The 72,089-nt window shown below is 35.7% G+C and overlaps 4 protein-coding genes across 9 annotated transcripts; 3 read left to right on the forward strand and 1 right to left on the reverse strand.

Moving 5' to 3' along the window:
- Positions 1 to 14,908: 14,908 nt before the first annotated feature.
- On the forward strand, positions 14,909 to 36,547 carry LOC127862364 (sister chromatid cohesion protein DCC1-like). 3 transcript variants are annotated; one of them, XR_008040572.1, is made up of 13 exons: positions 14,909 to 14,968; positions 19,144 to 19,308; positions 21,993 to 22,158; positions 24,001 to 24,135; positions 24,826 to 24,916; positions 25,712 to 25,850; positions 26,871 to 26,959; positions 29,644 to 29,720; positions 29,975 to 30,052; positions 33,487 to 33,604; positions 34,228 to 34,313; positions 35,653 to 35,715; positions 36,355 to 36,440. XR_008040572.1 is itself a non-coding variant. In XM_052401451.1 (12 exons), the coding sequence occupies exons 1-12, from the start codon at positions 14,949 to 14,951 to the stop codon at positions 36,461 to 36,463; spliced, it is 1,218 nt and encodes a 405-aa protein (XP_052257411.1). In that variant the 5' UTR covers positions 14,909 to 14,948; the 3' UTR covers positions 36,464 to 36,547. The 3 variants fall into 3 exon arrangements, 1 of the variants encoding a protein (XP_052257411.1); XR_008040573.1 differs by lacking the exon at positions 36,355 to 36,440 and having other exon boundaries at positions 33,487 to 33,733; XM_052401451.1 differs by lacking the exon at positions 33,487 to 33,604 and having other exon boundaries at positions 36,355 to 36,547.
- A 112-nt stretch (positions 36,548 to 36,659) lies between these two features.
- On the reverse strand, positions 36,660 to 44,110 carry LOC127862365 (peptidase inhibitor 15-A-like). Of its 3 annotated transcripts, none has more exons than XM_052401453.1 (6): positions 43,815 to 44,110; positions 43,040 to 43,221; positions 42,561 to 42,782; positions 38,632 to 38,750; positions 37,952 to 38,043; positions 36,660 to 37,473 (listed from the first exon to the last, which is right to left on the reverse strand). In XM_052401453.1, the coding sequence occupies exons 2-6, from the start codon at positions 43,196 to 43,198 to the stop codon at positions 37,379 to 37,381; spliced, it is 687 nt and encodes a 228-aa protein (XP_052257413.1). In that variant the 5' UTR covers positions 43,199 to 43,221; positions 43,815 to 44,110; the 3' UTR covers positions 36,660 to 37,378. The 3 variants fall into 3 exon arrangements, with proteins under 3 accessions (XP_052257413.1, XP_052257414.1, XP_052257412.1); XM_052401454.1 differs by having other exon boundaries at positions 43,731 to 43,815; XM_052401452.1 differs by lacking the exon at positions 43,815 to 44,110 and adding an exon at positions 43,439 to 43,486.
- Positions 44,111 to 58,067: 13,957 nt separating this feature from the next.
- Positions 58,068 to 63,930, forward strand: LOC127862808 (uncharacterized). Of its 2 annotated transcripts, XM_052402076.1 has the most exons (3): positions 58,068 to 58,207; positions 58,401 to 60,667; positions 61,944 to 63,930. In XM_052402076.1, the coding sequence occupies exons 1-2, from the start codon at positions 58,205 to 58,207 to the stop codon at positions 60,621 to 60,623; spliced, it is 2,226 nt and encodes a 741-aa protein (XP_052258036.1). In that variant the 5' UTR covers positions 58,068 to 58,204; the 3' UTR covers positions 60,624 to 60,667; positions 61,944 to 63,930. The 2 variants fall into 2 exon arrangements, with proteins under 2 accessions (XP_052258036.1, XP_052258035.1); XM_052402075.1 differs by lacking the exon at positions 61,944 to 63,930 and having other exon boundaries at positions 58,401 to 61,639.
- A 6,744-nt stretch (positions 63,931 to 70,674) lies between these two features.
- Positions 70,675 to 72,041, forward strand: LOC127861412 (vesicular inhibitory amino acid transporter-like). The gene has a single exon (XM_052399877.1). It carries the CDS (start codon positions 70,678 to 70,680, stop codon positions 71,902 to 71,904), a length of 1,227 nt encoding a protein of 408 aa, XP_052255837.1. The 5' UTR covers positions 70,675 to 70,677; the 3' UTR covers positions 71,905 to 72,041.
- The last annotated feature ends 48 nt before the right edge of the window (positions 72,042 to 72,089 follow it).

The raw sequence follows: 72,089 nt of genomic DNA on the forward strand, positions 1-72,089 counted from the left end.
AGACGACAGACAGACAGAAGACAGACAGACAGACAGACAGACAGACAGACAGACAGACAGACAGACAGACAGACAGACATACAGACGACAGGACCGCAGACAGACAAGGACAGACAGACAGACAGACAGACAGACGACAGACAGACTAAAGACAGATCAGACGACAGACAGAAGACAGACAGACAGACAGACAATACATACATACATACATACATACATACATACATACATACATACATACATACATACATACATACATACATACATACATACATACATACATACATACATACATACATACATACATACATACATACATACATACATACATACATACATACATACATACATACATACATACATACATACATACATACATACATACATACATACATACATACATACATACATACATACATACATACATACATACATACATACATACATACATACATACATACATACATACATACATACATACATACATACATACATACATACATACATACATACATACATACATACAGACATACATACATACATACATACATACATACATACATACATACATACATACATACATACATACATACATACATACATACATACATACATACATACATACATACACACAGACATACATACATACATACATACATACATACATACATACATACATACATACATACATACACTAACATACATACATACTACATACATACTACATACATACATACATACATACATACATACATACATACATACATACATACTACATACATACATACATACAACATACATACATAAATACATAATACATACATACAGACATACATACATACATACTACATTACATAAATACATACATACATACATACATACATACATACATACATACATACATACTACCATACATCATCATACATACATAACACCAACTACACACACACATACAGTACATAAATACATACATACATGCCAACTGTTGTTGTATTCATATATTTGATGGAGCAATTTATAGTTAGTCGATAAAGATAATGGAAAGATTACTTACCAGCGATGTATTTTTTTTGTTTTGCAATATATCTTAACATTTCCTCATAGTATGCCAATAGTATCATCGTTTTTTTCCAATTAGTATTAAGACAATATTAAGTACATGTTTAATCAGTATGTTGCGTTATACCTGTCAAGATTGGCGTCACGATTGAAATAGCGGTCTAAATTGAAATCTATTGGTGATCATCCTTAGAGACCCTAGCAGGGTTTATCCTAACTAAAAGTCGATAGCGTCAATCGTGTTACAAGTGCAAGATTGTTGTGATTTCACAAATTACTACGATTGAAAACTGTGATACATTTTTGATCGGGATAATCGTATCAGATAATATCATGTCGTAACAAGGCGCGGCAAAACATTTCATATTTCCAAATCGTGTTAATCGTAGTTTATTTGTCAGGGATAAGCGTTCTGTTACGATCTTTTGTGATCCCAAAAATGAATTAAGTTGCTAGTGTTACTGATTGCATGCGATTTACACGCATTAGTGATTGGGCCTGATCGTATATAAGAAAGCCTCTACATGTTTTAACACTGCACGTTATTATAAAATTCAAAACGAAATGAAATTACGCCAAATAAACACAAATATATTTGTTAGTTGTTCGACTTTACCCACTGAGATATTTACCACAGCGTTCATATGCATGTTATACTAGACTATATAAAGTGTCAGTATAATTACCATTCATGCTTATGATTTTCGTTTTAAAGTTAGTAGAGTTTTTAGGGCGGTCAATTTTTCTCGGCAAGATAATAGCTATTTAGCAGTTTCTCTAAACAAACACTCTGCAATATATTAAAGATTGATGCATATGATACGACAAATTAAAAGGACATAATGTAAGTGCACAGTTTTTACAGGCTATTGACAGAAATTCCTATGCGTACACATATAACAGATGATATCAATTAGCTTATATGTTTATTTTACAGCGGTTCAAATTCCAAAACAGAACATAAAATTATACAACAATCCATATCCTATTGAGGGTATACGTGTTAGTAATTGTTTAAACACAATGTCATTACAAAAAAAAAAATTGAACAATAGAAAAATTACGATATTTTAGGAATGTTCGGTCTGAATTATACCTAAATAATTGTAAATACCAAACAATCCCAGGTCGCCGTAATATAAGTAGTAATAGAAAGCATTAATACACACATAGGTAGTCACGTGAGACTCGTGACAGGTATACCACGATTCTTCACAATATACATGATAGCTATTTGTCTACGGAAATCTTGTTTAACATAAATTGCTTAATTTTTACCTTTATTAAATTCATACAATTGAGCAGTGCAATAAAATTCGGGTACATTTGGTCGGACACCGTAATATGTGTTAAGGTATGTTTAAATGCACAGCTATGGACAGTTAACATTCAAACACAATATAAAACTCATCTTACCTGTTACATACTCTCTTCATGCGTGGAGCGGGTATTGGGTGTTTTACTTGCCAGCTTCTATATCAATATTATTATATGACTTTCTTTAACGATATAAGGAAAACCTATAGGGAAACGTTACAATATAGAAAGCGCTGTGCAAATAATATGCTAGATACGTATGTGACGTCAAATATTTATTTATATTTTAACTGCATGAAAAATATGAAATTGATTCAACTGACTTTATGCTGTTTAGCGTTAAATTTTGGTACTAATCAGAATGTCACAATCGTTTGAATTTGATTATTTTTCTTTGCTTATATCATCTATCAAGTAAGGTATTCGAGAATTTCTATTTGTTTAAACGTTACATAAACTGAATAAAGCATAAACATAATTTCATGTCACTATGCCACTGTTACCGAGATTTTTTAACTGCTGACCTCAAAATCAAGAGAAATCTGACTCCCCCCCCCCCAGTAATCAGAATACTAATTTGGATGATGGTAGAATAAAGCGTTTAGATTAAAATACCGCTCTGAAACGAAATGGTCTCCGGACTTACCACCAAACAGACCTAATGATCGAAAGACGAACATTTGCAAAATTATATACCTCTAATTTTACGACGAGGGGAAATAAGAACATGTTAAATGTGATTCATATATGCGAAGGTCATCTTACGCAGAAAAAAAGAATGCATGTTCCATAAAGTGTTCTTGTCAAGAGAACTCCTACGGTTAAGGAAATTGCCATGTTGATCAAACGGCTATGGGGCTTCTAACGTTCCAATAAATGCAGCATTTCTGACGCATCCACAGCTTATCATTGTCAGAACAACAGTACATTCGTTCATTACGATTCGAAGCAAGTCGGATTTTGACAAAAAAAGCTGCAAATGTTTTTAACGTTTCCAAGAATATAACACGTGTTCAGGAAAAAGGAGATTACGTAAGTTTACGCAAATATTTTTAATCAGTGAGTTTATTTTTTCACACTGTGTATCGCAATAATAACAAAATGCGTAGTCTGCGGAACGTCGTTCACTGTCAAAGTATGCTATTTCAAATCTGGCCACAATCCAGTTGCAAAACGTACATTTCTCATATATAGTTGTTAATGTGTTTTTTTAGTTGGATACTTTCGCTTTGATATTTCTTATAAACAAAAGCATTGTTAGTATAATTGAGATTTTGCCAGCAATTTTGTGCACACAATTTATTTTACGAATATGCAATAATGTTCCAGGCGAAAAGTAACAAGCGGAAAATAAAGCCGCAATAAAAAATGTCCTGAAGCTTAAGCTGGAACATTGATGTATTTATCTCGCTTTGGAATGCAATAATTTTTTTGAAAATAAACACGAATCGTTCGTGTGAAAATGTGTACTAAAACACAAATTTCTTTATAAACTTAGATGTGTATAGCCACTTATTGAGAACTTATTTTATAGATAGCTTGTTTGCCGCTGTTTTGAATTATTTGTAATTTTGCAGAAGACGTTTCGCAAGTGTTATGATAATCATTTGTACTCTAAACGTTATTTCCAACCATCTTTCATTATTCTAAGAATCATTTAAATCTTTTCATCACTTTTCAGTTAAACTTCACGCAAAGGTGTGGCAAACGGACAAACGGACGGATGGCTGATCGCTGTATTTCTCAAAATATCACAGACAGAACAATGAATGAAGACACAGGATTATGATTAAAACAATACGTGTTAAATCTCGAAAAAAAACTTAAACGTCTTTGACAAGGTGCTTCGTTTTAGCATGTTTCAACGTCTTTTATTCTGTATCACTTAGCAAGCAAACATTATCTGAGATATAAGAAAAATATTTGACCAGCAAGAAATCCTTTCATGTTTGCTTTTGTCTGCACACAATATAATTATGACAGAGGAAGAACCAGAACCAACCAAGCGGCTAACAAAGACGATATAAAAATGTCACAAAAGTCAGCAGAAAAAAATGATGTATTGTATCTTTTAGTAAAAATCTCCAGGTACCATAAAATGCGGTATAATCAATCAAACTAATCCAATGAATCTCCCCAAGTGATCTAAAGATGTATTGATATGTTTCCTTTTTATTAAAGGATATTTTGATGCAGATAGGACAGTGTATCTTACTTCTCTGCTAGAATCGCACATTTTCTTAATGCCACCATCAAAGTGGAATACAATCCATTCATTCAATTAAGGAGCGGTTCACACTGGCCAGATTGCTAGTGTGCCAGATAAAAGCCTCGTATGAGATCTATTCGGGACTAAAAGTAACAATAATGTAAGCGGAAACGCACGTTTGGTGTATACTTTTCGGTTTTCAAGAAATGTTTGATGGGAATTGCGCTATTGTAAAACTAAGAATGGTTGATTTGCAAGAAAAATCAAATCAGTATCACATAGCACATACATCACAGTTTGATGATATATTCCATTGTCGTTTATTTATACAAAAATGATGCAATTTATATAAAAATTATGGCATGTTTCCATAGTTTTCATGTTTGACGGTACATGGTAGTTACATGTATAATATATCGTCTAATGTCTGCTGAGCTAATTTACATACACACTCACTGAGGAATTCTTAATTCGAATAAGGTCGAAAATTGGTCTGGAAGCCAAAATCTACCTTACGACCATCCCTTTTTTTTCAGCAAAATATTTTTGTGCATTACCACGTGATCATGCACAGCTAAAAAGTCCATTACTTATATAATGGATGGATGTCTTCAAACCATTATATAGGCGTGTATATTTGCAAAAACATACAACAGCAAATAACATTTAAAACCATTCCAGATCTTAATTATAATAGATTTTTTTCCTTTCCAACAAGTAAACCAGGTGAAACCTTAGCTGAATCATATGGAGACAAGAAAACTTACTTTCAGTACAAGTGATAAATCAGACACAACAAAAAAGCACAAGGGTAAGAAAAACACACAATCCAGAACAATAATTACAATATATACAAAACACTGCCCAAGAGCACAAGCACGTAGTCAACAGAAATTAATACAGTCCACTCTCGTTATCTCGAAGTCGGCGGGAACAAGAAAAAATATCGAGATAACGAGAGTTCGAGATATCCGATTAGGCGTTTTCAAAGAAATATGAGACGAAAATTTACCTTGTTTTTAACATCTGAATACCAGCTAAGAGGTCTAACTAATGCCGTCACCGTGTGGAATAATACTCTCTACCTGATATATACGATATATACGCGTTTTTACGAGGCACGATTAATTTTGCTATTTAAATGCTTAAAATGACGTTTTAAGTATAACATAATTGCATGCGGTTATAATATTTTAAAACTGTCGAGAAAACATCCGGTACTGTTGCTATTTAAAGTTATGATGCAATTGACGTCCAATCAAGACGAGGGTTTTCCATCTGATCATACGTAAATCACGTTCCGGAAAACTGAACTGTAACTGTACATTTTGTAGTTTGAAATGCAAAGTTCAATCGATTATAAGTAAAAATATAACTCAATGCATTTTGGAATATTGTTTGTAAAAACAATTAGTATTTCGGCCTTTCGGCAGGCTGTGAATTAATTACAGTTAATTGATGTTAAAGCGACAGTTAAAGTGACAGACCTTACTCAAGTGTTAATGGCTAACGACATTACACACGTGTGATTATTGATGCAATTAACGGATCAATTTCCTACCGTACAGTATCGGGAGCAGCCGGGCGAAGCGGAACGGTGAAGTATCAAAGGAAAAATTTCTCACCTTTTGCTGACACTGGAACAGTTATTCGCACTTCGAGATAGACCACAGTAAATACATGTAAAATCGGGACTCGGGACAAAGTTTTATATCGAGATATCGAATTATTCGACATAACGAAAATCGACATATGCGATGTTTATTTATATAGATAAAGAAGGAAAAAAGTTGGGACATTGAGCTTACTTCGACATATCGAGAATATCGAGATATCCGATGTCGAGATAACGAGAGTGGACTGTAAATACTAGTCGTCCTTTGGACGGTCAATCTAAGCCGGCATGCGTTGGACCCCGAATGCACATGTACGAGATTAATTCATAGCATAGCTCATAAAGGAATATATATAAATTCAATTACAAATTGACAACTCAATGTTTGTATGCAAAGCAAAGGCGAGGAACAATTTCTTTATAAGAGGACATTAATCACACACAAAAATATCACCTAAACAACGTTATTGATTCGAACGATACTAAAGCATGGCATAACATAGCTCATAAAAACCTGAAGTAAAGTAATGTATTTCACTTTCTTGATATAAATTACATTATAAGTATTGATGCAAAGCATCAAAGGGCGTCGGGAATTTCAGTGTAAAAGGCACTCAATGAGGTTACACGGAACGATTTTTTTTCTACTGTAAATATTAATATTATGGCAGATTATTTTAAGCATAATAGAAAAAGATACTGGTATAACCATTACCTATGATTTTGTGTTATAACCCCCAAATAACCATTATCTATGATGTTGTGTTATAACCCCAAATAACCATTATCTATGATTTTGTGTTGTTACCCCCAAATATTTCATAGTTCATTTAATTTACATTGGTTTCCTTTTTTTACTGGCATCCGTGTGCAGTTTTCATTAATGGAACAGAACTGTGTAGGTTTTAAAAAATCTGCTTCATCTTGTAAGCGTAATTTCATATTTTTCTCAACGTCAAGGGGAGATGATTCTGAACTTATTCGTACGTTGCTTATTTACGATAGGGGTTGAGTACTCATTGATATGAAAACACTGTAAAAGTTTTAATGTGTTTACGACCCCCGCCCCACACACCCTCTCACACATATATTTCATGGGCATAATAAAACAAGCAAGAAACGGTTGGAGACGGGTGATGCTCCCCAAAGGTGTTTTTTTTTGTCACAATATTGCACTATATATTCAGATAAAATGAGACGTATTGAGGGCACAGTAGTTGGGGGGACAATAATTTTTTATAGAAAATTTCAAAGGACCATAACTCTGTGAAAAATCATTCGACCAGATCCCACTGATAATATGCACATCTCCTCTTGGTAGTGAAGCGTCATATAAAGTTTCATTGAATTCCGGTCATAAGTCGCTGAGAAATAGCCCGGACAAAAATTGTGCACGGAAGGACGGACGGACACACGGACACACGGACGGACGAAGCGGCGACTATATGCTCCCCCTAAAATAAATTTTAAGGGAGCATACAAATGGTTGCAATAAAACAGCATATTTATAAACTAAAATGTCTACATCAAAACAAAAAGTTAACATAGAACACAAATAAAATAATTTTATTCTACTGGGGCTCGAACCTTGGGCCTCTCACATGTGAAGCGAGCGTGTAACCACTTCACTACGGAACCGCTTGAAAAATCACCTTCTAACTAAGATATTAATAAGTGCATGTAGTGTAACGGTTATCAATAAATCAATAAACCGTGTAATCGCTGTCGTCTTGTTAAATTGAAAAAATACGCGTTAATCAAAACTCGAACAGCAAAAGTCTGCGCTATTGTTAGAAAAACCACAAAATAAATATTTTTTGATTATGTTTTGTTTTTATACAAAACCAGAAAGTTTCACCGGTTCGCGTATTTGCCCAGTCCCAGTGATCTTTTATTATTGCCCAGTCCCTGTGATCAGTTATTAATTAAAAGAATTAGCTTTGCATTATTCGCAATAAATGTTGTAGTAATTGTAATAGGCACAAATGCAGTACTTATTTACACTAATTTACACAAAAAGTCACCACTATGCAAGATATACTGACAACAAAAAATATATACATTGATCCGTAAAGTAACTTCTCCTCCCATGAGCGAAAAAAACCGTATTACATACGAGTCGCCGCACTTCAGTGCGACGCCAATAATCTTTCTGCCACAAACAAAGTACCGTATAAATATATTGCTTTCCTGAAATAACAGTTGATAATTCCACTCAAACTTACTATACCGAAAAGAAAGAGAATTTGAACTGGATTTTGCACACCTTGGACGATAGCAAGATGTTTGTGTTGACATCTAACTGTAAGATATACAATTTACAGTAGAAACCTGTATGAGACACAACATATCGTGCATGTCAACACAAATCATAAATGAACATACCTGTATGGTAAAATATGTGTATGGCCAAGCTTCGAGAAATAGTATGGTATCATATTGTGCCCATGTAAACATAAACAAACAGGAAGGCTTAAAGGAAAATCCACAAGTATTATTAAGAAAATGATCTTCACATGGCCCTCTTTCGTGCATACATGTATATTTGTTGTTAAACTAGTTTTCACTATATTTTCAAAAGAAAGAATAAAAAATATGATGAAAGTAAAATGTGAAAATTTTCAGTTTAATCGGTTTAAAATTACAAATTAAACTTGAATGGTATTAGAAGGACATACTTGCAAAGCTACCAACAAATCAACATGTAATTAATCAGGTTTCCTTTTCAAAATGTGAGGGGAGTTTAATGACGTCATGAAGATATACGAGATTATATTTTACGTTTATCAGTTATCAGTTATCTAACGGTATTTTAATTTTGAAATAATTTTGATATAAATAAATAAATATGAAATCATCAAAAGGTACCAAACCTATACATATAACAGCATACAGTGTGTGCACGGCACATTAATATATATAATTGCGTGTTGTAAAAACTAGATAAAACACATAGATTGGAAGTTTCTAAGGTTAATAAAACAGATCAAATGCGTGAAGTAAAATTCATTATTAACTAGGAATTTATCATCGTTTTGTGCACATCCTTTAATCAAGCAATTTTTTGAAGTTACAATGTATCATTTGCGTACATGTATAATTACTACAATAGCAACATCCGCTTGACGCTCAAATTGTAAATACACTGTACAAAGATGTACATCTCCAGAACCGAACTAACTATCTGTCTCTTTGGGAAAATACACAGAGAAACTCAGAATCTGTCCCTGGTTCTTACTTCATCGAAAATAAAAAGCACAGTGATGCAAGCAAGACAGCCTTGACAATGACCATGCTTGAATAAAGGTATCACTGGGTAGCATGAATAATGGCCTAGACAGATGGGACAGCATCAGAGGCGGTCAAGAGATGGATATAAGCAGCGTATGTTGGACAGGGGGAGATAGGGCAACAATAGAGACGGTCAAGAGAGGGATATCTGCAGTGAATGTTGGACTGGTGGAGACGATGAGGCAGCAACAGAGGCGGTCAAAAGAGGGGTATCTGCAGCGTATGTTGGACAGGTGGGGCGAGATGGGGCAGCAACAGAGGCGGTCAAGAGTGGGATATCTGTAGTGTATGTTGTACTGGGAAGGACATGGGCAGCAAGAGAGGCGGTCAAGCGATGGGTATCTTCAGCGTATGTTTGACAGGGGGAGATGGTGCATCAATAGAGGCGGTTAAGAGAGGCCTATCTGCAGCGTATGTTGAACAGGGGTGAGATCCGGAAGCACCAAAGGCTGTCAAGACAGGGGTATCTGTAGCGCAAGTTGGACAGGAGGAAGGAGATGGGGCAGCAAGGCGGTTAAGGGAGGATTATCTGCAGCGTATGTTGGACAGGGGTAGATGGGCAAGCAATAGAGGCTGTCAAGAGAGGGGTATCTACAGCGCACGTTGGACCGGGGGGGGAGATGGGGCAGCAACAGAGGCGGTAAAGAGAGAGATATATGCAACGTGTTTTGGACTGGGGCAGGAGATTGGGCAGCAACAGATGCGGTCAAGAGAAGGCTATCTGCAGAGTATGCTGGAGATGGGAAGGAGATGGGTCAGTAACAGAGGCGGTCAAGAGAGGGATATCTGCAGCGGATGCTGGGTTGGTGCAACAGAGGCGGTAAAGAGATGGATATCTGTAGTGTATGATGGACAGGGGGAGGAGATGGGGCAGCAAGAGAAGCGGTAAAGAGAGGGGTATCTGCAGCGTATGTTTAACTGGGGGTTATGGGGAAGCAACAGAGGCTGTCAAGAGAGGCATTTCTGCAGCGTATGTTGGACAGGGGGGAAGATTGGGAAGCAAAACAGGCTGTCAAGAGAGGGGTATCTGCAGCGTATGTTGGACAGCGGGAAGAAACTGGGGCAGCAACAGAGGCGGTCAAGAAAGGTATATCTTCAGCGTATGTTGGACAGGGGCAACAGAAGCGGTCAAGAAAGGGGGAAATCAGCAACGTATGTTGGACTGAGGCAGGAGATGGGGCAGCAACAGAAGCGGTCAAGAGAGTGGTATCTGCAGATTATGCTGGAGATGGGGAGTTGATGGGTAAGCAACAGTGGCGGTCAAGAGAGAGATATGCGCAGCGGATGTTGGCCAGGGGGGGGGGGGAGATAGGTCAGCATCAGAGGCGGTCAAGAAAGGAATATCTGCAGCGTATGTTGGACAGGAGGACGAGATGGGGCAGAAACAGAGGCGGTCAAGAGTGGGGTATCTGCAGCGAATGTTGGACAGGAGGAGATGGGGCAGCAACAGGGGCAGTCACGAGAGGGGTATCTGCAGCGTATGTTGGACATGGGGACGAGAGGAGGCAGCAACGGAGTCGTCAAGAGAGGGTTATCTGCAGCGAATGTTGGAAAAGAGGGAGCTGGGGCAGCAACAGATGCGGTCAAGATAGGGATATCTGCAGCGTGTGTTGGACAGGGGAGGAGATTGGGCAACAAGAGAGGCGGTCAAGAGAGGGATATCTGCAACGTATGTTGGACAGGGGGACGAGATGAGGCAACAACGGAGTCGGCCAAGGGAGGGGTATCTGCAGCGAATGTTGGACAGGGGTAGATGGGGCAGTAACAGATGGAACAAAGAAAGGGATATCGTTAGTGTATGTTGGTGAGGGGTAGGAGATTGGGCAGTAAGAGAGGCAGTCAAGAGAGGGATATCTGCAGTGTATGTTGGACAACGGGGATGAGATTGCAACAGAGACTGTCAATATAGGAATATCAGCAGCGTGTGTTAGACTAGGGAACAAAACAGAAAACCAATCATGCCATATGAGTCTTCGGACTCTGAAGTGTTACTGCGATTGAGAGGACGATGAAGAAGAATTTCACAACTGACAATGTATTTTTAAGTCAGTCAAAAGCTCGACACATGTGCAGTTTTAAATGAAAGATTAATACCATTTAAAACATATTCATCATCTTCACGTAACCGTGTTTTGGCAAAAGCATCTAACCAATAAAACCAATATTTTGTATAGCTTTGTGTTCAACTAAATGGCTTTGATTTTATGCAATGACACGTCGGTGTTTGTCCGAAAACCAGTTATTAAATAAAATTATACTAAACAAAAGGAAATTGTCATTGTAAACATCGTATCTTCACAGGTATTTTATTTAATTATTTGAAGGAAGAGGAATGAAATGTTAAAATGAAGTATCATAGTAGTTAGCAGATAAAAATAATACTGAACAGGTATAATTGGATGCTTCGTACATTGGTTTTGGGCCTTAGTTAGTTCCAATAAATGTTAGGTTACAGATAACTCCACAAATGTTTCATCATCAGAACAACAAGACTGAAACAAATTATATTGTTCATCAATTCAGTATTCTGATAAGTTTTGCGTTTCCAAAATTCAATCTTTTGGCGGAGTATACGAGGCGTATCTTTTGTTCGCCTCTCGGGAGCTAACGACAAGACTAACGTATGTGGCAATATTGAGATTTGAAGCATCGAATACAATGTGGAAAAACACACTGTTTTATGTTGACCAGTTATTGCCATTCATTTTATATCCATAGAAAGTTTGGTTCAATTAATCAGACAGTGATGTATGACAATAAACACGTTGTAAATTGTATGTTTCTGTATGTATTCACATTGCCTAAATTTTAACAATAATACAGATGTCGGTTTCTTAGTTAAGCTGCGGCTAATCTTTCAACGTTGTATTTATACTTCAAAACGTTCCTCTATCTGGAATATAATTGTCCGTCCCAAGACTTATTTTATGTGTGTGTAGAATCTGTGATGTTTCCATTCGTTTCAATTAGTATTTAAATTCTATAGCAAAGTTTTTTAATTTACTCTGGTTCAGAATTTAATGAGATGAGCATGCATTTTCGTCGATATGAAAGTTATGTTGTGATTAAAATGTTGTGATCGAAATAAATAATCGAAATGTAGCTAAAATAGAGAGCTTAAATTGCCCCAATCATCAAAATGAATCTTTAATTAGCTGCAATTAAATATTCACGACAAACGTTTATGATATCAAGCGTGTGCACCGGATTATATTCACGATTAGCATTTATTTTCAGCTCTGTCAAATCCGTGCACAAGATCCCGACTTTAAGTGGCTTCATATATCATTTTAATTCCTATCATTGTTCATTAAGCAACAACAACACCATTAATTTCAGCAATAAATGATACAATTAAGCTTATAGCCTACACTACTGAATATAAAAATACTTCTGTTGTTTTTTTTTGATAAAGTAGGAAACAAACTATTAATGGTAATGAAATTGAGTATTAGTCTGAAATATGTAAATGGCAGTGTTTATTTATAAATGATTAATGTAAAAACTTTAATGTGGATATTATTCTAACATGTTAACAATGTAAACAAAGTAAGAGTAAAAATTAGATTTTAGACCGACAAAAGTATGCACATATACAAGATTTATACAAGAACAACAACACGGTCGATATAATAGTTGGTCTATGAATTCTTTTTCGAGAGTTTGTAATGAGTGATTTCATTGATCGATTTATCACGTATATGTTCTCCCCTAAAATTGTTTGCGTGATATATATATATATATATATATATATATATATATATATATATATATATATATATATATATATATATATATATATATATAAATTGTCGTATCGTTGGCCATCTTCAATAGAACGGTTTAAAGTTATTTCTTCTTAGTTGAGAATAGAATGGACGCATTAGAATAAAATGATATTCGTGTCCCACGAGATGTGAAACACAACTTTTCAATGTTTTGTCTTTTCTATTTATATAAGAATAACGCTTTTGTTCAATTTCCAGTTTGTGTGAAAATAATCTAAATCTACGTGTTGCTATTTTATATTTACTTTGTATTTTGTAGGTATGGTTCGATTCAAAACTACGTTTTAATGTTAAGCCTTTACATGTTAAGCCTTTCAGATTGATTAATATTACTTTGACAGTTCTGTTTGAATTGAATTGATCTAGTATCCTGAATGTTATGGTTTCTAGGGATGGTCTAGCAGTGCCATGGTTTATCCTTAACTTTGCAAGGAGCATTTGTTCCAATATTTCTTTGATGTGTGAGGCCCAGTTATTTTTTTATTGAAGTTGACTCAATTTTCTGCGTCCGTTTTTAGCATAAATCTTTTTTATTATGTTATTTCTCTTTAAACGAATACTTTTTCCAGTATTGAAACATTACATTTCTCGGTGTTCATACAGCGGTATTGTTGCAAGTTCGCCATGCATACAGACCCATTAGGTTAGTTGATGATTGTATGCATAGTCATTTTACAAATGTCGAATGGATTTGTTCAATGTCTTTTTCTTTATGCTTTATATAATATTGTCTGCCATCAGTATGCTATGAAAGACGTAACTAAAACGTGAATATCCCAATCTAAATTATCCGACTTGGGTGTTCACAGATTTCAGATAAAAATTATTCAAATAAAGGATAGCATGTGATCAAATAGACCCATAAAGTTAAATCCAGTTTAGTTCAAAGACACGACGTACAAGGCATAATTTGCCAAACATGGTCAATATAAATTGCTTAACACATTACTATTTTAGCATAATAATAAGGCAATCGTATACAGCCATCATATCCACATAAACAACATACCGGCACGTAGATATTTCTGAACTATCTACATAAATATATCAACACCGTCCTCCGTGAAGCGGCCTTTTCTGAATCAGAATTGCGCTGCCAAAATAGTGTTTTATTTATATATATTTGGTTTTAACTACTGTCAAAACGTTAGCCAATCTACCGGCACTAACAATTATATTCCCCTACATTTATCGAAAAAATGACACTCTTCCAACTTCGTCACTAATTCCAAAAATAAAATTACGATTTCATATATATCAGAGAAAATAAACAAAACGTGTGCACGTGTTCCTTTAAGGAAATATGTCAAAGATTTATATTTTAAAAAGATGACATCGTGTGAAAGTAACGTGTTTATTCCCCGTTTTTTACCGAGATTTAGGATAGTACTTGCTTTTTATTGCATGAAAAGGCTTGTGCACATGTTTCAATCCACACCATTTGTTCCTAAATAAATGGGAATAAAACTCCTCAATCATTACAATGAGAGATATTCTTGTTAACACCCATTAAGTAATGTATTTTTTAAAAAGCTAAAATATTCAAAGACATTATTATTATTTGACAGTTTGGGAGATAACCCTCAGATTCAAATTGATATAGCCGCAAATGATACTTACTGTAATCACCTTATCCGCATAATAGACCTGTTTAACAGAAGCGCGGGAAATGGAAATAGTAAACAAACGGTAACGTTTGTTAATTTATTCTGTGATATTAGGTTATTGAAAAACTATGATTTTTTACAGGAGCTTTTAGCCAGTTGTGTTATCTTGCATTTTTACTTACCACTGTCAGTTCCTTTTTCTCATGTTTAAGCATGTGATTTCGTATCAAAATCAACATCAAGCCTGACGTTAATTAAACTGTCAAAATTCATCAATGTGGTGTTATAGATTTCGTCATTATATCCAAAACGTGATTCATATGTGCTGTTGTAGAATATATATAAGCTCGTGTTTAAATAAAATGAAGCTTGTGATTCAAAGTGAATCATGTCTATTTCTTTGGAAAAGAAGTGTATATTAAATCATGTTTGGTGACTTGTTTGTGTGTTTTTGATGAATCATGGCTCCTTTTTCATTTATGGTTTTATTCCTATAAGTAGTTAATTATTGATCTTGTGAATGTGTATTTTGTTAGTTGCAATAATTCAACTCTCAGCTATTGACCCTCCGGGTTGCTGTGAGTTGCAACCGGTTACAGCATATTCCATCTCTAGTTAGTCCATATAAACGGTCTCCCAGAGCCTTTGATAATTTTTGCTATGGCGGCTCTGGCAGTCCATATGCACCCCTTCATAAACATGGGTGCAGTTCAGCGCAGCGAATCCGTGCGCTTCACTAAACAGACGTCGTTCGAGACAAATTGAGGAAAATAATGAATAAACTTCATAAACATGTTAAATTTACATGAATGGCAACCTACGGATGTCATCCTTTGCATGCACCCTATAAAAACACGACGATGTTTCAACACACTTTTCTCGCTGACATGTTTATGTTTAAATTTGAAACAGTGTATTCTGTATCCAATACCACATCGTTATCGACTTTATAGGCTGGAGCACATAACCCGACGTGCAAAATATTGGTGTACTGGGGCCTAACCAATATTGGGTAAATTTTCCAATATGGCGGATACAGCGTACAAAACAAAACTAAGTCAATAAAATCAATTATTTCTTGTCTTAATGGTACCATTTGGATGAGTTTGTGGTTCAGATAGGTAAACTTGTATAAGTTCTTGCAGTTTCAGTGTTCCTTAACCCTTGCATTGTTGATAAAATTTTGCACCCATGGCCAAGAGAGAGCGCATTGCAACTAACAGCAACCCATTGGGTTATAAATCTGATAGTTGAATTATTGCAACTAATCTCTAGTCTACTGTCCAGGATCCAGGCGGCATCTGTGTTTTGTTGTCATATTTTGTCGATCGAATGCTCGGTTCTAAAACGCCATATCATTGGCCAACACAATGAGAACAACCAACCAGATGATGCGTTATAAAATTAAAATGGTGTACATGTGTAGATGAAACACCGAGTGACATATAGCGAGAAAGTCAAATTTAATTGAATATTAAAGTTATTAGCCGAGCAGGAGATCGGTTAGTTGTGTAATCACGTTGCTTTAACTGTCTTTTAACGAATCCAGTTGCATTTTGTCAGCAACTGCATGGGAACATGTGTGTTTTCGATGAAAAAAGTCACGTCCAGTGTTCCACAATCTTTCAGCAATAGGCATATAGTGCGTTTCATACCTTGTGTATATATAATACCTATACGAGGGTTATTTTTTCAAACTATGGATTTATGTCAATATTTGTTGTTGAAAAGTCAAACCATACACAATAGGTGTACATTTAACAATCTGGAACCCCTGGGGTAAGCTCAGGGGGAGGGGGGGGTCAGCATCTGTGGTCATCAGATAATCAGATAGTGAATCGGAATCAAGTATTGTCGATCTATGCCTGAGAATGCAACCATGCAGCAGCCTCATTTTACCATGAACAATGACATTGCAAAACTGTGTGACAAATACTCTGATTGTGATTCTGATGATGGTCTTGCAGGGCTAAACATTAACGGTTGTTACTTTAAAATCTAGTTGTCCGCCCAGGCAAGTGCAAAAAAGAACAAAGCATTTAATTTAGACTTTAATTATACTTTAATTGCTGTAATCATTATGTTAAATGTGCAAAAATAAAAACAGGTTTTGTGGGTATCATTTTGATTTTTATTAAAAAATATGAGTTAAACTTCACTTAATTCTTCAGTTATAAACTCGCGTTGTTCAGTCAGCCGAATTTTTGTCCGGACAGGCTATCTTTTCCATCAGCCTGTCGGGTTGACAGGCACTTTTGGGGAATTTTAAGGAAGCCTACTGATTAGCGAGTATTTGTCGATCAGCAGTTTTTACTGGACGTTATAATTATTTCGTGTATTGAAACGTTACACACAATTTTCTTTGTCACATACTTACAAACGCTTGTTTTCGTGAAGTTGATGGCATCAATTTGTTCAAAGGCAAGTATTATAGTATTTAATGGGATTGTTTACAAATTTGTCACAATGAAATGTGACATCCGTGCGAGGGATGTTAATAGCATGTTCATGTGCAAAAGATATCTCCTAAAAAAAACAACCTGTGTGCTTGCAATTTTTCTTTGTCTACTACAATAGAGCAGTTCTCAATTATTTTACTGACAACCTTTTACTTAACCAGACACTGATGTGATCACCACTCATACATTATTTAAATTATTGCTTTTGTATGTTTAAATTGACACTTTTTGTTGTAAACCGTTATCTGAATTGCTTGCAAAATGTACCTCGTAAACATTTCAAAGAAAAAGGAACAAATCTCATTTCATATTATAAATTCAATCATACAATGTTTCGATTTTCTCCTTTGATAATATTGTTTGATCAAAGATCTATAAATAAACATGTTTATTTATTGTCCGTTGTTTGCACTGATATCAGAAAACAAATTATAACTCTCAGTCTTTCAGAAAAACTGTCGGTCCTCGGATTTTTCCGATAATAGTTTGGTCCGGAAATGATTCTTTTATAACACTACAGGACCTTGTTTCTGGTAATAAAATTATCATGGAATTCCATAATGAAAAGCTATTTAAACAAAAGTTTCAAGGCTTAAAGTAGACTTTGTACTGAATTATTTATGAATACTCCAATAATGTAAAATGCTTTTTTATTGGTTGCATTTTTTTATTTTGAAAGTATCCGAAGATTTTTGCAGCGTTGTCAAAGCGAAATGTCATCACTATATGAGTACATTCCGCAAAGGGAAGGACTGAACTCTAATTACACTCGCAGAAGACAACATATTGCACCATCATATTAATTAGTGTATATACTTTATTTAAATGTTAATGTTTAGAAAAGTTTCATTGTAACTTGAGTTTGTTTCCAATTACTCAACTTACATAAATGTCCTGTCAATACGTCAGTTCAGTGGAAAATTACCTTCCTTTAATGACCTCAAATACGGCCGTAGAACATACGCATGCGCACATCACAAAATGTTTTGTTTGCATTCGCTTGTAAATGATGAACCCAGGATGTATCAGTACATTTTTCATTAAGATATCGTATTATTAAGAAAGTTATTAAACAAACCCTATATTTTATCCGACAAATACTTGCTGACCAGTCTTTCACTGCACAAATCAAAACATCTTACATGATGTGGTGTGCTCGCATAATAATGATATTAATCCAAAGTTTCAAACACTTCAATGGTTCATAAAAAATGTGAAGTTTTTGTAATGGAAAAAGCAGATTATTCCAAATTTAAAAAATACTCTATAGATTATGATCTTCAGACTCCCTCCCCCCCCCCCCCCCCCCCAAGATAGATCTTGTGTCTAGTAAAAAAATTGTAATACACCGACTTTCTTCCGAACCTCCATAAGATAGATTGAATCATCAATTCAAAACTTCAGCTTTCGCTTTGATAACGTTTATTTTATCAATATTTGAACAAAAAAGGCTGTTATTTTCAATCTTCAAATCAAAATCTGGCTTTGAAATATTGGATGTGTATTTCTTTCCGATACGTTCTCGAGAAACCACTCTTGGAAATTTATAGCAAAAAAATCACTGAGTGTATAAACTAATTATATGTAAGTCTCTTGTCATGGCCATTGATCAACTTGTTCCTGAGGTTAGTGCCTTTAAACTTAGCAATTACTGTATTATTGCAGTATCAAAGTTTGTAACAATTGTGAATCCAATTATTTCATATTAGCATGGTGGCCATGTCTGTTACCAAGTTGTGCATGAACATTTGACTATCAGTTTGTTACCAAGTTTTAGATATTCTTTGCAAAATTTCAGGACTCTCGACGAGATCGACTCTGTGTTAGAGTTTGCGAAGCTTGGTCGTGATGAGATTAAGTCAGTCACCCAGAGTATCTACTTCTCTGAGCAGCTTGATAGCGAGGGAATCAAGCTTCTTGAACTGGATACTGCGGTCCTTACTGCCCTGGAAAATGGAGAGAGGTAACCATGACTAGAATGTCACTTGAAGTTGTACATTTGGTGCTTTTTTATTTGGCAGATAATATTGCCTTTATTGGCTAATATTTTCATAAAGCAAAAAGTACTTTTTTCGCAATGCCATTGAATCCAGTTTCTTTATTGATGGTTTGACCACAGTAATTTTTTTCCTTCGTTATAAAGTACCCGTAGAAGGTTATTTCTATAAAGAAGAGGGAAGTAATAGAGGGAACATTTTAAAATTCCCCTTTGCTGTTAGGCAATTAATACCAAGCAATTCAAAATACCCATAATTCCCAATATGAAGATAATCCACAGCGCAAACTTTCCCAATTTCAGGGTTTTTTGCCCTAATTTTTCCCAATTGGTTCTTTTCCAAATGTTGCAAAAAATCACTGGACTATCAATGTCTGACAACTTAGATGGAAAGGTAGAACTTAAGACTTGCAATATTGATTTTGCAGAATGCAACAATTTTCAGGTCAAAATGGGAACATTGTAAAAAATGTTAAAATGGTTACATTTTACCTTGGGACCTCTAAAACAATATTTTATCACATTTTAGCCAGGGGTGTGATTTTTCCGCGGATTTCCGCGGATCGGGTTGTCCCGGAGGTCACTTCTGAGATTCGCGTAAATTCGTTTTAAAAATTGTGGGGGAGAGGGGCTACCACCGATTCCGCTGACGTATTTCATAAGCGGCCCGAAATATCCGCGGCCTGCGAAATCTCTCCGCATTTTACGCTGTTAGATTCTGCCTAAGCATTTTTAAAACGAGCGATATAATTGGCTGTCGTTTCCCAATCTTCCAATTAAAATCGTTTTCTTAAAATGCGCTCAGCTTATTTGTTTGCAAATGGCGCCGTTGTGAAGAGAACATTAAGATTATTGAAATGACAAATAGCAATCGAATAAACGACTGACATCACCTAGTCTGATAGGAATAATGAAATGTGTTTGTAAAATAAGAGATTACGTTTTAGATACAAGCAACACATATTTTGTTAAGGAATGTGCCAACTGAATTTGTGTCACGGAAACCAGTGTTTGCAAATTGGAGTTTTCTCTACTCGCGAAGTAAAACAATTTAGAAGAGTATCGTTCGAACATGGAAATAGACAAACATGATTTGATTTCTATGTCTGTGGGTCTGTGTATAATCAGATTCATATGCATATTCTGATTTATTATGTTTGTCACGCTGTTCAGTTAACTGAAATAGCGTTGAACTGAGTGAAGATGTGAAATGCAAGATATTGAAAGGTAAACAAATTAAATATATTAATTTAACTCAGTTAACACATCATTTACACAAGAAGAACACTCAAGTGTGTTTGTTTATATTTAGTCCATTAAATGTCATTCAATACATTGAAAACTGCTGCTATTGTTCACAATAAATACTTAACTGTTTACTTTGCATCCTCAGTATATTAAATGTGAAGTTTAACAGGTTTTTATAAAGAAATATTGTTATGAAGTTAAGAAGTTATTTATTTTAATGTCTGTTTTCAAGTTTGTCATTGTGTTATGCGCGCCATTCGCGTAGTCAAAATCAGTCGACAGAATTTTCCTCCCCTCTGACTTTGCCTCAATCACACCCCTGTTAGCACTGTATTATAAGAAACTTACATTTTTAAAAGCAATTCTGGTCATTGTACAATTAATATGTTTAATAATTGCATATCAGCAAACGCGTTCTTTTTTTCTGAAGCATGTAAAGATTTGATGAAATTGTTGTCAAATTTTTTATAGGGGCATTCCAATTGAATGTGCATTAATCCTCAAAAGCGATGGGCGTGCATGAGTCTGCGACACTGTGTTTTTGGTTTTTAAGAACAATCAACAAGTGAATGTGAATTTAGATTGAATGCAGTATCTTCTATTTTATGAAGTGGAAGTGTAATTAATTCTCTTCAAATAACAAAATCAGGAATTTTGTCTACTTTTAACCCTGAAATCTGCATTTGAAATTTTGTCTGTATGTAACAAGTTGGATTATGTGTACAAATGTTTTGCCAGATAGCATTTGCAATTGTAACCTAGGGATGTAAAATACACTTTGTGTTTATACTTCTCGACTTGACTGTGTCACTGGAAAGTAGCCACAGTGGTCATACAAAAAAGAGTGCCAAAATCAATAAACCTCTTTAAATATTATATGTCAAGTACTGCCAGAAATTGTTATCATTAGCGGGTGATTGCAGCATTGTTTGTAAATTTAAAGAACTGGCATCAAAATGCTCCGGGTGATGTATTGTGATCTCCCTTTGTCTTGTATTCATCTTCTTGGGGTGTCTTGTGTGTGTCATCAACTTTTAGCGTGTTACCACTGTAGTGGACTCATCTCTCTACAATTTAGCCAATTTATGGGACGAGTTTCAATCCGAGCCATGTGTGACCAAATACTAGGTCGTCAAGTCAAACCTTTTGCCATTTTAATGCTACATTTATGACTTAATATTGATAAAACTTAATCATTATCAGAATGTTTATCATGACAATACCTAGAATTATTTTTAATCTATAATTTGTTATATGAATGATGCTGGTTTAGAGCTTATTTAGCAAATTTCAACAATTAGATTTCAGAGAACAATAAGTGTAACATTTTTTATTTTTTTTAAGCTTTATATCATTGATTTCCTCTACTTGATTCATCAATGTTATTAATCCATATCCTACAGAGTCATTATCAGAGGAGACAAAGAAGACAGTGCGGTTCTGTGTACAGAGAGTGAAACCTTCGAAGTAAAGCTAGGAGAGGTGTCCAACGCATTGCTGATAGTGCCTGATATGACCCTGGGCAGTGAGCTGACAGATACATTACTCCCCTCAATACAGTACCAGCAGGTTAGTAATTGGGTTTATTTAATAAACATTGGTTGGTCATTTCTCAGTGTTTTGTAATTTGAATATAAATGAACTACTCCTTAGGCCACCTGAAGCTTTTACTCCTTATAACTTTAGTTTGTTTTGGATTTTTTTTCCATATTCAACAATATTTTAATCATAAACTATATAGGCAATCAGGTAACTTACTTGCACTTTTTGTTAGTAAGCTGTTCTACCAAAACTTAGAACACGTGTCAGATAGCAACATCCTTTCTTTAATTAGAGTTGGAGGGGGGGGGGGGGGGTAGTCGTAGCAATAATTATATGACCAGTAGAAATAATTATACCACCACGCCACACACATCTTATTTTGCTGTGTTGGGCATTGAACCCATGATCTGGATATGTAGTAAAATCCTATACCTATTTTGAAAGCTGGTCCAGCCCTATTTCTTTTGGAATAACAGTCTTTTAAAAAGTCGTTGAAATAAAGCAATACACTAGCCCTAAATCATGTTGCAATCACAGTCAACAAGTTCATCACTAATCTGACTGTGTACATTCTTCATTAGTGCTGCAACAATATACCGGTATATCGGTATATATCGCAATACGCATATTGTATTGCGATACGATTTTCGTCATACCGGTACGAAAATTTTACAAACATGCATGTACATTTCGTTCAGAAAAGCCATCCAAAATAATGATATCCAGGTAAACAAAACAAAGCGGTATTTTGTAAAAATAAATTGTTACGTAAAAATGGCATTCTAAAAAGTCTATTATACAGAGTAGCGTTGTTATTCTATTTATTCTATGCTTTAAAAGGAATTATTGTTGAATTAATTACGCACAACTAAATGTCTCGTTCGATTCTGAAATGAGCATTATAAAATTTGTAATCCGAATTCCAGAAACACTCTTCCGAAATATAATGCTAAAGCAACAATAAAAAAAGTGCTTTATTCTTTTTCTCAATAAAAAGCGCACGAAAATTATACAGACATGTAGAACGTCGCGTGGAAAGTGTGGGTGTATTTGTGTTGTATAAAACGGGAACATCATGTCAGGCGATTTACGCGTGTTCAGTGGGAAAATAAACGCCCGATTGGAAGTTATTTCATCACATCTTTAAATAGTAACAAATGCCAAAATGTATTTGGTATTTAAGAAAATTGGCGAATGTTAGTGTTCTTGAGCATTTTTATAGTAAACATTTACCAGAATTTGCTTTAAAACTGGAATATACGGGATTATCGGGTAATTGGCGAGTTATAATTCTGGTACAAGTAAGCAATATATTGCAATACGTGTTTTTGAACTGACAATATATCGCAATACGCTTTTTGGCGTATTGTTGCAGCACTATTCTTCATTGTCTTTCATTCCAAATAATATTTCACAAATACCTGACTTTTACTCACAGATGTTGGGCGCGTGGTCAATTCACTGAATCACTATCAATATGTCATAAAACAACATTTTTCATCACTTTGACAAAAAAATAATTCTATATTATATCAGAATTTGTTTATCAAAGTGATGAAAAATGTTGTTTTATAACATATTGATAGTGTTTCAGTGAATTGGCCACGCGCCAACACTTGTACTTTTACTCTGGTGTTTTACAAAGGGAATAAGGGTGTATGTGAAAATAAAATGGACAAAAGCCGAGCGTGGGGGTGTTTTTTTTTTTAAAGCATGGAAAGCCTACCCACAAATTTGCATGAAGTTCAGTGAAATGATGCTGATTAAGAAAATAATTAATTAGATTATATTTGGATATGTGCCCATTAGGGGTGCGCTACCTTAAGTGAGGTTTTGCAAATAGGTCATTCGCATATTCTTTCAAAATAGGTCAACTCAGTAATGCACACATTTTATGAACTGCGGAAGATGAAGCCACGCCTTCAGAAGTTAAGATCTCTGCTTGAAGAAAATCCGTATGCTGGCCAGGCGGCTGAGGGCGATGTAGACCATCAGGGAACAAAGGTGTGCTATGATTGGTTATTTTGTTAGGTTAAATGACCTTATTTATAAATATTCGCTTAATTTAACTTTTAGAATTTTTTAATCATGGTTATTTATGTAATTGGTCATAATTTATCGTATATTAAGTTAGATTATTAAACTATTCCGAGAGTAATATGTAAAATTGTGATCATTAATTTTTTTTAGTGAAAATATGTGATTATTTGGGTAAATGATATTGGTTTTGCTTGCATCTTTTTATAATAAGTTCTATAATAATTTATTAAATTGTGTTTTAATTACAAATAAAGAATTCCATGCAATATTTGAGAAATGTACGTTAAACCACAACAATGTTAGACAAGTGATGGTGTTGAATTCACTCGTTTTCTGTCTGTCAGTGTGTCTGCATAAACAGTTTGTCGAGCAAAGTTCTTCACCATTTGAATTGTAACTTGTATCATAAACATAAAATATAGATAAGCAAGACACAATTCACATATGCAGTGATCCACTTTGAAGTGAATTATGTGCCCTTGAACTAAGCATAAGGTACTATGCCTATGACAGCGTAGAGGAGAAAAATTAATCATGTTTGTGACAAAGCGTTGGTTTGCCAAGACTATCTTTTTGATCATGTAACATAGTTCAGTTGTTTAGCATATTCCTGTTTTACATAACCCTCGCAATTGCTGTGTTTGTGTGTTACAGTACACATTCAATGAGCTATTAAATCTTGTACAAGGAAGTGAAAGAGAAATAAAGATAGCATTGGAGAAGATGCAAGCCATTGTAATTGATGGTAAGTCTAGTCAATTATGTCTGAATAAATATTGTTGTTTTTCTGCTAAAAAATAAAAGTTTATCATTTCAAAAATGGGAAGAACACTTGATTGGAAATAATTCTTAGATTGCATGCTTAGTGTGGTAGAATGTTTAACTTTAAAGGTTTATTGATGTCTTTCAAAATGTATTTTACAGTTATTTTATTGCAAGCTATTTATAAAATTATGAATTATTTTGAATAAAACACAATCAATTGGGAAAGTCAAAATGTTGCTTTGTTCTTGAACTGCTCCAATATATATTTTTAGGTGTCACATTGGTTTGTAGAATCCGATTGCAACATGGTCAATTTAACTGTCACTATGGCCAAGTGTATTTATTTTATTTGTGTGCTTCATGGGAATTTGTCGGAGCTTCTTTTGAAGTTAACCATCATTTGTAGGGAAATTTCAAAATAGCTGGAATCACCCTCTTATAAACTGTAAACAGCTGAAATGTGAAGATCACACTTGAGGTCAAAGGTAAAAAATGAGCATAATACAGCTTGTCCAGACTGCAAGTTATCATATTGCAGTCAATGCTATAGCAGCTTGCCAACACTTATCAGTAGGTGAAGGCAATACAATCTAAGTTGCTTTGAAGAAAGTTCAGGGCTCGGTAAAATAAGCCTATAATATATAGCAGAAACATATAGCATCAATTGCTTTCCAAAAAATCATACTTTTTTGCTAATTTACAGATTGGCTCTTATGCTGTCACCATACATGTCCTTTGTTTGATTAGTGTACAAAAAGTACCATTTCTTGTGCAGGTTACTGGCGTGTGCTTGATTTTGACTTCCTGGTGCAAGTGATGAGCCACCTTCTACAGCTCTGTGATGAAAACAGTTGGCTAGACCAGGGCATACCCATCCAGGAATGCCTCTCGGTGCTACAGGACATCTTTCCAAGGTTATGGAGAAAGGGGGCTTATACACTTTCCGCTTTCCTGATATTTTTATGCCCCCAATTCAAATGATTGGGGGTATATTGTTTTTGGCCTGTCTGTCATTGTATGTGTGTGTGTCCCAAAACTTTAAGGTTGGTCATAACTTTTGCAATATTGAAGATAGCAACTTGATATTTGACATCCATGTGTATCTCATTGAGCTGCACATTTTGAGTGGTGAAAGATCAAGGTCATCCTTAAAGATCAAAGGTCTTTTCTTTCTAAAATAGCTGCTGTGTAGCTTCAATGCGCAGTTGGGAGCATTATGTTTCACAAACACAGCTCTTGTTGATTAAATAAAGTCTCTTATTAGCAAAAATTTAGTTAAGGCGGAAAGTGTCGTTCCTGATTAAGTCTGTGCAGACTTGACTGCACATGCTTATCTAGGACAATACATTATACATACATGTTGAGCCCCATGTTCACAGAATGCTGCTCATTTGTTATGGAAAAACTCCTTTTGTACAGCACAGTAGAACTATAACTCTTTGCATGCTGGGAAATTTGTCGTCTGCTAAAATGTCGTCTGCTGAATTTCTAAAATTAGCATTTTCTTCGATTTTTTTCAAAGAATACTATCAGATTAGCAAACAGTTTGGATCCAGATGAGACGCCACGTTCTGTGGCGTCTCATCTGGATCCAAACTGTTTGCAAAGGCCTTCTAAATTCGGTTCCAGCACTGAAAGAGATAAAGGATTCATGGGTGCTGGAGCCTGGGTCTTACTCTGTACATTTTAGGGCTTGACCATGGAAATGTTGTATCTCAAAGTCTAACAAACAATTGTCTCATAGATACAACAGTTTGAATTAATTTCTTTATCTGTCAATCTTTTGTTTCTGCTCAAAAATACATGTATGTATTCTCAAATATTGTTTTTCTGTAAAATAAATACTGCAACTTTTAAAAGCCGAAATAAAGAATTGAAGTACACTCATCACAACAACGCAATGACATGAAATTGTTTTCTTTTTTTCTGAACAGAACTGTGATAGAACATGTATTGAAGAACTTTGCAGACAAAATAACACCAGCAACAGGCAAAGACGATGATGAAAAACATATGCAAATAGGTGACATTGGTTCATTTTCTTTTATAAAACTCTGTTTCGTGACTGTGTATCATGCTAGGTTAAAAACAAGCATGATCCCAAAACCTGCTGGCTTCTAAAATGTGTGTTGGGTTCCTATCTTTATTGATAAACGTCTATATACTAAATGTAGATCATAGTATTAAGGTGGACAACTTAAGTAAAATATTAGTTTCTGAGATGATTCGAAGAGGGCATAGTTCAGCCATGCTGGTTTAATGTCAAGGTCGTACTGTAAAGTAAAAGGTTTGATCCTCCGAGTCCATATATGTGTCTGCTCCTATACAATTTGAAGGATCAGGGGTTTTCCTCGCTTCATTGGGAAGAGGCCCTAGCCTATGGATTTTGGGAAGAAATTGCTCATTTTAGGAAGAATTCTCGCTAAAATTACTGCTTTGGGAAATGAAAAAGCTGGTGTTACTTAGGATTATTGGGAAAACTTCATGATTTTAAAGAAATTTTCAATTGGGAAGGGGCTTTTAATAGGCACCTGGTATATAAGGCTGAAAACGCCTGAGGATTTCCATGAATATCTGCTAAATTGTAAAAGTCAATGACAATTAGCAGAAGTCACAAGTCAATCATCATTTTCATGCCAGCCTAAGTTACAGATCATACTTGTAGGTCAAGGTTCTTAGCATCTATTTTGGAGTCAGCTCAATATTTCCCATCCAATTTGAAGAATTTTCCTGAAACTTGGCGAAAATGTGTAGAAGGCATTAGACAGTCATGCCTGATGAAGTTCAAGGGTATGCTTTAAAGTCAAAAGTTGGAGCCGCCATTTCAGGGTCCAGTTCATATCTTTTCTACTAATTGAATAGGTTTCATGAAATTTGGCTATAAATTACAACAATTTGGTCATTGAGATGATGTGCAAAAGTCAGGAGTCAGTCATGCTTTCTTATGTCGCGGAAGAGATTTGAAGGTCAAAATGTTTGAATGTTTTGGGGGTTATTTTGTGGCCCGTTCACATTTCCTTTACCCATTGAAGGATTTTCATCAGACTTGGCCACACAGTTAAGGTCATTGGGAGATGTGAAAAAGGCATGATACAGTCACCTTTGCTTAAAATCAAGGTCACTCCTCTAAGGTATATTAATATTAATGGCAGGGTTCGCACAGGGCTTGAAAAGTGCTTGAAAACGAGTCCTAGGCTTAAAAAGCCCTTGAACAAAGGTTGGCCTTGAAAAAGTGCTTGAAAAGTGCTTATTTCATGTAAAAAAAGCCTTGAAAATGTGTATTTCTGCTCAAAATTACTTTTATCATCGCTTTAATTATAAACTTAAATCGTTCTTAAAGGAAATATTACGAAAATTGATCATAAATTCCTTAGCGCAAAAAATTGAGTACGAAATAAATGTTTCGTACACTATTAAGTACGAAACGTTATGTGTATACGTCACAGATTATGTGTACTACGTCAAAGGTTCTCCACTGTGATCAATTTTCGTGAGTGAAAACGCAGCGATGGGGAAGCGTCGTTACAAACAAGGGTGGTTAACTGAATATTCCTGGGTACAGAAAACAAATGACATTCGAAAAGCACATTGTCGGGTCTGTATGAAGACCATTGATGTTGGGGGATGGGGGAAAGCTCTTTGAAAAGCGACGAGAAAGGGGAAACCCACAAAGAAAACATGAAATTGAGAAGCAAACAAGATTTCTGCAATGTGTTTTTTTTTAAACAGGAAGGGATTATTGTTTAAACTGTTAAATCTAAAACAGACATAAACAGCAACAGCCCATCTGTGTGGAACCAGGAAGGCACAGCTACAGAGAGTGTGCAGATATAAGATATTCTAATTCCAGGACCTCGCAACCATCAGCAGCAGTATCAAACTCGCAGACATCCATAGACAAATTCGTTACAAAAATGATATGTTGAAAGCGGAAGTATTGTGGGTAGTGCATACCGTTTGCACACATCAATCCTTTAATTCCAATAAATACATTACAAAGTTATTTCAGGTTATTTTCCATGACAGTACCATAGCGAAACAATTTTCTTGCGGAGACCGCAAAACAGCATATGTGGCCGTTTTTGGGCTAGCTGAACATTTCAAAACTTTCAATGGTATAACTTTAAATAATATGTAAGAGTTATTGTGGAATAAGTTTAATGTGTTTGAGCAAATAAATGATATTTACTGTGTTAACCTGGCTTTAAAATGCATTTGTTAAAGGAAACTAACATACGGTTCTCGGCCTTGAAAATGAAAATTTGGCCTTGAAAAGTCCTTAAAAAGTGCTTGAATTTAGGTTTGAGATTTCTGTTTGAACCATGAATGGGTGTTATAGCTGTCTCTTGGTCTGCCTTGTACATGTATTAACCCATTTATGCCTAGTGGGTTCTCCCATCCTTCTAAATTGGATCAATTTATTTCCAAAATTGAAGATGTCTAGTATGTTTATTTCTATATTTAGAATACTTCTTACAGAAATTCCTTTAAGCAAACAGCACAGACCCTGATGAGACGCTGCATCATGTGGCGTCTCATCTGAGTCTTCGCTGTTTGCCAGGGCCTTTTTTCTAGGCGCTAGGCATAACTGGGTTAAACTGAACTGTCTTTTTATTGAACTTGTCTGCTGAGTATGTCTGTCTAACGGTTCTAAATGTTAAATAAAACAAATATGAGAACACTAATTGTCTATTTACCTTTTTGCAGATATTGATTACTATAGGCTCAATGAAGACAAAGTTTGCAGGTTCTTTGCTGAACAGATCTTAAAACATGCTAGAAAGGTATCTATGTTCTAACTGTAACTGTTAAACTTGTGCATGATACACAATTGTAATTAAACCTTTTAAGGATTGCATGAATTATGCCATTTTATATGTACTAAATTATACTTAAATGTAGGCTTCTGTTCAAAATAAATAAAAAGATGTGGCTTCAACCTGGTTCATAATAATATATATTATATTGTTTGTGTATATTTTTAAATTCATTTTTTAAGTTTGTTTGCATGTGTTTTGTTTTCTATCCATCTATGTAGTTTAATCTGAGTCAGTTCCTCTCTACATGGGAAAAGAGTGTTCCAGATGGAATGAAAACCAGTGTATCTCAGCTTGAGGTATACTCTATGTATAGTTATACCCCCACAAACGAAGTTTAGGGGGGTATATAGAAGTGAACTTGTCTGTTGGTCCGTCGGTGTGTCTGTCGGTCCGTATTAAGTGTCCGCTCTCAAATCAAGTAGTTTTCATCCGATCTTCACCAAACTTGGTCAGAAGTTGTATCTACATGATGTCTAGGCCAAGTTCGAACATGGGTCTGCTGCCTTGCCAGGTCAAAAACTAGGTCACAGGGTCACTTAGTGCGTTTTAAACATTCAGCATGTTGTCCGCTTTCTAATTAAAGTAGTTTTCATCCCATCTTCACCAAACTTGGTCAGAAGTTGTATCTACATGATGTCTAGGCCAAGTTCGAACATGGGCCTTACCGGGTCAAAAACTAGGTCACAGGGTCATTTAGTGCATTTTAAACATTAAGCATGTTGTCCGCTTTCTAATTAAAGTAGTTTTCATCCGATCTTCACCAAACTTGGTCAGAAGTTGTATCTACATGATGTCTAGGCCAACTTTGAACATGGGCCTTGCCGGGTCAAAAACTAGGTCATGGGGTCAGTGCGTTTTAAACATTCAGCATGTTGTCCGCTCTGTAATTCAAGTAGTTTTCATCCAATCTTCACCAAACTTGGTCAGAAGTTGTATCTACGTTATGTCTAGGCCAAGTTCGAACATGGACCTTGCCGGTTCAAAAACTAGGTCACGGGGTCACTTAGTGCGTTTTAAACATTAAGCATGTTTTCCGCTCTCTAATTCAAGTAGTTTTCATCCGATCTTCACCAAACTTGGTCAGAAGTTGTATCTAGATGATCTTAAGGCCAAGTTCGAACATGGGCCTTGCCGGGTCAAAAACTAGGTCACGGGGTCACTTAGTGCGTTTTTTAACATTCAGCATGGTGTCCTCTCTCTTATTCAAGTAGTTTTCATCCGATCTTCACCAAACTTGGTCAGAAGTTTTATCTAGATAATCTGAAGGCCAAGTTCGAACATGGGCCATGCCAGATCAAAAACTAGGTCACAGGGTAACTTAGTACGTTTTACACATTGAGCATGGTGTCCGCTCTCTATTTCAAGTAGTTTAAATCGGATCTTCACCACACTTGGTCAGAAGTTGTAACTAGATGATGTGTAGGTCAAGTTCGAACATGGGCCATGCCGGGTCAAAAACTAGGTCACTGGGTCACTTAGTGTGTTTTAAACCTCACCATGTTGTCCGCTCTCTAATGCAAGTAGTTTTTATCCAATCTTCACCGAAATTGGTCAAAAGTTGTATCTTGATCATGTCTAGGGCATGTTTGAATATGGGTCATGCCAGGTCAAAAACAAGGTCACGGGGTCACAAGTTTTATCTAAATGATCTCTAGGACAAGTCTGAACATGGGCCATTCCGGGCCTAAAACTAGGTCACGGGATCACTTAGTGCGTTTTTTAACATTCAGCATGGTGTCCGCTCTCTAATTTAAGTACTGTGAAATCATTTATTTTCGCCAGCATGAAATTTCGTCTTTTTTATAAAAATGACGTTTTCGTCAGCACTTAAATTCGCCAATTCCTGACTGTAAAAAAAATGCTTCAGTCAATATACGATTTTTTTGTCCGAAATATATCGCTGTTGCAAAATATCGTAGTGGGGAAAGAGGGAGGACACTTGAGAGTCACTTGCAGGAGGTGGGGCCTGTTTGTCACATGTCAATATACTAGTCTTTTGTTATCAGGTGATCAGTAATTTGCCCCCATTAGTGTATCATTATTATGATTAGCGGATTAGTGGGACTGAAAACCGTTAACGAGTGTTTGAAACCCGGGTTTGAAACAGTGAAGCCATTTGCCAATTGTTCCTATTCATTTATTATCATGGCCAAACTATAAACAATCTTACCTTTATCGGCGCAAATTAAAGAATGTGTGAAGATTATTGGTTAAAATTAGTGTTTGGTCAGTTTTCAATTAAGTTTCAAGAGTTTTGCATCGTAAATATTTTATCACTTAAAGTACAATAATTTTCGGAAGTTTAAAATTAACAGTGCATTATGGGACAGCGGTTTCATAGCGCAAAGTTCAGATTTAATTGTAACAACCAATGGACGAGTGAGTTTAAATTAGATTGAATGCAATAGGATACAAAGCAATGTTTTATTGCGTCATACTCGAAACACGTGCATTCCAGGGATTTCCTGGAAATCGCGCAAAAATAAAAGTGAATTTTTGAAAACAATTTCCCTACGTTTGGATGGAACTAATCGTCATGATTGCTAATTTCTCTTTACCTGTTAAGTTTTCAATTGCTACAAGTAACAATTATTTGAAACATGTATCGTAAAACTTGTAAAAGATGTCAATGATTAAAAAGATCGATAGCCCATAAAACGAAACACAAGCTATTTTTACACTTGTATTGTAGTTAAACGCAAACAACCAAACACAAATCAAAATGTTCTGTATTTATTTGCAATAAATGCGGAGAATGTATGCGGTAAGTATATACATCACCATCTTTTAATTTTGTTTATTGTCTTTGATCCGGATCTAATCCGTTGCGTGGAGGCTGTATTATCTTCTGAAACAACACTGAAAAACACAATACACACAATGGGTAATAAAGTTGTTAACAATTAGCGCTTACCATTACAATTCTACCTAAACGAAGTCATCGCAGTGGATACAGCTGTACTGCTTTTGCGTTTTAGAGCAATGTCATGTGTCAGTTAAGTACACTGTAATCTACACCCTTTTGTGTCAAAACCGGATTTATCTTGATTACGTAACAGACGGAGTATGTATGTGTGGATTACATTGGATTTTAGTGCCTCATGCCTTTGGTATAATTCAGTCTTAATTTGTTCAAATATGGGACATAATTGTTCGTTAGGTTCTTGAATTCGTCAATAGGTCGACTGACGAAATATACAAAAATTAATGCCTGACAATATATAATGGTTTCACAGAAGTTTACATCCGATCTTCACAAAACTTGGTCAGAAGTTTTATGGAGATGATCTTATGGTCAAGTTAGAACATGGGCCTTTCTGGGTCAAAAACTAGGTCAAGGGTCACTTTGTGTGTTTTAAAAATTGAGCATGGTTTCTGCTATTTTTTGTGAAGACGACATGCAAAAAATTATGTGTCAATGCGGCGGTGGGGGTATTCCTCACGTCTGTGACAAAGCTCTAGTTCATTATTGGAGTAAAAAAATGGCATGTACATTAATGTTTTTGCCCATCATAGTTTTTTAATGTAAGTATTAATTGTGTTTCTTAAATAATTTTAAAAGTTTCCTTCTGTTACATGTACCTTATTTGACGTTATGTTATTTATGCCATTTTAAAATGTATTGAGATTACAATTGATTGCTTGAGATAGGATAATACAATTGAGTATCATAGGATTGTGTTTCCGTGAGGCTCATGCCCTTTTGAAATATTATATTGAAAATATTCAGGTGACAAATGATCCTAGTCCTGCAAATATGGGTCTGATGCTAAATGCGGCCAGCATAACTTTGGACCAGTCTGGAATGGCCCAGCCTGCTATGAAGTCACGCAAGGTTTCCAGATCTAGTAAGCGGACAGTCTAGCTCCTCAACCAGACTAAGGGAATGCACAGGCTAGTCTGGATCTGTGCTGGCCACATATGGGATCAGACCCATTTTCGCATGATGTGGCTGAAATAATGGTTTTATAGACGTGGTAAAAATTGTCTTCTTTTACTAAAATAAACATCATGATATGAGTTGTTCCTAAGATCTTAAAAGCATCCACATGATCTGTAATCTAAAAACCTGATATATTTTTATAAAAGAGAATTTTGCTTTATTATTTATTTTACATGTCAATTGACCTAAATACATGCAAAACCACATTGAAATTGGTAAAATGATAAACAAAACCACATTGATATTGGTAAAATGATAATAATTTGGTTATAAGTCATTGTAAAGTTTATGTGTGCTTAGAAGCTGGTCCAGTAAATCAACGTTGATGTTAAATTTCATTTGCAATGAATGAATTTTTACTTGATCTTTATTAAATGCATTTCATATGTACAAAAGAGATTTGAGTGAAACAAAATGTCTTATTCTTTCATAAGAAATGTATTCCTTTAAAAAAAAGGAGTATCTTTATTGGCTTGTTTTATACAAGTACACAATAAAATCTATCATGTTGACATGTTTTCTGTGCAGGGTATTGCCCTTATTGACCGTGATAGCAACCCTGAGGTCATCTCATATATGACTGTGGACACACTGCCGGAAGAGATCTCAGAAAGGTATTGGTGTTCCTACTTAAGTTGTTCTCAACTTGTTCACCTCACCACTGATACCGGAAAAGTACCATTTACCATTTGGGCCAATGTCTGTGATAAAGTGGTTTAATGCATGCGCGTAAAGTGTTGTCCCAGATAAGCCTGTGCAGTCCGCTCAGTCCGCACAGGCTAATCAGGAATTACACTTTCCGCTTAAACTAAATTTTTGCTAAGAAGAGACCTTCTTAATACAGAAAACATCATAAAAGCTGAAAGTGTTGTCCCTGATTAGCTTGTGTGGACTGCACAGGCTTATCTGGGATGACACTACGCACATGCATTAAACCCCTTTACACAGAGCACGGCCCATTTGTATTCAAGTTAAAATCAAATTCTTGTACATAGATTGGAAATCCCTTGTATACTGTATTCCTATTGATACATACTGGCTTCACCATAGAGGTTTTTATACCCCCACAAAACGAAGTTTAGGGGAGTATATAGGAGTGAGCGTGTCTGTCGGTCGGTCCGTTTTCAGTGTCCGCTCTCTAATTCAAGTTGTTTTCATCCGATCTTCACCAAATTTGGTCAGATTTTGTATCTAAATGATGTCAAGGTCAAGTTCGAATATGGGTCATGCCGGATCAAAAACTAGGTCACGGGGTCACTTGATGTCCGCTGTCTATTTCAAGTAGTTTTCATTCGAGCTTCATCAAACTTGGTCAGAAGTTGTAACTATGTGATGGCTAGGCCAAGTTTTAAAATGGGTCATGGCAGGTCAAAAACTAGGTCACGGGGTCACTTAGTGTGTTTTAAACATTGAGCATGGTGTCTGCTGTTTTTTGTGAAGACAACATGCAAAATATTCTGTGTCAATGCGGCGGTGGGGTATTCGTCACCTCAGTGACAAAGCTCTAGTTCTGTTTGTAGCCACAAACTAGTCAGACCATGTTCTACTTTTTTCAGCATAAACAGATATTGAAACTCTAATGCATTATTCCTTTTAAACAAATTTGTGAATTTTATTTTCTAAGCTTAAAATGTTATAGTTATGCTCTTCAAAATTCGTAACGTGTATTACAACTTATTTCATGTTATAAATGGGGCGTTGATGGGTTTATGTGACAGCTGTGATTTATCGGCATTGGAATATTGTAAAAAAAAGACCAAATGTTCCACAGGAATCTTGAAGGCACAAAGATTATGCAAACATAAATGACTATATTGCAAACTTAACTTTGATTTTTTAAATATGTATTTCATTTCATAATCTTGTTGTTAGTATGAGAAAATTAAAAGCTACCGAAATTCGCTTTGAAATTATATGTACGCACTTTAGAAGTAAGTTATTTATATTTTTCAGATTCAACCACTTATTCAGAATTCGTGAAAAATGGAGTTTGCCTGAAATTACCCCATACATTAAGTAAGTACGTGTATAAAAGGCATATTTTGGTTGCCACTATTTCTGTTAAAAGGTAATATAGTAAAAACTCGCTGCTGAGAAAGAATGCTGAGAATGAATTAATCAGTGAATTGCAGCTATTATGACAAAAATGTACTACGGAATAAACACAAATGCAAATTCATGATCTTCTGTTTTCTTAATAATTTCACAATGACGTCATGTGTGACGATATTTTAAAAACTTGTACTAATGGAAAAAAAATATAAGCGTTGAGTACAGAGTTGTAGTAGGTATGCTATCGCAACATTTCCCCTGATAAACAAAGAAAAAATATTTTGCATTAATGTATTTCAAATGCAGTGGACGACGAAAACCTAATGAAATCTTGTTACCGAATTGATTTACTAGTATGTAATTTCAGCTATTATAATGAGCGTCCAAAGGTAAAATATCTTGCAATCATGTTATATCATGAGCTTTAAACACGCTCATAGTATTCCCTATAAAATAAGTATACCAGTATCATTTAAGAGAACGTATGTGTGATCGATGTAAATAAAACACTGGTCTACCAAAGTAACCGGTATATTATTGATTTAAAATGATACTCGGTTTTAACATAGTTTTATTGACGCCTTTTTTGATTTGTCTCTTTAGGGATTTGACAACAGACAAGATGGATGTTACAGCGATGCTAACGAAGTATGCACGTGCATCAACTCTAAATGGGATAAAGGTCTACAACTCAAGAAAACCTATTAGTTGATTGTGTTCGTAGTTGTCGTTCTTGATTCTTGTCTTCGCAAAATAGCATGTGAATTTAATAGCGTAATAAAAGTATGAACAATTATGTTCTTTTGATTGAGAGCTTCATGTGTTCATGTGGTGTATATCAGCAGTCGAACAAGACAATATTAAAGGAATAATTGTAATGTAAAAAGTGCAAAAAAGAGAAAATCAAGCATATGCCGATTGTTTAAGGGTGCATATCAAGTGTTTTTTTTTATTTTAAAAATATATTTATAATGAAAAGTATGACACTTTAACTTCAGATTGCATAATTAGTTTGCGACGCTTCTGATTTTCCTGTTACATTAATTGGTGCCTCTTTTATAATGTATTCTGTTGTTATTGGTTGAAATATATTATCGGACTTATTAAAGTAAATCTCCCTTAAATAAACCTTTCGACCGCAATTGTGTTATGGATAGTGTCTGCAATGCGACCGAGGTCAGGGGTTCGAGTCCAACTCTGTGAGCGTTCTTCAGATCCTTCAAAAACACCCAGTACTGGTTCTCCTCTGGAAACGGACTCGGGGATTGTTTCTGCAATCTAAAGGATTTCGATGCAATTGTGCTAATATAAATAGGGTTAAATTAAACTTATGTAATACTTGTTTTAACGCGTATTGGTACTTTTTACTGATTATACTTGTAAATATAAACCTGCACCACTTGTGAATTGTTACGCCTTTATCAGAAATTGAAAATGTTTTACTGAATAACGTTTACTTATGTAGTATATGGGTAACATGCAGAATTTGCCATTAGGCATATTGTAAATAGCCGTGCATGTCTCGCCAGGCACGAACACTACAAATATTCTCAAACAAAACCAACGACACATGTGGGTTGCATTGTGATGTTCGTGAATAGACTGTTCGTTTATGTAATTTCATGTTTTAAACCCCGTCCGATCTTTCATGAACTATTCCGAGGAACTCCGACTTGGTCGATAACTTGGCTGAGCGTCTTCGCCGGCGTCCAAAAGGCATAGCTGAATAGTAAATGAGGACATAAAGCAATCGCAAATGAAATTTCACAGAGTGAAAATATAATTTTCCGAAAACATAAATGTTTTATTCGAGTATGTATTGCTAAGGAAACATAACAACATGAATGGTCGAATGGTAAAGCACCATTTGATTTTAATGTTACATTTTCGAAAGTGATTGCGCTAAAAGTTAACTTATCTGGAATGCTGTTGTAGTGCATACTATAAAAAATTATTTGTGTAAAATACTTTGTCTTAAAAATAAAACAACGATAGTACACGTTCGCATCAAACCAGTGTTAAATACTGATTAAAGTATAATTGCAAGTACAGCCACGATCAATAGAATGTGTCAAATTTTTTTACATATGACGGCACAGATGCTATTCATTTCGCAATGGTGAAAATTACCTCCTATATACTTATTCATCTTAACACAAATGTAACAGAATTGATATCAATACAATCTCGCGATACTTACGAGAACACAGTCCCCGGACGCAGGCCTGGCCACGCCCACAGCGGGAACACCTCGGGCCCGGGATGAACGGTAGTTGGCCGATGAAATTTCCGCTGAAGAGACAAGCCGATGAGGTAAAACGAGTACCGGTAATTATGCTCGCGGATATTAGTCACCTAGCGGATCCACGGTTTAATGATAACACATCGGCTTCATGGGCCTGTGGTCTTAGGTTCGATACCTTAGACTGGTATAAATACATCAAATTGTTTAAGTTAATCTTCTTGGAATGGCTTCGATACGAGACGGAGATTTTTTTATTATTTAATGTTGTCTTAATTGAGGTAATTTTTTTCTAAATCGAGTCGTTAACTTTGTCAAGTTTGAGAACGATTCCAGAAAAGAATCCCGACTCGCTGTGCTTTTTATATTTATACATGTTGACAATTGAACCCGCGACTGAATGAAGAAAATGTAAATAAAATTATTACAAATACAATGTTAAAGTGTACAATGTACTTTGTGTTGTAAATTGAACACATGTCAGTTCATTTAAGTATCGAACATAGTTTCGATTATCAATTTTTCAATATATATTAGCGTAATTTAAACCGTATTTAATTCATATTAATCAGATAAACGGACTGTTTTATATTCAGGTAAAAACTCAAAAACTGACACATTATTACGTTCACACTTACGGCGGCGAGTAAAAGCAGGCGAAATACTGGGAGTTCCTTTGTATCTGACTCATGCCTACTCGCAGGGAGGGACAATAACTCAGTGCGCATCCTACACGCGTCGTTGTGGCCCATATCAGCTGAAAAAAGTCACGCGTATTAACGATTTCAGAAACACTAAGCATTATTAGTTATTGCATAATGCATCCTCAGGCGCACAAGGCCCTACATTTATGTACATCTATTTGTAATGGATTGACGTTTAAATGATGAGGGGATAAACTCGAAGTCCATTTTAAGAGGTATTATAGAGAACATATATACATGAATACGCACGTGCGCGAACTATTATTTGGAAAGGTAAGCAAAGCGTTAAAGGGACATGTTAGAATATGATATTTTGGTCGTCCATGTGCTCTAAGTTGATAAATATTAGCATTGGAACGAAAGAGAACCAGTAAAAAAACAAGGAATACTATTTAAGAAAGGAAAGAAACATACCCTACCTGGTATCGAAACACTCGCCTTAAATTAAAAAGCTATTGTCATAAGTACTCGACCATCTGGACTGTTTCATGTCTTTTTCATGTTATGCTTTATATAAGCAGTCCACGTTTTGTCACAAAATATAACGAAAACAACAGAAATACTCCACAACATTCAATGATTTCGGGTTTGTAATGCTTTATTCTTTTTTTAATTTCTATTGATGACTGCTCATAGACGTTAATGTGTTTTCAGTATGAGTACGTCTTTTGTGGTTTTTCACTCCCTGATGTACATGCATAGAGAGAGAGGTCTTTTATTTTATTAATCTTTGTAAAAAAGGAACATTTTTCAATTGGCGATCTGTGAACAAGTTCATTTAAAACGTTATGATGTTTGTAGTTACGTTATAAGAATCAAACAGTTTACAATAAAGATTAATGGTTTAGTTAAAAATAAATGTATGAATAATTCAACCGTCCAAAAACTAGTGAGTACAAAATAAAAACATGATGAAGGAGAGATAGGTTTCGGTGGGGGGGGGGATGCGGAAGAAGAAACCAGAAATATCTTTAAAAAAGATATACGGCGTTGATTGTGGTCGATGTTTATGAACGATCAAAAGTTATCTCTATGAGATAAAAAGTAGCGGATGCCTTTTTTCTGCGCAGTTCTTAGCTAGATCATAAGCAAATCAATTACGGGGTGTTGCGCCAGATTTCGTGGCTTATTTTGCTTTATGTGATATTATTACTCAGATATCTTTATTTACAGAATAGAAAAACACAAGAAACATGAAAATAAACGAGTGCATATAGGTCAGCCGGCAATACTCGAATCTTATTTAATTGCATAATTATAGTATAGTGAATTATTGTGCTCATGCTTAATAAACTGGTCTAAATGGATAAATATTTCTAACTAATTTTATCAAAATTGGTCCTTATCATGCAAATGTTGAAACCATATTAAAAATCGATGATTGACATACCACAATAATATCGCCGAATATCTTTATTTAGTATCTTTCTGATCAAAACAGACTTCAAGTGCACAAAGTTTACGAGACGGCGTTTATATAAAGATTTCTGCAACTGACCGCAAACTGACCTTGATACCTTGCGGATTGGAATGCAATGCATTACAGTCACTACGTTATTGTCAGTAAGACCGGTGTAACACAATGATCGCAACCCCTTCTGCGAACTCCGGTGATAAACTGTATATAAACTCTGACTTTCACAAATGGTCGCGAATTGACCCGAAACCTCGCGGGTTGAAATGCAATGCAAGTAAGTACTAAATATGACAACATAGTCTTTAGTATAAACGCTTTTGCGCTGGAAATTCTCTGAAAATAAAAGGTGAACGCACAAACTGTATTTATGTCGAAAATTGATTGTAAAACTGTTCTATCTATTGAGCCTTTTCTTTAGAGATAAAATTGTTTCATGCAGTAAAACAGTGTTACAAAGACGCGGATATGTTTCCAATGTTCTGGTGTTATACTCAAATCAGCCAATGGAATAAATGAAGTGTATTCATTCGTACCTAGCCGCGGGAAATTTTATTTGAGTATTATTGGACACTTACAAAGGTCAAGTCAGGGTGAAAAGCTGGCTTAATACAGCTTACGCCGAAAAAGTTTCACGCGAAACTATCATTATCACAGAAGATAACACGAGAAATCAAAGTACTGACAGTACTGGTGTGACGATGCTTTTGAAGAGGATTGACATTTTGATCAATTCGTATTGATTTGTACGAAAATTTTGGATACCAAAATTATGCCCAAAAAAATGGGTACGAAAAAAGATTTGGTTACAAAGCACAATTTTGGTAGGAAAAAAAATTGGGTACGAACAAAATTTGTGTACGTGCAAAAATTTGGGTACGAAAAAAAGTTGGGAACAAAAAATGTAGGGTAGGAAAAAAAATTGTGGGTACGGGGAAGTAGTTCCCGTGGGGAACTTGATCCATTCAGCGAAACTGGGAGGCGGGTTACATTCTCGATCAAATATAACAAGAAATATCTTTAAAAAGATATTCGACGTGTATTTTCTGTACCACTTATCTTAAAAAAACGTTATGTTACAGTAAAACGTGTGTGGGTTATAACATTACGTTTCAGCATGTACGGACGTGATTTCACATGCCCATGTGCATGAACATATAATTTTTCTCTTTTGATTATTGTTTTTTTTTCTCTAATTCAATAAGCTTAGGCATGTTTGTTCGTTAAGTACGGCAATAATTTCATGATGATTCCCGAAAGAAGGTATGGGCACATAGTCGTAAGAGCACTTGAATACGTGAGTTCGCCCATGAACACATGGTAAGGTTAACTAAATCTCCGCGATATGACCTAATATGTGTTTAAAACAGCAAACAATTTCCAACAAACGAATGAATTATCAAACATAGTACCGGTATGTGCACTGATGTGGCGCTGTAATTTCTGTTTGAAAAGTTTAATAAATATGCGAAATGAGAAAGCACGCATAAGAGCGAGTTTCACAAATGTTACACGGCTATTATGCTGTTTATATACCATAGTCGCTACAAGGTTTACAAATGGCAGATTCGAAATAATTCGTTTTCTTTACACTCATGATCGCGTTGAAAGTTAATTATACACGTTTTAATTCGCAATGTATTAACTGAATCACGACAAATGTCAAATACAATACAGAAAATGCATAGCTGTTTCATTGATCTATAAACATATAATGGATTGAATATAACTGATTTAAAATTAACGTTTTCAAACTATTATTAAATCTTTTTCCCAGAATATGCTGTCCTATTTATAGCTGAGCTTCCTATACCTTTATGAATGATAATCAGCGAGGTATGCCGATTAGAAAAATCGAGCTATCTCAATCGGACTGGCTCGGTCTTTTAAATAGGTCGCCATTGTGAAGAATTTTTCTTGGTATGATAACTTAGACGAGCTGCTTCGCAGCATCGTCAAAAAGTAATGACCGTTTTTTTAAATCTTGTTCCGGTAAGTGATTGACGTCAAATAAGGTGAACAAGTTATATGTCGGTCTGAACAAGGTAGTACATAATAGCAATTGGGTTTGTATGTCACATTCAAAGCAAACATATAGCCTTAAATCATTAGCGTTCATTAAGAAGAGCATTTTGACGTTCAACATCGCATATAACATAAAAGTGATGGCTTCCCATCTAAAAAAGGATACGGTAAGTCAAATTCTTGCAGTTGTATAAACAATCTTCAATTTACAGAATGTAAGGGCGACAGAATGGATCACCAGACCACATGCTTTGTCCCCGATATAGGACTCAATTTCATCATATTACGAGTACCTTTTTTCTTTTTATACTGAAGTTATTCACGTAAGATTCGTTAGCGTCAGAGGTTGCCTACAGCAGTTTCATATTTTAAAAGGCAGACATATCTTTTAAATAGTCATCCCATTAACCACCGGAATTCTTACCTGTGTATAGTGGCAGGCGGCTCCGCACTGTGGACCCCGACCCCATAAAGGTCTTTCCGCTGCCCAGAGGCCGATGGAACGCTGCACAGCCGTACGCGACGAAAGTGGCGGCCCGGTACTCGTGAAGTAGGATAGGTTCTCCCCGAAGCCGCGCCGCTGATGTTCAAAATAACACGTCTCGGTCCACTGCGCTGCTCGGTAGGCGAGGAAGTTGTCCCAAACCTGTTTAGAATATTATATTAAGAAATGACGCGAACGCGAGTTTTCATAAAAAAAATCAAATATATAACCATAATGCAAACGTACATCTATATAACACCGTCGTGAATACAAATCTACGCGTCGCCAAAACACAATTACCACCGCAGTATTCAAGCAGAAAAAACAACACAAACATAACAATGCACCCGTATTTACATGAACAGCAAAATAATATATTCGCATTATACCGTAGCAATCGAATATCAAATGTATGTTACCAAAGCACGCATGTTCGCGGCGGGTTCTCGGCTTCTATATAAATTGTGCGCCTGCAGAATAGCCGCCTGGTATGGTCGGATGTTGATGAGTGCACATGTGCAACACTTGAGGACAGCCGCTACAATATAGCTGCCGAAAAACAGGTCCGCTGTGTACATGGCGCCTTTTTCTTCTTGAAATTCTGAAAAAAATGGCATGTAGAAAATATACATTTTTCCCTAGTTATGTGTAAGGTAACAATATTAAATAATGAGTTTTATTTTTATTTTATAAATAACATTTAAATACTTGTAATGATAATCATGTTTAGTAAATTACGTGCATTTAGAATCCATCTGTATTATAAATATTAGTATTAGAAGAACATAGTAGTATTATCATTTTAGAAGTAGACGAACCTAAATATGTCCGATGTATACGCTGTTGTAAAATCATTCATTAATAAGTCACTGAAAACGTGAATGGAACAAAAATAATCATGTTTACAAGATGTGTACACGGTGTTACTTCTGAATGTGAGTTTATCTATAGTTTACAGTGAGCACGATTTATTATTTTGTCTTGCTTCATGTCCTCAACATAATTACAACGTAATGTTCAAAAAACTTGTATTCGTTAACAGGCATTATGTACTAGTATATAGTTAACTAAAAATGAATTTAAAAAAATAAAATCCATAAAACACCTTACATCAAATAAAAGAAATAAGTCAAACTGTATAAAGTTAAATATCTCCCAAATATAAGTTATGACTCGAGCATACAAGCAAGTTACCTCAATTATACTACTGTAAGCAACGGATCTCCGGTCTTTTTATAATCTCATCTCAATCCGCCCCTCTGTCTCCTCGTTTATTTCCTTGAATCGATCTTGTACACGCGCGCGTCTCATCCGTGACCCAACCATGACTCGGCCAGTGATGCGGAAATGTATGCCGAATGTTTTCTATGTTAACGCACCTTGTTTGTTTGTGACATCGGTGTTGAAAGTGACGTTTCATAATAAGACACTTGATTGATGGAGAAGTACAACAATTCTTAGTCATTTGCCACTGTGAATTTGATTTATGATTATTCTACAATATTGTTTGCGGTCAATTTATGATGCCAGCGTGCTACTTTCAAATCAATACGACATTTTACATATGAATAAATCAACAAAACGATTTTCAATAAGTAACTGTTTATTGCAATTGAAACTTGTTTGTTTTTTTCAGAAACAACTTAGTCTGAGTTAACATCTGACAGCCGGTTCTTTGAATACAATCGGGGGGGGGGGGGGGGCATGCGTAGCCTGGAGCCTACTAGGTGCTTACTAGGTTTAAGTGAAGTTTGGTGGAATCTACTTCAAAGATGTCGTCGTTTTCATGTCAACGACAACGATCTTTAAACAAAACACCGAGGGAAGCGCCAACGCAGTAGAGCCGTAAAGACGTAATCAGTTAATATACATACAAATACAAAGAGGCATACTGGATTAAAATATCCGCTACTCCTTCACGAAAAAACACAAGCACGACGCCATGTTGGATGCAAGTTCCAACTTACCTCACTTCAACCCGGTAAGCTCCCGTATACGCATGCCCCACCCACCCCAGACAATAATGCGTATGTTACATCATTTATATTCAAGATAAATGAAATTATTAAGAAGCATTCAAAACCCAAATCCATTCAGGTCATTCAATACAGTTCATAGCTATCGATGATACATAATGTGCATTCAGCCATTTTGTATTTCATTCGCGGTTTAGGATCATACACTTGATAAATTTACTGTTTATTTATATGGACCTTACATTCAAAGTCAATTAAAACGTTTTTATTTTTGAAGATTGATATTATTTTTTTTTCATGTTCATGCATTGTGTCATCTGTCAGAGAGAAGTAAATACTTGTTCATCCATTATGTCTAATTGACTTGAGCACAAAAACCAAATAAATTCTACAAGCGGGTTTCACAAACTACTTTATTTCTGCCATAACTATAAAAAGCAAATTCGTGTTATCAGTTATCCGTATTCTTTATCTGATCTGACACATTTACATTTAACATACCCGTAGCCAGGGATGGTGCGTTGGGTGCGTTCGCACCCATTTTTTTTTGACGAGTAAAAAAATTGTACTATAAGTTGCACCTAACTTTATTTGACGCTAAAACGGTTATTTATTTTTTCCAGGAACACAGCGAGTCTTCGTATATAAGCGTTAAAATAATGTTGTATTCAATATGCAACCGACAGGTCGCCATATAATTAATTTCTCGATTTAGTCATATCCAAGATAGCGCGTGATTTTTATCTACAATATTTAACCGAAGAATTTTTGAAATCAACATAAAATTTGACAGCAAAATTTGAGAAGATCCAAGACGCCGGTCCCCGCAAAATGGAATTGGAATCTTTGTAATAAATGGATATTGGTTTTCTGTATAATGCAAAATTATTAGTCTGGCACTCTAATTCGTATAAAATTGATACTTATTTATATATATTTGATACTAAATGATTGTTTGGTAACTTTTGTCATCGTAATTTATGTCTGTTAAAGCTATAATTTTAATAGATATCATAACAAAATGATGAATCCTACATAATGAGGTTGTAATCCCAGTCCAATAACCTTTTTTCGACAATTATCAAAATGGCTTAGAAACCAATTTGATTGATTTTAATAAATGATCTTATAAAAAAGAGAATAAATTTTAGATGATAATTAACAGAATGTTATGTCAGCTTCCGAAAATGACTGAAATCAAAGGACACCCTTCGACTATTGCCGAAGACTAATGAGTCACTGGTTAATAACTTTGCAATGATATCACGATTTATAACAATTACACATTGTGCACAGCATTTTCGACAGACTACGTTGTCTTTTTGTTATATCCCCGTACAACCATTTTCGGATCTCCTTAAGCGTTTTCCAGCAACAAAAATATCAGCTATGCTCAAGACAGGATGATTTTTTTGTTAAATGACAAGAAAACAAATCATTTCTACAAAGCAATGTAGCTCTTTTTGTAGTTAATCAACACTTAATGGCATCTGTTCTACTCCCCATACATGACTTTCCACAATGTTTTAATTATGTAAAACGTGACACTAGGAATGTCCTTTTTTTAAACAGTTGTTATAATGAAATTAAAACGTTATAATATATGATCAGGTGGACGTTAACGTTTAATGTTTATCAACTGTTACGGATCTTGAGTTTATAATGGGCAAATAAGTACATCGTTTATCTTTAACGTCCTGGTATACATTGTTAAGGACTTTGAGACCATAGGGCCAGTAGTTTGTGGTTATATGGTCTTAATGAAGCCTTAAGTGGTATATGTTTCTGAAATTCGTTGAAAAGTATTGATGCATATTAGAGAAGACCCAGGTTTGTTAATCAGTGTTTGTTGTACAATACACTATTAGCACGTTTAGAGCAATGCTAGGCCTCTGGTACTATCTTAGTATCTATAGTAGAAGACAAACAATTGTTTTGAAAAAAGTCAAATATTTCCATTTAATTTGCTCGATTTATGAATGGTAGAATATTGGAATGATAAAACACACCAATTTTATCAAGATTCCAATAAATAATGATATTTTATACCGTTCTTATCGTTGATTTTAAATTCTATAAATTTGTTGTTTCATATGTAAACAAAGTGTGTGCGTGCATACTAGTGTCGGGTTAAACACCGTATAAATGATGTATATCCGTGAAAGGTGGTTATTGAAAAACGTGGTGGGGAATACATGTATGTTATATCATATTCATGTCGATCAGTCACTGAGTATGGTCAATGAAAGTGATTTTCATATAAAAATGGCCTATAACTTCAGTTAAGTACAGTTAAAAAGTGACCAGAATGCAGAAGACTACGTTTCATTTTTAAACTTTCCTAGGGGGAGGACCTCCAAAGCACCCGATTGCAGGACGGGGACATCCCCTACCGCACATATCCCCTTCGCCACTTCGTTGCTCAATAACAATCGTCGATGGCAAAAAGTCGCAACCCCCTTTTGCAAAATCCTGGCTACGGGCTTGGCTGGCTTATGCAAAACCCAATAATTTCATTGGCCTGTATTTCAATAAATAACTATATATTATGACTTTTCGTAATTATATCAGCACGGTGCCTATACCACGTGACTTTTTAAGATCTGTGTTGGGAGAATAAATCGAGACCCAGGTAACATTTTGGCATGTATTGAAGCTTGTCATTAAATGCTTTAAATGCTTTATATTTATAAATTTAAACATTTGAACTATAAATGTCCATTAAAAAAACAACAACAAGAATAGAATTTAGAAAAAGGAAAAAAGTAACCCCGAACAGGGCTCGAACCACTGACCCCTGGAGTTCTGGAGTAAAATGCCTTCCGTCCAGACCACTCGACCATCCACACTCTTATGCTAAGCGGATGTATTGTTTAGCTATATAAGCAATCGTCGTAGTTTCCCAAAATATCGAATCGCGTCGATACGACGCTTTATCTGTTCGACGGCCCCTATAATATACTGGTGGAAAAATGTCTTTTATTTGCTGTTATAAAGGTCAAGAAAAGTGAAAAGGTGAACACTGAACAAGTCCATAGACAAGCGTTTAAATAAACGAATAATTCATGGTTACAAACTATGATTATCCACCGAATGTTGGGAACAAATTCACTCCTTTTTAGAAAGGGCTTGTCGAATGTAAACACATGCACCTTTTGAAAAATGTCAGAAGAATCAATTACCCATTTATCTGGAATAGTAGCGCGAACATATACTCATTTAACCCATTTATGCCTAGCGTCTAGAAAAAAGGCCTTGGCAAACAGCGTAGACCCTGATAAGACGCCGCATGATGCGGCGTCTCATCAGGGTCTGCGCTGTTAGCTTAAAGGAATTTCTGTAAGAAATATTTTAAACATATCAACAAATATACTAGACAGCCCTAATTTTGGAAATAAATTGATCCAATTTAGAGAGACGGAAGAGTCCACTAGGCATAAATGGGTTAAGATATTTTTGATAGCTTGAAAATTGCAAATTTACATATAATAATAAATAGCAAGATTCTACGTCTACGAGTTACAAATGAACCGGTAAATGACGACTACTTTATTCTTTTCATGGAAGTTAAAAACGTAAAATTTTGATTCAAAAAGAAAAATATGTATCCAAAATTTTCAGGGATATAAGGCTAGCCTTAGATTTGCTTGAAATATTTATGCAAATACAACAAGTGAGGAAATAAAGAAAATCTCATGTACAGTTATAAGACAAGTATCATGTTCATAATATTGCCAAGGAAAAATAATAACTGTAGTATTTAACATAGCAATTCTCATTATGTATGTAATCCATAAATTAATTTATAAAAATAACTGTTGTCAACCTAGCAGCTCTCATTATTTTATGAAACTTGCATCATGGGATTTTAGATGAATAATTTTTGTAGTTTTCATATTTGACTCAAAATTAAATTTGATTTGGTTGTTAAATGGAAATATTTTGTGTAAAATCAACGTGTATTCCTAATTTATGCCCCCGAAGGAAGGCATATAGTGATCGGACTGTCCGTCCGTCTGTCCGTCCGTCCGTCTGTCTGTCCATCACACTTTGCGTTTAGGTTTCGAAAAATGCCCATAACTTCTATGTCGCTTTAGATAGCAACTTGATATTTGGCATGCACGGGTATCTTATGGAGCTGCACATTTTGAGTGGTGAAAGGTCAAGGACATCCTTCAAGGTCAAAGGTAAAAAACAAAGCAAAGGGAAGTAATAAGCTTTAAAGGGAAATAATTATATGTACCTGCCAAATGATAATTCATTTAAATAAATCAAAACGGCGCAGTAGGAGGCATTGTGTTTCTGACAAATACATCTCTTGTTCATCATTATAACAAGCAAATCTTAAATAAGTGGGTCTTATGTTGTATAAAAACTGTAATCATAGTTGAACTGCAGATGTAACCCTGAACTCTTTTTGCCGAGAATCTATTAACATGAACATAAATAAATATTTATGTTAAGTTAAACATGTAAAAATGTGGAAGAGAGTATATAGTAATTCAGTTTGAGTAGAGATAGTTATAACACAGATAAAACACAGAACATATGGTAAATAAAGTATTTTCATGTATATGCTTTTGTTAAGTGATTGTGTGTTCATATATTACGAAATGAATAAAGTTATTGAAACAGGATTTTTTAATATAAGTAGCTATGCCTTTATGGCAGTTCGTTGCTGCGTTTGTAATAAAATAGCCAACAAAATCATGTAATTTCAAGAAGATGCGTAAACAAACACTTTCAATAATAACCAGCTTTCAAGTCGGCGAAAAAGTAGTTAAACCATATTTAATTCAGCTTCATTGCACTTAAAAGCCAATCTCGAGACCTTTTTCTAAGTAGAATCAGTACTTATTGTTTTTGAAAACGCTCTATAAGTGCGGCCGAATAGCATATTCAAAGCAACTAATCAAACGATTATAGCGTGTGCAGTAAAAATCGTCATTTGCTCAGTATAACGGTGATAACTGTTAATAGATAGCTTAAGTAAATCATTACATAGGATATGTAACTAATGTGCTGCGTGTAACCCTTTCACTACATACCAGTATTTACGAAACATGCATTTTGCATTAAAAATCCAGAACATAAATCGTTCAGAAGGAAAAGTGGTTTCAGAATCGCCATAAGAAAGGTACAAGTATGTAACTTATATTATCGATGAAAAATAAATTATTATGTTTTTGCCACATATTTTTGTTAATGTGATCTGCGAACGCTTTTAAAGTATACATGAATTACTGCTTCAATAAGGATGTTTAGTGGAAGAACTCGTCCAGATGTCGATGCAAATTCTTGGTTATATGTCGAGTTTATGATTTCGTGAAGCAAACATAACCGAGAACCCTCTCGGGCCTGCTAAATTTAGCACAGCAGTTATAGGTTGATTAGATGCAACAACAATATTCATGTCTATAGATATAAGTTTCATTTGAATCCCGTAAAATCTTCACGATTTATGACACAAACAAGAAGCGGAACGACGATGTCAATTACAATATGCCTCCGTTAAAGGGGAAGCCAATACAATATCATATTTGTTGGTACTTAAAAGGGAAATAATAATTGATTTGCAAACAAAAAATACGAAATACTTCTGCGCAGATTTACACGCTGGTTTATGCCAGTAAGGTTTTATTAGAGATTTAACTGCCCTTCAAAGTTATGCGCAAGACGAAAATCCGACGGACAGAAGGACGAACGGTCAGTAGATTATTAAACAGCAAACATGTCATGTTGAATTTGACTATTCAAGAAGTTGAACAATAAATTATTGAAATCAATTTCATTTTGTGTTATGCTAAACAATACATAACGTACATACTATTTAACAAATGGGCAACCTACATATTTGCTTGTAGGAGTTTGTTAAAGCAATCACTGACATTTATTGCCTTAAGGGTATAAGTAGATGCTAATGAATATATGTACCATGTACAGAAATATAGCGTTGTCCAATATCAGGCGAGCCGTTGCACGTTGGTTCATACGCCTGCGGCTTCGTGTGAGCCAAAAGCACATTGACTCTGTCGGCGGGAAAACTTCGGTCGTACCGTCGGCAAAACCGCCAGACTTGCAAATGCAAATGTAAATGCAAACTTGTTCAAGTCGGTAAAATTCAAACCAGAATTACGGGGTTTTCTTTAATAGTGCAATATAAACTGTTCTGGCATTACGTAGGTGAACAGGATTGTAAGTGCCACACGGTAAAACGAAATGAATTTGCAAAGGCAGTCATGGTTATTTAACAAACATGAATTTAGACACAGGTGGTCAGCGTGTGGCTATGCTATTAATTAGTGTAAACATCATTTTGAATGATAAATAATCATATTATACGAAAAATTAAATTTTATGAAAAAAAAGTCACTATCAAATAGTTATATATATATATATTATAGTGATTTTTTTTCAAAAAAGTTAATTTTTCGTTATAGTATGATTATTTATCATTCAAAATGATGTTTTCACTAATTAATATCATAACAACACGCTAACCACCTGTGAATTTAGAGCTAACAATTTCTAGACCCATATTCACCAACCAAGTCATTTGCATAAAGAATAGTGTGAAAACTAATACACTTTCTTTTAAACCTAATGATAAAATATGACATTTCTGCAGTGAAATAACAGCAGTGAAAATAAACAAATTGTTTTTCTATTTTTTGATTATCATATCAAAATTTATTTTATTAAGATGTATTTTTTTATGATCACGAGTGAATTAAAATCGATAATCCATCGAATCCAACAAATTTTATTTTTCTTTTATGCTTTTTTTCACCGTTTATTTACATTGTAAAAGAGTTTAACTGGATAATTTCGCTGAATTTATGACGTCATTTTGTGTATTGAAATGTATTGAGGCACGTCACGGGAGAAATGGTAACTTTTCAGCGAAAGGGAAACAGCTGTTTATTATTTTCTTGAAAAGGGGCCATACAAGAAACAGAAAATTTGTTCATGTCAGTGTAAGATCGTTTGTTATTTCACGACTGATCATAGAAAAATAATATCTTCACTCGTGGCTTTGCAACTCGTAAAAATATTTTTTCTATGATCACTCGTATAACAAACGATCTTACACTGACATGAACAAATATCCTCTATTTACTTCATAAGTTAAGCCCTCTCATATAACTGCCGAATCTCCACGGATCATATCCTGTGTGGGGCTGTGGACGGAAAGCACATCGTCATAAAGTGCCTTTGGCATGATGTCTCCTTGTACTACAACTAAATGGGTTAGAATTTCATAATCCTATTGGCGTTGATCGACGCCGACTATAAGATTATTGAACTTATGTAGGTTTCAATGTTGATGCCCAAGTGTTCAAACAACAGTGAACTGTAAGAAACCATCGACAAGGGAGTATTATGCCTACCTGATCCTGAATGATAACCAAACAACAAAACAACAATGCCGTTCTAAATTGCTGCGGATGAAGCATTCATATTTAAGACGTGTCACATATGTCCCGTTCTAACGTTCTGAGAAAGCCTTTAACTATCGACTGCCCTGGAGGCGACACATTACAATAAAGCAATCTCCAGAGTCAGTGACGTCCCGTTAACTGTCTTGCATCTGCTTACACAATCTTCTGAGACTGCGCTATGGCTGGGAATACGCACGTGAGAGTAACTTACCAGGAGGACAAAATGACAACATATTAAACACAAAGGAACAAGTGAACGAGAAAAGCGTCGGGCCTTCTACAGCTCTGAAACCGGATCAGTGTCCTAGCTTTAATTAAGATTAAAGATCATGTAAAATTAAAGAAGTGAATACCATTTGAGTCTGTGTTGTGTTGTAATAATCAAATGAAAATTCCATTTAATAAGTGTTATATCAAACTAAAACATTGGTCGTAATAATGTGCAAAAAGGGCATTAGATGATACACTTTCGAGATGCGATTGCATAATAATGGAATAGCCAAAACTCAACCTGCTTTGATACGTGTAATTGAGTGGTGTTCTGAGAAAACTGGGCATAATGCATGTGCGTAAAGTGTCGTCCCAGATTAGCCTGTGCAGTCCGCACAGGCTAATCAGGGACGACACTTTTCCGCCTAAATTGGGTTTTTTTTACTAAGAAGAGACTTCATTTAAACGAAAAATGTGATACAAGCGGAAAGTTTCGTCCCTGATTAGCCTGTGCGGACGGCACAGGCTAATCTGGGACGACACTTTACGCACATGCATTAAGCCCAGTTTTCTCAGAACAAGACTCAATTGTCGATCCGGGGCAGTGTTTGGTCTCTATCGATGCCATGTTTGTCCGTGTCGTTGTCGTTTAGATTCGGCATGGTCCATGTAGATGCCATGTTGGTCCGTTATTAATCCGGGGCCCTCCGTGTCTCTGCGAGGTTGGTCCTTACTAGAACATAGCTCTGCCCGGACAGTCTGTCGGGGCGCCGTGTTGATAACGTGCTGCTGTCTGGTTTGTCCGTGTTGGTACGGGTTGGATCGTGTGGATGCCGTGTTGTCATCGTGGTGATTGTCTTTCGAAGACCGTCGACGCTCAAAATCGCAAAGAGGTCAACGGATCGTCCTGGATATTTATTCGGGTGGATCCGGGACGATCCTTGACTGCCGTTTCATCCATTAGTGCTTATATAGGACAAGGGTCTTAAAAAGCTATGATGCTCATGCCATTAATGAATTGTTCCAATAAACGAATATTGTTATTATAGGAGTTAAAAGCTCACTTTGACTGTATATTCACATTTATAACGAACAGTGTAGTTTTAAGTGTATTCTGTGTTATTAGACTTCAGTCTTATAATTAGTTTTGAACACGGGACCTGGTAAATTACTTTTGTGAACTTGAACTACCGAAGAAAGTCAAGCTTGTAATTTGCGTGTGTTTTTTCGATTTTTGAACGGGGGATTTTGTGTAAAACATTAAAATGGTCAATTGATCTTGGTTTTGCTGTTCGCATAATTTTATTTAGTTAAATATATACATACTAAGTAGCCCTTTGATGGTTTTATTATCGGTTTGCTTTTGCTATGTGATGAATGATTATTACTGGTTTTCGAGTTATCTCAACAGGTAAATATAATTGCATTCATTCTCTTGTATAATCAAAGAAATGAGGGCATATCAAAAGAGAAGCAGAACTACGTACAGCATTAATGTAAGCGTTAGTTTATTAATATATAGAGTGGTTCTTGAACGCTGAACTATATATTCGTTCAGATGTATAGTTTGAGTCCGTCGAAATATAAATGATATAAAAAATTATATCAGTGTATTTTTACTTGGTAATGTAACACACATTCATTCCGATGCTTTCTTTTTGGTTGAATCATCAAATTGACACAGGGATACTGGTGGTCATTCATAACATTGATTTAGAATCATTGTCGGAACATTCTAGCAAATTTTCCGCTACAACATTACTACCAAATTATAAGAAGGCTATGTTCGCCTGTTTCTCGATAAGTGGGAAACGGAAACATATGTGTCGCGTTCTGAGAAAATGGGACTTAATGCATGTGCGTAAAGTGTCATCCCAAATTAGCCTGTGCACTCCGCGGGTTCTAATACTGCTTGCAGTTTGAAATTATAAACGCGCCATACAGTTCGAAAGCGGGATTATTTTAAAGTGATGTAATACCACTTTTAAGAAAGAGTCTTTTTTCCAATTAAACTAATTATTGAACTTGACGGAGTTGTTAATATATTATTAAAAATGTAGTAAATTGCAACGTTGTACGAACGTATTGCTAATGATAATGATAAACACGTCGGTTTAAATGTAACGTGTTTTATACTGAAATGTTGCCCGTAATCACGGACATTACACGCGCAGGTCAAAGTTGAAAGCAATTTTGTTACAAAAATCCATTTAACATATAATGTCCGTGCCAGGCAAGTGGTCTACCTCAGCGAAATGTTTTTTTCCTGTATATAAATGATTTTGTGAATTACTTGAAAGAAAAAATGCAGGAACGGCAGCTTTATAACAAACGGTTTCCCAAACATATTTAATGTAAAATTGAACGCAGACGACGAAGCAAATTTCACTAAAACGGCTAATTATTTACGATTGCAGTTCAATGCAAGCAGTAGCTTCTGAAAAGATACGGATTCGGAAGTTAATTTTAGACGAAACCGAAATTGTTATTTGAGATGGTGAACAACTGTGCAAGACTAGTATGAACATTTGTTCTTAAGTAGTCGACCATAAAATTGTGAACGTTTACATGGATTTGTTGTTTACCGCTGAAAGTTCATGAACATCCTACTCAGTTTGGCAAATCCAAAAACAACAACATTGGTTGCTTTACAAATAAGGAGAAGTTTAAGCCAGTTTAGTCAAAATTGTTCCAATATTAGCATTTGGTTCCGCAATTTAGGGCACAACTTATTATACCGTTAGTAAAACGTATCAAATAGCCTTCTGTAGCTTTTTTCTTAAATCAACAGTCAATTCCAGTATGGTGCTAGACGTCTGTCGCTGTGCTTTTATTATTACACAAACTGTGGCAATAACCGAGTAGCTATTACAAATACCAAATACCAAACCACAGATACCATGCGAACATCTATAAAGTGATAAAATCAACCGATGGCATAGGGAGACGAACATGGGCAAATAATATTAAGTGACTCTTTAATATCGAAGAGTAAACGTCCAGTTGCTCCAGCAGCACTGCTCACTGCGCGTGGACATTTATGTATGACAAGTGACCAATTGGCAAAACAACATTGATTCAATAAAGGGTCACGCGCGCGTGTGTATAATGAAAGAGCAGTACTGATGGAGCAACTAGAGTTTTACTCTTTGATATTCTAAAAGTATATGTAACATCATTTCTATACAATTCTAAGATGTCAAAATCAAAATTTTGAGAAACTAACCCAGTTGATCAAATTGAATCAGTGATTTTTTCGCTGTACACTTGACTTCAAATTGCAAAACAAGTTAAGGGTCGGCACAGAATATTAGGGTCGGTCTGGTTAGTGGAAAAATACAACTTTTTAGGCCTAATCTGAATATTGATTTGGAACGTCGTTGTAATGTGAATGAGTATGTTAACATTGCTGCACAGATCTTAAAGGGGCCTTTTCACGTTTGGGTAAATTGACAAAATTGAAAAAAGTTGTTTAAGAATCGCAAATTTTTGTTTTAGTTATAATATTTGTGAGGAAACAGTAATACTGAACATTTACCATGCTCTAAAATAGCAATTATATGCATCTTTTGACGATTTAAAAACCCGAAAATTATAAAGCGTTGCAACGCGAAACGAATTAATAATTTGGAGAGTTCTGTTGTTGTCCTTATATTTTGTGAAACTACGAGGATTGCTTATATAAAGTATAAAATACATCAAGCCTTGTATCCAATTTTTCAATAAAATAAGACCATTTATGTCTTGAACAACTTTAATGACCAGACATATCAAATGTCGATTATAAATCTGACAAAGAGTGAAATAATGTGAACATAAAACAAATTGCAATACACATTTTTAAATAAATGATAAAAAATTGAAAAATAACGATGTCAACACGATTAAGACATTTTTGTTTTTTGTTTATTGAATTATCAATTGCATAATTGTGAAAACATATGGTTATTGTGTATGACTCTCTGTTAATTGAATTGAATACGCTGTTGTGGTTATATGACTTGCTGCATGGTGGTTATGACATAAAAGTTTATTCGTTTAATATTCCTTTATTTACAATAAAATGGTAATGAGTTTAGTTAAGTTGATAAACGCTTGCTTGCGTCCAAAGTATTTGATTGCAGTTAATACCGGATAGGTATATGAATATTGCAAACATTGTTTAAAGCCACACACCTTGAAATGAAATACATGGCATAGTAAATATAAGTATGAATAAGAAACATATTTTATATATGCCAATTAGAATAGATCTGGTGGTTACAAGGAAGAAATCCGTCCCTTTTGTGCTTTAAAACTTAAAAATAATCGCTTTTGTCGAAATGGACGTATACGTCTAGAAGTCCTACTTTCGGTTTTAAAAGCGGTACTGTTTGAAAAATAATAAATTACTTTATAACTAGGCTATAGATTTAATTTCATCTATCTCAATTAGAATATATCTGGTGGTTACAAGGTAGCAATCCGTCTTTTTGCGCTTAAAACTTAAAAATAATCGCGTTTGTCGAAATGTACGTATACGTATAGAAATCCCACTTTCGGTTTTAAAATTTAAAAAATAACAAATTACTTGCTTTCTTGGCTATATATTTAATGAAAATATGCACTCTTATAGCCATTAATCATACACCTAACCAAATCGGTGTCGTCCCGATTGTCCCACATTTAGAAATTCAATACACCGTACAAATAGGTGTGAAGAGGCGTAAGATGGGTAATACAAGTGTAAAAAATATCATGTCTAGGATTTATTATGATTAACTACGATCAAAGTATAAAACGATAATTATCTATTGTTTGTCTGCCGTTACATAAATACAATTTAAATTAAAAAAAAATAAGATAAATAAAAACTGTTATTTTATATAATTAAATAACAGTTGAACATCTCAAACATGCATTAATATATATCCATGCGTTATCAATAAATTAACCTAACTTCACTTTTTTCAAAATTCCACGTTATTTATTTACTAATAAACACGAAGGGATGAGCTTTTTGCTTGACGGATTCAGATTTGTATTTTAATATGTATACTTGTATACTCATTGATCTTATAACAGTGTTACTTATAACTAAGTAGTGTTAGTATGCCATTCGAATTAAAGTATACAGAATCTTTATTCAGAGGGGAGATTAAATAACGGATTGAATGATTGATGCTTTGAATCGAAATATTAAGATTAAATGGAGATTGTTAATAAACAAATTACCTGAGATTGTTTGATTTTTTAATACATTCATATTTCATTTTTATAGGTATTAAATCGATTGGTGATTAAATATAAAATGTTAATAAAGTGTGTCTATATTCCCTCTATTGGAAGAAAATAAAAATAAAATATGTATCGAGAAACACTTTTGTGTTTATGTTTTGTTAATTTAATCAAATAAATACACGAAATAAATACCCCTTTTCGAGCCCCAGATATGCGACTTACCTGTATGTTCCGTTATCGATATTTTACTCTTAAAATAAAAATGTGGGACAATCGGGAGTAAACCATTAAATCAACTGACATGATTCACTTTACATATGAAGATTACATGGATATTGTTATCTACGGGGTACAAAGTGCTGACAGTAGGCCTACAATTGTTCTTACGATATCAATTAGAAATGATGTTTATCATGTCGCTAATATAACAGTGCCCCCGATCAGAGACGTAGATAACTACCGTAACAACCGACAAACAGGTGCGCGCTTAGACTTATCTCGCCCAAACCACGCGACGTGCGATAGTTTGCCGAAATTGGCGAGCTGCCTATCTCTGTTTTCTACGTCTCTGTCCCGATTGATAATTGTGAAAAGATAATATATAGTAAAGAATGATATTGGCCATTTATTTTAAAATGAAAGATACACATATTTATATAATAAATGTAGTTAACTGAGTTTTCTCTTTGTTACAATACCAAGTTTTGTTCTGGTTTTGGACAAACAATTTACGAATATGGTACGTATTTTGATAAAGTTGTATTTTACAGTAAAATACTGTTTATACATAATTATAAACAACCGAAAACGACATAAATTAGGATATGCCCTAGTGATAACAATTTAAAAGTAAAATCTTCACGCTGTTGAATAGTTTCAGATGTTTATTTCTATTTTATTCGATAATTATATTAGTATTTGCTTTATTGCAGAGTGATTATTATGGTACCGACATGTACACCGCCTTGTCTGAGCGAATGTCCTCAGCTCTGGACGATGCTGGTATAAACATGGATATTGTCATGAAAAGAAGGCAAACATTCATGCTTAAAGAAATGTGTGACGAAATAATGGCAAAGCTTCTAAAACAATCAGGAGGTCAGTTTTACTTTGGCAGTCAGTCGGAAGGGACAACGACACCCGGGCTTCAGTCCGACAAAGACATGCTCAGATATTATTCAATGTGTCATGTGATTTTGGATTTGAATCAGTGGGTGCCTGGAAAAATAACATTTATGATGTTGAAGGACCCTGATTTACCCCCTCAGCAGTTCATTCTCCAAGTAATGAAACGATTTTCACCAGAACCAGAGACACGGTTAATAAACGATATGGTCGAGCGCGACTCGAGAGGCAGAATATTATTAAAAACAGAAAGATGGCGGGATATTGCAAAAGAATTTTTTGCATCAACTTTTAAAAGTTTACATATTGCCGGTCCTTCTATTAGTTGGTCTAACGAACTTGACTTTGTGAATGCATTGGGCGTAACAAAATTGCTTCCAGAAGTCAATGAATGGATATGTAGACATAGACCTGGTCATTGGCCAACACAAGAACTGTTGGAAGATGCGAAAACCTGCATGTGCTTTCTAGTACCGGTTGGACATCCGTTCAGCGATACAAAACACATAGAATGGAGACTTTCACCGAACCTAATCGAGAGAAAACTCATGTTTAGTTTGAATATCGTTCAAATCAAATGCTATGTCTTCTTGAAAATGATAAAGAAATCTCTTTTCTATAATGTGGTTGAAGATGGAATTACGAGTTTTCACTGCAAAACTATACTATTTTATACTCTTGAACGAACGCATGCGCATTTATGGCAAGACTGCAATTTAGCGTTTTTAGTTAAACTTTGTTTACACACTTTGCAGAGATGTCTTAAACATGGCGTTTGTCCTCATTATATAATAGGTGGTGTTAATTTATTTGACAGCAAATTGTCAGTTTCTCAACGCCGCAAAATGTATGTGTTTGTTTCGTCCCTTTTGAAAAACAATCTACAAGGATTTACAAAAATACAGGTAGATAATATAGGATTGAAGTTAAGTTCCAATAAAACTGATCATGCTACTCTACATAGTTATGATCTTCGTCCTTCGATTCTACATAAGTGCATTTGTAGAAAACTAGAGTTTGACAACATTAGGGATCTACATTCCAGTGTTCATAAACTATTTGAAATTTTGGAAAGTTCTAACGATAATTTTTTCACTTATTTTCGTCGTTTCCAACAGGAGTTGCATTATTTGTACCTAAATGAAAATGCTTTACAACAGAAGGTAACTGAAGAAATGTCAAAATCGTTATTTTCTTATCAAGCGTCCTTTATTGCAGCGATGTGCATTCGAAAACGTACTCCACTCTTTGAACATGTGCTCGACACCTTTAAATACTCAATCAAAACGGACGTAGCGTCAAACCATCTAAAGCTGGCATCAATATTGTATTGCTGTGGTCATTTACATTCGGCATCATTTCTTCTTCGCCACGTGGAAAGGTGTTTTAAGGAGCAACGACTACGAACAATATGCCCGTGTGACAAGTTGAGGAAAATAGACAGCGATTTACAAAGCTTTAGAGTTGCCCCTGGTGAAGAATATTCTCTGAATGAAAATAATACGGTATTGTGTGTGCATTTTCTTAAACAAGAAGCATACTGCGTTCCCCCGATTTTACTTTATGAAATGAACAAAACCGGAATAGAATCTGAAATCAATGAGGAGTTTGCTGTACAAAGAGATTGGACCGGAATTGTCTGTATAGACGCTCCTGTTTTACTGCATTATATGCAGTTTCTCACATACGGTGGACTTGGCGACCTTCCTCGCCAAATGTCTGCATGTTTAGCATTGGAGGATTACATAACACAGAATCCTTACGACTTATACCATGTTGACACTGCAATTAATTTGATGGGTCATTGTGTAGAAATTAGTGGTGATCTAAATGGAGCTATGTTTTTGTACTCAATTTCTCTACGACAAAAACCTAAAAACAATGCTGCTCACTGGCACATGAGAAGACTTACGAATATATCACAGCATGCCAATATACTGAGGATGTTAAATAGTTTGAATCCTTTAGACGCAAATGAATACGGACATTCCCAAAAGTGCCGGACCGTCGGACCTGACAGACGTTTTTAAGACAGGCCCGATTGAAAATGCTATGTTACCGGTCCGAATGTCAGGTAAATAATAAAACAGCCGAAATTTATTTCATTGAATAAAAATCTGAAAATAAAAGAGAGCTTTAAAGAAATATGACCAGTAAAAATAACGTCGTATTTGTTTAACATTCATGAAATTTTCCTGTGCATGCGCACCAAATACTTCGGAGTAAATATGTCAATAGTGTTTACGGTTAAACGAAAATACGTTCTGCAACTCAGATCGTTGTTATCGGGGAATTAGCAGTTTGTTCCGGTTCAAATTTACGCTTTATATTGCATTTTTGTTGATTTGTATAGCTTTGTTGCCAGTTTATTGACATTTGTAGTAAAATTCTGAGTTGTCATATAACTTCGCGGGCGGTAAATAATTGTAAATGAAATTTTCGAATACCGATAATTGCTTTGTGCTTTTAAAACTTAGTCTGCTTACTTATTTTTTTGATATTCCACACGTGTTCTGTTGTTTAAGGTACTTCATTGATTACTAACAAGTATAAACGATTTTATTTTTGTAAAAAATATTTATTTACATTCTTCACTGACTTCAGTCACTGTCACAGTCATTTAACTATCAGCAATCCTTTTTTCTTAATGTGAGGGAAATGCATGGCCTTCAATTTAAGGAGGGAAATAACCAAAAACCTAAGAAAATAGGAAAAAATGTCCAAGGTAAACTTTAAATTTTGGAAAGTATGCATGATTTTAAAGACATTAAGTTGGGAATAGGGGCCTTTATAAGGTCCCCGCTAAAGAAGAAAAAAGCCCTGATCAGTATCTGAAAACTTTTGTTTAAACAGCAATTTGCATACCAGTATACAACAATTGTATTTTAAATTGAGATATTGTTTTGTTGTTAACTAATTTTTGGTATTAATAATTTTCTTGAGAATACTGTATGTGTGTTGTGATTTGTTAGTGTTCGGTGTTGTTTTGCGTATTTTCAATTACATTTTTCCAATTATCATTATGTCAATAAATTTGAGTCGGTGACGTGATGTTTTGGTCCTATGAATCCCAGTCCGGTCCTGCAAGTTTTTCTAAGCCCACAGGACCGAATGTTCTGTGGACTCAAACTACTTTTGGGAATTGGAATCATGAGCGGAATTAATTTTCAGATAGTTGCTTAACACAATAAATTATGAAACTTCAAACCGTGGCTAAAATATATTGTGAGTAAAGCAAGCTTATATGACATTTTTCGTCCGAATGTTTGTAGTGAATGTCTTATTTAGTTTTGTATCTTTTGTTTTTAATGCAAGCACTTGTTTCAAATGGGGTCCATTTTCAATTTTAGTCCTTAGCCCTGAATTGACAGCACGTGGAGGGAGAGTGCTGCGATACAAGGATCCAGGGTGTGATGCACTACCTCTTTGTAATGTCCCGTGGTTTGTTTTTGTTCTCAGTATATAGCACCGATATACGCGAATCTTTACTGGAGTTCATACACGTGCATCTCCAGTTGGGTGCGAAACACAAGAAGCATTTCAGAAATTCCCAGTGCCCGAAAAATGAGTAAACCTCTGGACCGGTAACCACTCGAATACCACACCAGCAATAAAAACGGTAACCACTCGAATACCACACCAGCAATAAAAACGGTAACCACTCGAATACCACACCATCAATAAAAACGGTAACCACTCGAATACCACACCAGCAATAAAAACGGTAACCACTCGAATACCACACCAGTAATAAAAACGGTAACCACTCGAATACCACACCAGCAATAAAAACGGTAACCACTCGAATACCACACCAGCAATAAAAACGGTAACCACTCGAATACCACACCAGAAATAAAAACGGTAACCACTCGAATACCAAACCAGCAATAAAAACGGTAACCACTCGAATACCACACCAGCAATAAAAACGGTAACCACTCGAATACCACATCAGCAATAAAAACGGTGACCACTCGAATACAACACCAGCAATAAAAACGGTAACAACTCGAATACCACACCAATAAAAATATAAGAATAATATTAGTTGTACACCACCGTTTTTGTGTATACACACGAGATATCTAGTTGGGCTTTTAAGTTATTTGAGTAATTAAATGGTAATTAAATTGAATGCATTTACATTCCTTTAGTGTTGTTAATTTGAGTTACAATGCTATAACCTTCATATTTATTTACAATTAAGTGTATATGAATACTGCTGGCCATGTATGAGGTTGGTCGCTCTAAAGCCGATTTAAACCCTCAATGCTTAGCATCAATTTGACCGTTCCAAGGCGGTGACCCAAATTTTATTCTACTACGTTTGTATGTTTTATGTTGTTTTGTATCGTACAATGCTGTTTTGTTTTGTATCGTGTAGTGCTGTCTTGGCAATTGGTCACTTGCCATGAATAAAAGACCATAGCTTATGAAAGAGCAGTACTGCTGGAGCAATTGGAGTTTTACTTTTGATAATTTACACCGACATTTGCAGCTTGTTTTTGAACTAGCTTTACGATGCTCTGAAAAAAAGGAATTCTCGTTAGGTGTATGTTTTTTCTTAAAAGAAACGAAGAAAAACATACTTGTTCAATCTTTCATCGCATCGCGCCTCAGACGATGGTAGCCCGTTGTTGTTTTTTGCGACTGAGTAATTGAAATGAATTGTCATTAAAAAGAATACGTATCAATTATCTGTAATCGTGTTTTAATTTGTGTTAAGATCCTTTGAGGCAAATTTAATTTACACTTATATATGTATTTGACTATCGCTGGATCAAGTGTGTCTTCCGGGTACCAACGCATTGTTAAAATTCCTAAGTCAAACTTCAATTGTTGGTCTCAGCTTTATGCAAAATTATTTGCATTCAGGGCTGTATGTTGTTGCTTTTAAAACTTATGTTATATCAATAGTGAGCCAAGTTTGACGTCTGGTGCCTTCAATTACGTTTAAAGCTCCATTGCTTTATTTCACCTTTCCAAAGCATCGACTCCAGCTTTATTCAATAATGTTTATATTATGAGTTGTTACGGTTTATTCAGAAACCCCTAAATTGGTGTGTAAGAACATACACAACAAAACTGTACACACATACATAATTATGTCTTCCTCCTGCGCTATCACGACGTTGGAATACAGTATTTATTAAATAGTGTTATTTCTTGAAATATGTTTTTTTTTAAATAGGTAATTGATACTTGTTTATTTTATTTCATCGTGCTTCAAAAATTGCAACGCTTTGTTAGGTTTCTTCTGACCATTGAGTTATTGAATTGTAATAAGATTGACCACCTACAATTGCTCTTTTATCGCCGTTTTATTTGTGTTAAACTGTCATGCGGTTACATTTAAATAAATGTATGCTTTTCAATATCGCTAGGCCGTGTGTTTGGTTCGGAATCCCATTTTACAAATAATCAACCATTTGCGAAATGCTAATGCGAATGTATCAACAGTTTCATGATAAATCCAACAATTGCTTCATATGCAAACATGATTTTTACATCTCTGAACAACGTACATAATAATTAACTTTTCTTTCAATCGAAACATTTTTATATACTTTCTAAACAAAAAGTTGGGAGCGGTTGATGTGTAAGTCGTCATTCTAACAAACAATTTTAATTGCATTGCATATTATGATGGGTATCGTTAGCTTATCCATCGTAATGTTCCGTGAACAACAGTGTTGTGCGAACTTCCATTGTTAAGGGAACTTCTTACCAAGTATTTGCACCATCTGTCAACATTTCCGGGTGAATATTTTTGTATAACCCAGTGTTGTTTTCTTTTATATCAGAGAATATTTTATTGTTCATTAGTCTTTTGTAGATTTTTTTTAACGCGGTCACACTATTTCCCGGTCAACCCGACAGAGTCCCGATCAACCCCGCACAAGCTACGGTTTATCCCGATGAAGAACTAGCATAGCCACGGTTGTCGCCGGTAATGCCCAGGTGCCCCGGTAAAAGCCGGCAGCGTCCCGGCAGAGCCCCGTTATACCGTAACTCCACCGGAACTCACCGGGGCGTTACCGGCATCAGACCCCGGCAGAGCTACGGAAACGCCCCGGTTTAAGCCCTTTAGTCGCAGGTGATGCCCAGGCGTAGTCCGGTGAATGCCGGTGGCTTCTCGGCAGAGCGCCGGTTAACCGATATACCGTAGCTATAGCGGGTCTCTGCCGGCAATCACCGGGGCTCCACCGGGGCACCACCGGCGACAACCTGGGTCTGTATGGGCTCCGGTGGAGCTACGGTGCCGTCCCGGTTGTTCCCGGTGCCGTCTCGGTTGTTCCCGGTGCCGCGCCGATCGTTGCCGGTTATTCCCGGTGACTCCCGGTTTATCCCGGAAGTATTACACATTGTTATACTTTCCCGGTTGAGCCCCGGTTTCCTCGGTTGTCACCGGTTCATCCCGGTCTTCCCGTGGAGCCCCGTTATATCCCGGTAGAGCACCGGGGCACCACTGGCATCATAGTGAGAGTGAGCCTTTAAGAATACATTGAAACATCTATATGTATGCTCAAACAGCCGCACACCTTATGAATATATGAAAACAACAGTTTAAAACAAACAGAATAAAGATATATATCATATGTGCCTCTGAAATTATAAGTGTACACCGGTGATGAGGCTAATCAGGGACACACTTTCCGCTTTAATGATTTTTTTCGTTTAAATGAAGTCTCTTCTTAGCAAAAATCCAATTTAGGCGGAAAGTGTCGTCCCTGATTAGCCTGTGCGGACTGCACAGGCTAATATGGAACGACACTTTACGCACATGCAGTATGCCCAGTTTTCTCAGAACGCGACTCATTAGGTAATAGGTAGTAATGTTGTAGCGGAAAACCTGCTATAATGTTCCGACAATGATTCCCAATCAATGCTATGAATGAACACCTGTATCCCCATTCCCCCAGATTATTCCTTATCCGAGTTATGACTGCAATGATGACCCAAAGCGACCTCTTATTCTATTTCCACGAGTTGGTTTAAATAATTAAATAAGGAACCATTCTTCCTCCCAAATCACCTCCGTTCATTGTTTTTAATAGGTAAAGTAGGTCCCAGCACCGCCGTGCCCCCCTCATTGTTTTGTTTCGAATTTGTACTTCATTATTGAATCGTCTCTGCTAGCGACATACCACATGTAGCATAGTTAAAACAATTTACCATGGGAGGTAAATTAAGCGGATTCTCGTCGAACGTGATTCCTCGGTGATTTCCCTTGACGCAAGATATTGGATAAGACCTTTATATTACGGGATTCGCACCATTCCGCATATTATTGAACTTAAACAATATTTTTCGATAAATACATGTAATTGTGCATTGGGGTATGCACACCGGTTGGGTTCTTTTCGGTTGAACTAAAATCACATTGACGTTAGTTGTTTAATATCCACATATCAGATGGTCTGGAAGATGTTTTTTTTCAGATAAACCATGCTTGTGCTAATTTTTATCATATTAGTATGGGAAAGTTCTAACGCTGCTTGCAGTTTGATATTATAAACGCGTTTTACTATTATGCCATCGGGATCAGAACTTGATGTGTCGTTCAATGGGTAGTTGAGTAGTAATAATGGCGTTCTCTTTGACGATCACAGAAATATTCGCGAGTATCATTTTGTTTAGTCTATTATAGAAACTTCCCGAGTATCATTGTGTATATGCATGAAGTGTTATTTAATTTTATAAAGTCATGGCGTATTTGTACGTTTGCAAGCCTAATAAAAAGTTATGTTTTTATGTACAAAATATACCTTTCGAAAGCGGGATTATTGTTCAGTGATGGAATTCAACTTTTAAGAAAGAGCCTTTTTTAAGAAAGTCCATCTAAACTTATTATTGAACTTGACGGCTTTGTTAGGATATTATTTATAAATAAAACATGTACTAAAACTTCAACGTTGTACGAACGTATTGCTTATGATAATAATAATAAAAACGTCGGTGTAAATGTATCGTGTTTTATACTAATGTGTTGCACTTAATCTCCAGGCTCAAGAGAGGTATTATGTACAATTAACATTAAAAAAGACCGATCGATGTCCGGCAGCTTAATGTTAAATTACTTATTCCACAAAAATGATGAGATTCTGTTGAATTTGAAGTGGTGACAATAAACTGAGTCAGCGGTTTGCATAAAACGACCAAAACGTATCAAGGCATTGAGACGATGTGCATAATGCATGAGTCAGTCATGTATGATATCAAGGTCAAGGTTACGCTTCAAGGTTAATAGTTAAGCCTTCATTATTTGTGTATTAGCTGTATATATCTTTTACCCAATACAGGATTTTCATGAATTCAAAATGATAAACAATGACTAGAAGCCATGAGTCAATCATGCGGGATTCTAATCTAGGTGACCAGTTCATGACTATAAGCCATGAGTCAATCATGCGGGATTCTAATCTAGGTGACCACTTCATGACTAGAAGCCATGAGTCAATTATGCGAGATTCTAATCAAGGTGACCACTTCATGACTGGAAACCATGAGTCAATCATGCGGGATTCTAATGAAGGTGACCACTTTATGACTAGACGTCGTGAGTCAATCATGCAGGATTCTAATCAATGTGACCACTTCATGACTTGAAGCCATGAGTCAATCATGCGGGATTCTAATCAAGGTGACCACTTAATGACTATAGGTCGTGAGTCAATCATGCGGGATTCTAATCAAGGTGACCACTTCATGACTAGACGCCATGAGACAATCATGCGGGATTCTAAGCAAGGTGACCACTTCATGACTAGAAGTCATGAGTCAATCATACGGGATTCCAATCAATGTGACCACTTCATGACTAGAAGCCATTAGTCAATCATGCGGTATTCTAATCAAGGTGACCACTTCATGACTAGAAGTCATGAGTCACTCATGCAGGAATCTGATCAAAGTGACCACTTCATGACTAGACGTCGTGAGTCAATCATGCGGGATTCTAATCAAGGTGACCACTTCATGACTAGAAGTCATGAGTCAAGCATGCGGGATTCCGATTATGTGACCACTTCATGACTAGAAGCCATGAGTCAATCATGCGGTATTTCTATCAAGGTGACCACATCAGGACTTGAAGCCATGAGTCAATCATGCGGGATTCTAATCAAGGTGACCACTTCATGACTAGAAGTCGTGAGTCAATCATGCGGGATTCTTATCAAGGTGACCACTTCATGACTAGAAGTCATGAGTCAATCATGCGGTATTCCAATCAATGTGACCACTTCATGACTAGAAGCCATGAGTAAATCATGCGGTATTCTAATCAAGGTGACCACTTCATGACTAGAAGTCATGAGTCACTCATGCAGGATTCTGATCAAAGTGACCACTTCATGACTAGAAGTCGTGAGTTAATCATGCGGGATTCTAATCAAGGTGACCACTTCATGACTTGAAGCCATGAGTCAATCATGCGGGATTCTAATCAATGTGATCACTTCATGACAAAGAGTCGTGAGTCAATTATGCGGCGTTCTAATCAAGGTTGCCACTTCATGAGTAGAAGTCGTGAGTCAATCATGCGGGATTCTAATCAAGGTGACCACTTCATGACTAGAAGTCGTGAGTCAATCATGCGGGATTCTAATCAAGGTGACCACTTTATGACTGGAAGTCATGAGTCAATCATGTGGGATTCTAATCAAGGCGACCACTTCATGACTAGACGTCGTGAGTCAATCAGGCGGGATTCTAATCAAGGTGACCACTTCATGACTAGAAGTCATGAGCCAATCATGCGGGATTCTAATCAAGGTGACCACTTCATGACTAGAAGCCATGAGTCAATCATGCGGGATTCTTATCAAGGTGACCACTTCATGACTAGAAGCCATGAGTCGATCATGCGGGATTCTAATCAAGGTGACCACTTCATGACTAGAAGTCGTGAGTCAATCATGCGGGATTCTAATGAAGGTGACCACTTCATGACTATAAGTCATGAGTCAATCATGCGGGATTCTAATCAAGGTGACCACTACATGACTAGAAGTCATGAGTCAATCATGTGGGATTCTAATCAAGGTGACCACTTCATGACTAGAAGTCATGAGTCAATCATGCGGGATTTTAATCAATGTGACCACTTCTTGGTCAAAAGAATCTTGGCTGCGGTTATATCTGTCTCTTGGATTGCCTTGTTTAACTTTCAAACGCAACACGAATATATTGATCATTTGTTAACCAGTAATTACGAAAAACACCATTTGAATTCTGTACAAGTGTAATTCTATGTATGCACATGTTTTATATAATGCAACATTTGCATGGTTCATAATAAAAAAAATGAAAAAGGTGTGTGTGTTTTTCTCTCATAATTTACTGCCATGCAGACAGTTTTCCCGATGTTTTGTGTTAGTTTGCTGTCTGAAACACTCAATTGAATGTCGTTCAAGCTGAATAAAGATGGAATTAATTGGCGCGTTATTAAAACACGAGTCCAATTTTCTGAAAGGGTCTCTTGATTGCTCAGCATGTTTGCGTTAAATCATTCTCAAGAATCCAATTTTGAAACTTCCTTAAGCTTATTAACAAACGGTCTGGTACAGCTCGGCTTATTGATTGTTCATTTTGGTTAGGGAACGGCTATAAGAGGCAGTTGATCAAGTTTCCTTTGCCATCCGAAAGCGTTACTTTTAGCGCTTGTTTGACACATCGGAATATGTTACATTGTCTATATTGAAAATTTACAAAAATACGTAGAGTTTTATATTAAAAAAATATTAATATTCGTAACAGAAAATGCAGCTTAAATTGTGTTCATATTCGTTCAGCTAATTGAACTATTTTGGTATATTTTTTTTATCATCAATAAAAAAATTCTCGGTTGCCTTTACAATTTCAAAAACAAAAACTGTATTTCTTTAGTCGGCAAAAAGTCTTGACTATACTTATCAACGTATTTCGATTGGACATTTTTATAATAGCGTTATACAATGGGAATCAAATTAAAGATGAAAAACGTCATGGAACGCTGTTGTCCTTGCATATCAAACTCATCAGGAGAGAAGATAGGTTTTGCTAAATACAAACAGTTTAGCGGCGAAGGAAGCGTGGAACTAGATGAACTGAACGCTCCGAATGAGAACGGCGTTGCCATGGACAACAGGTGTTTCCAGCGCACTAACAGCACGGTCGTGGTGCGTGAGAAGGAGAACAAGATAACGGAGTGGCAGGCGGGCTGGAACGTCACGAACGCCATCCAAGTAAAACGATCAATAACATTTAATTAACGTTTCTTTACCATTTGTTACGGTAGAAATAATATTTAAAAAATCGTAAAATATGTCTTTTATGATTAAAAGTATATCTTGTGTTCGGATATATATGGCTTTTATAATTGTTCTTTAAATACATCAACTTGATCAATTTAAACATCAAAGTTATTCAGTATACATACAAAGAAAAGAATTAAAACACAAGAAAAGTGTAAGCCTTCGGGATTTGAAATCGTATTTAATGACTTTGACGAAAACTTTTCCGTACGATGCAATTTTACTTGATGTAGGCGGATGTGATTATGCTAATATAAAAAAGCCAAAAACATCTAAAATAATGCAATCGTTCCGCGTTTTTAACGCTTTATAATTTAATGAAATATTATTATTAAATTATTAATCTAGATCGGACATTTTGTTCAGTCTATATCTATGTCCGCAGTGTCCTTATGCTTGTGTATGTTCGTTGTATACTGTTATGTTTTAGCGTATGGTAAAAAATAGTTTAAACAAGATTATTGAGTAATGAGTAAAAGTTATTTTAGTGCATAAATTAAAAGGATGAAAACTTTATTAAAATGTATTATGAAAAACTCTTATCGTATTGATATTGTATTATAAAGCTAACAAAAAATATGCACACGTTTGTTCCGTAGTGCTTCAAAGACTTTTCTTAATGAACATTGATAGTGCTTTAAATGAGTAATAAAATTATTGAATGTATGCTCATCCTTTGTATTGTTGTGATGAATCTACAATAAATAGTTACTAGTCAAATTACCTTACAAACGCCAAAGCACATTGTGCCAAATTGCTTGTAATGCATATTCTTTTACAGGGTATGTTTATCGTGAGTTTTCCTTACGCTGTCCAGCAAGGCGGGTACTGGGCAATCGTCGCCATGGTAGCAGTCGCTTACATCTGCTGCTACACAGGTAAGATCCTGGTGCAATGTCTCTACGAGGAGGATGAACTCAACCGACGTCAACGCGTGCGCAGTAGTTACGTCGAGGTCGCAGAAGAGGTGATGGGAAAAACGCTGGGCGGACGGGTCGTCAACTGTGCGCAGATCATCGAACTTCTGATGACGTGTATCTTGTACGTTTTACTTTGCGGGGATCTGCTGGATGGTAGCTTTCCTGGCTTGATTAATCTGTCTGCTTGGATTGTACTGAGCACTTTCTTTCTCCTCCCATGCGCGTTCTTGAAGACCCTGCGTAGCGTCTCTTGGCTCAGCTTTTGGTGCACTGTAGCCCACATGGCCATCAATGCAATCATCATTATTTACTGTTTGACCAAAGCTACCGAATGGAAATTCGCTGATGTTCAGATTAAAATAGACATTTGGACATTTCCAATTTCTCTCGGGATTATTGTGTTTAGCTACACATCGCAGATTTTCCTGCCGACGTTAGAAGAAAATTTGATTGACAGAAAGAAGTTCAGTTGCATGATGCACGCGACCCACATCGCCGCAGCCGTGTTCAAGGCCGTCTTTTCCTACATTGGTTTCGTGACCTTTGGACACAACACCGAGGAAGTTATCACCAACAATCTCCCTACACAGACTCTCAAGATCATCGTCAATGTTATTCTGGTAGTCAAGGCTTTGCTGTCATATCCACTGCCGTACTTTGCAGCGGTTGATCTGATCGAGACGTCTTTCTTCCGAGGGCGTGGTGTTACCGTATTCCCAGTTTGCTGGAACGAAGAAAATGAACTGAAAATTTGGGCAATTCTGTTGCGTTTCGGACTGGTGCTCCTCACCATGTGTCTTGCCATATGGATCCCTTACTTCGCAATTTTGATGTCACTCATCGGTAGCTTTACGGGGACAATGCTGTCGTTCGTTTGGCCGTGTTTTTTCCATTTGCGACTAAAGTGGTACAGGCTGCGGTGGTACGAGAAAGCGGCTGATGTTGTGATCATTTTAATAGGATTTATTTTCGGTGGCATTGGCATATTTTACTCGGCGCATGCGCTTTCCCGGGCGATAAAGGGTCTCCCAGTAGATCCACAAAACTCTCCAATTCCGGTGGCGCCAAAGATTGTAAAACCGCTACCATAGTGTTCAGGTTTGAAAGTATAACACGGTGTTGTTATGTATGTGTCTCCGTTGTCATCAGAATGTCCTGGGTTTTTTCTTCTATACATACATGAGACCATTCCGATTTTTTATATTAAAAATATATTAACTGTTATTGTATTGTGGCATATTTACTAAAAATGTTCATACTACAACACATTGACCGG

This window comes from Dreissena polymorpha, chromosome 16 (assembly GCF_020536995.1).
Source record: "Dreissena polymorpha isolate Duluth1 chromosome 16, UMN_Dpol_1.0, whole genome shotgun sequence".
Lineage (NCBI taxonomy): Eukaryota > Metazoa > Mollusca > Bivalvia > Myida > Dreissenidae > Dreissena > Dreissena polymorpha.

Bases quoted from the DNA above. Each gene is read 5' to 3' on its own strand.
- LOC127862365 (XM_052401452.1), bottom strand. From the start codon at position 43,475: ATGATTTTACAACAGCGTATACATCGGACATATTTAG. The intron at 38,751-42,560 runs GTAAGAATTCCG...GACTTTTTTCAG, and splicing joins CCGCCTGCCACTATACACAG to CTGATATGGGCCACAACGAC. The intron at 38,044-38,631 runs GTAAGTGTGAAC...TTGTCTCTTCAG, and splicing joins GCCTGCTTTTACTCGCCGCC to CGGAAATTTCATCGGCCAAC.
- LOC127861412 (XM_052399877.1), top strand. From the start codon at position 70,678: ATGTTTATCGTGAGTTTTCCTTACGCTGTCCAGCAAGGCGGGTACTGG.
- LOC127862364 (XM_052401451.1), top strand. From the start codon at position 14,949: ATGGAAATAGTAAACAAACG. The intron at 24,136-24,825 runs GTGTGCTATGAT...TGTGTGTTACAG, and splicing joins TAGACCATCAGGGAACAAAG to TACACATTCAATGAGCTATT. The intron at 24,917-25,711 runs GTAAGTCTAGTC...TTTCTTGTGCAG, and splicing joins GCAAGCCATTGTAATTGATG to GTTACTGGCGTGTGCTTGAT.